Consider the following 54887-nt stretch of genomic DNA (forward strand, 5'->3'; position numbering starts at 1 on the left):
ATGCCTTATTTAGTTAAAAAAACTTAACCTAAAAAATTCAGTCGTATTTTACAGGTAACATATGTTTATTTCAATAGCTAGCACTTTCCTTCCTTAGTAGAAAGCTCAAAGGAACATTTTACCCTTACACTTGATTAAGTGTGAAGAGTTTATGTAGGGGAATATCATTATGGCATACCGAGATGATAAATAGCGCAAAACTTAACCCGTGAATTTTCTTTGGCCTATTCCGTTTTAAGAGGAAATGCGTCACTTCCTCGTTGATGGAAAGATCCTTTGATCAGGGAGCACATTATTTTTGTGCTCACTGCTTTGATCGCCGCGGAAAACAGGAGGAAAAATATGATCACGTGGTCGGCCTTAATTTACGGAGAGTCAGGAAAGAACATTTTTTTTGGCATAGCTAACTCGATCTCGTCCGTGATGTTTGTTCTGAGTAGTACAATTGTACTTTTTTAGTCTTCAGTACGAAAAGTACATTTTCAAATTCCATTTTTTAACATTTGCGTCTATGGGATGAAAATTACGCCGCTAGAAGGCGCCAAAAGCCTTTTGTGGAGGGGGACGGAAATTTTAATACTCCCAAGGCGTTAAAAGTACGTTTTCAAAAAGCCTTCCATTGGGTAGTACGTTTCACTATTGGGCAAAGTAAGTTCCCAAAAATCTAAGGAACATCACTCCATGAGCGCGTGGCCTTGGTTTTGGTAACTGATTATCGTCTGATTCATAGTTCAGAGAACTAGAGGGCACAATTTTAAAATTGGCAGCGTCTATACCGTATACTTTGAGTTTTTATTATTTTCTTCCATGTTCCGAAATAAAGGTTCCCAATTTAGTTAAATAGATGTTGAAATTAAGTCAATTAAAGTTCCCCACAAAAATATATCGTTTACGTATGTTCTTTGTGCCGATAAGTCTGGCACGAGGGTCTGGTAGCATTGAACTTCCAAAAATGGCGCTAGGTTTCGCCGCCGAAAATTGAGTCGCCGCCGTAGCGGTTGCGTTACTCTAACATAGAATTATTGCTTAAAGACTGAGGCATACAACGATGCCCTAAAAAAGAGGGCGAAGTAGGTTTGTCCTTCATTGAGGGCACCAACCAACTGGTTTTTCCATGGGTATGCTGTTTAGTCGTCAACATACAAGGGCGTTCAGTGCACGTAACAAAGGGGTTGGTTTGCTTAAAGCAAGATTGGCCATTTTTCTTCGCTGAACGCCGTCAATAACACCTTCCTACACGTCTTTAGTTTGTGGACAGTCAATTCCCGAAAACAGGATTGCCAGTTCCCGAAAGTTCGAAACAGTTAAAATTGACGTGAAGATTTTACCAATCATCTATTGTTTGAAAGAAATGTAACACATTAAAAGTTCATCACCCTCCGATTGTTTTCCTTATACAGGGTGTTTCTGAAAAGTCCATCACAAATTAAGGGGCGTGTTTATGGGACCAAACTGAGCGGAAAGTACCAAAGAACATGGGGTGTACAACATTTTGTTACGGAGATATGGCCTTCCAAACATTCGCCCCTAAAACAAGGAAATATCCAAAAATGAGGAGTAACACTTAAGACCGACTAACCAGCTTGTTTAAAATTACTAGACAATTTCAATAGCCTTTAATCGAACAATTGATTTCTACCTTTACTAATCAGAAGCGTATAAATGAGTAGAAGTATGCCTACGGTGGTAATGTAAAATTAATCCCAAGTGACATGATGTTTCAAGATCTTCCCAGCACCAAGTAAAATGGTTCTGATTGAAGGGACTTTTATTAGCACAGCGTAAACAACGTTATTTTCAGGAATTAGTCCAAATGTCCACGGGCGGCATTACAAAAACGAGGCAGTCTTTCGAATGATACTTGGACATGTTGGAAGATCCCTGGCTTGTTCCTGTTATCTCAAACCGTAAAAAGCTACGCAAATCTTCATCATCACGGACAACACTCTTGTACGTTAGGTATGACCTTGAGAAAACCTAAAAGGACATCTCGAATGTATTTGAAAAACCCATCTCCAATTAAGGGGCGTGTTGTTTGTTTCCAACAGAGTAAACTCGCCCAGAGAACAATTACAATGCAGAGCCACGTTTCGGCGTTAATGGCCCACAAAGGTGGTCCCAAAAACAAGAACAAACTTTAATTTGTTTCGTTCAGTAAGTGTTTCATGTGTCATAGATAAAACGCCATGATTAATGCACGAAGAAAATGAATTTATTGACAAGTTTTAACATTTAATTGCAACTAGTTACAAAAATTGTTCAAAGTGTTCACCACCCGCGTTAAGGCACACATTAGCACGTCTTACAAATGATTCCCTTACACGTTGAAAAATGCCTGGAGTTTCGCGAATTGTTTGACAGCCGTGAATTATTCGTCGACGTAGCTCTTCAACATCGGGCACTTCAGTCTGATAAACTAAGTCTTTCAGGTGGCCCCAAAGAAAGAAATCACAAGGGTTCAGATCGGGTGATCGAGCAGGCCACTCCACAGGTCCACCTCGACCTAACCACCGCAAAGGGAAGGTCGCGTTAAGATAATTTCGGACCGCGATGCTGAAATGTGGTGGTGCACCATCGTGCATGAACCACATTCTGTTTACCAAACCTAAGGGTACGTCTTCGAGTAGTTCCGGTAAATCGTCCCGTAAGAACTGCAAGTAAGCCACACCGTTTAACCTGGGCTCTAGGAAATGTGGCCCAATTAAATTGTCACCCACAATACCACACCACACGTTTAAACTGAATTGTACTTGGTGACTTCTAACGCAAGTTGCGTGGGGGTTTAGCTGGGACCATTGATGTTTATTATGTAAGTTAATAATACCATCCCGTGAAAAGTTAGCTTCGTCAGTAACCAACAAATCCCGTGGGAAATCGATATCGTTTACTTTAGCCAGAAACCACTGACAAAACGCCGTGCGTCGTGGGTAGTCCGCTGGATTCAAACCTTGAACTTTTTGAACATGGAAAGGATGAAACCGGTGGCTTCTGAGGATTTTCCACACGAGCGTGTGGTTTACGCCTAATCGGCGACCAACTTGGCGGGTACTTGATTCAGGCTCGTCCTCGAAAATGGTGAGAACTTCGTCTTCTACGGCCTCTGGGATGGCTCTCGCTCTAGGTTGCGGTCCAGCCGGTTGGATTCGTCCATCTTGCCTCAAACGTCTGTCCACAGCCTCGAACGTCAGTCGATTTGGTAGTCGCCTCTGCGGAAATCTTTCCTGATACAAGCGTACAGCTGCAGCGGCATTCCCCTCGGCTAGTCCATACATTAGGTGCATATCCGCATATTCGGCATTTGTGAAGAAAGGCATTGTAACAGACTTCGTTGAATTATGAGTTTAATAAAACAAACACATGTACGTGAAACCTCTTTTATTCCTTTCTTAAAAAACATAGTGCTCTGTTTTAGTGCTCTGTTTTTTAAGAATAGGCGAAGTTCTCACTATTTTCGAGGACGATCCAAAAACAAGCAGCCGCCAATTGGTTTGCTGATTAAGAAAAAACCACACGCAACTTGCGTTAGAATTCACAAAGTACAATTCAGCTTAAACGTGTGGTGTAGTATTGTGGGTGACAATTTAATTGGGCCATATTTCCTAGAGCCCAGGTTAAACGGTGTGGCTTACTTGTAGTTCTTACGGGACGATTTACCAGAACTACTCGAAGACGTACCCTTAGGTTTAATAAACAGAATGTGGTTCATGCACGATGGTGCACCACCACATTTCAGCATCGCGGTCCGAAAACTTGTCAATAACATTTTCTTTGTGCATTAATCATGGCGTTTTATCTATGACACATGAAATACTTACTGAACGAAACAAATTAAAGTTTGTTCTTTTGTTTGGGACCACCTTTGTGGGCCATTAACGCCGAAACGTGGCTCTGCATTGTAATTGTTCTCTGGGCGAGTTTACTCTGTTGGAAACAAACAACACGCCCCTTAATTGGAGATGGGTTTTTCAAATACATTCGAGATGTCCTTTTAGGTTTTCTCAAGGTCATACCTAACGTACAAGAGTGTTGTCCGTGATGATGAAGATTTGCGTAGCTTTTTACGGTTTGAGATAACAGGAACAAGCCAGGGATCTTCCAACATGTCCAAATATCATTCGAAAGACTGCCTCGTTTTTGTAATGCCGCCCGTGGACATTTGGACTAATTCCTGAAAATAACGTTGTTTACGCTGTGCTAATAAAAGTCCCTTCAATCAGAACCATTTTACTTGGTGCTGGGAAGATCTTGAAACATCATGTCACTTGGGATTAATTTTACATTACCACCGTAGGCATACTTCTACTCATTTATACGCTTCTGATTAGTAAAGGTAGAAATCAATTGTTCGATTAAAGGCTATTGAAATTGTCTAGTAATTTTAAACAAGCTGGTTAGTCGGTCTTAAGTGTTACTCCTCATTTTTGGATATTTCCTTGTTTTAGGGGCGAATGTTTGGAAGGCCATATCTCCGTAACAAAATGTTGTACACCCCATGTTCTTTGGTACTTTCCGCTCAGTTTGGTCCCATAAACACGCCCCTTAATTTGTGATGGACTTTTCAGAAACACCCTGTATATAGTAAACACTTCATACAAACCCTTTTATCTATCACTATCTGTTGTTCTAATATATTTGATTAGTTCCTGGTTTAATCTTTCAGTTTAAAATAACTAGAAGTTCTCAGGTATGTTATATATTCTGTTTCTAAAACCTCAAGTACACCTGCGAGGCTGTGAAAGATACGAACAGCGAAAACCTAATATACGCTCCATAAGTAAGCGGCTGCGTTAACACCCATTCAATGGGAAAAATTATTTTCTCTGTTGCGCTTATTTTGGCACCAAAGATGCGCTGTGCTGTTTCGATTAAAATAGCGTCTGCTTCAGCAGATTAAAAGAGCTCACAAAATACCAATTCTTTCCAAATTTCATTAAAATTGCAAGAGATTGAAAGATATTTGCAACTGCAACGAATTATTTTTCTTTGGTTAGAGGGGCATCACGTGGCGGTGTATTACTCTTAGATAGATATCTTCTGGCAGCGGATCTACAGGAAAAAGAAATCATCACGCAAAAAAGGAAGTAACAACAGGTCACGCCTTCATTCTGTTGTTCTTTGGAGAACAAACTTTCAAACGAAGATGGCGTTGCTGTCTCTTTAAATGTTGCTCGCGTGGATAATGCCGATACGATAAACACCTACAATAGACTCATACTTATGCATTAATGGGTTATGATACTATTAGATTAAAAATAAACTAATATATTTTTTAAGTTATTAACACCAAGTAGAGCTACTTAAGTTGATAAAGATAATTCTCGTTTGCTTTTTATTGTAAGATAGGGTAACGAGATTAATAAAAAACGTGTACAATTCGAAAATAAAAAATAATCAAATTTTGGGGGAAAGCTATTGAAGTTTCGTTCGCACTTCTTTACACTATATAGGCAAGATGGTTCAGTATGGTCAAGAACATAATCAAGCTAATTACAACGTAGGCACAAGATATTATGCCCCTTTCTTATCATACTTATTCAAGGTTCGCGACACTTCATCCCGCCATCAGAAAATTTAATCCGGCAAGTGTTAAGGGAAACGAAACTGTTCAAACATGTTTGAAGCTTTAATTGTGAAAGATTTCCCGATGCAAGTAAATGTGATTTTTAACAAATGAAAAGTTTTAAAATCAAAAATAGTACAGAGTTTCTAAAATTTAGGGCCGAAACGCCAAGGTCTAGCATAGGTGTGGCAAAATTAGATCCTGTGTCTACATTTATCAGGAAGGCGCTCTGTATACTATTAGCACGTAATATAAACATTAGAAGACTAATCTTCTCTAGAAAGTATGCAAGGCTGGTACCAAGGCTTATATCTTTATTCCGTCTTTGGTGTGTAATGAATTGGTCACTATTTTACAGGTCGAAAATGTTCTACACTTCAGCCATTCAACGATCTTACTCGTTCAATAATTGCAGATTCCTAACTCCTTGATAACTCCAGATATTTTGGGGCTACACCAGTCAACTTAGTGAGAGTTCTTGTTCAGAGCCAGTGCGAACTCGACTTTTCACGAGTTAGTTTCGTTTTGACCGTTTATTGAGTTCACTGAATTTTTTTTTTTTTTTTTTTTTGTTTTTTAGATATTTCTTACCTGAGTTTTGAGTGGTGGCTTATCGAAAACATTTGATAAACTATTCCGATTAGATGAACATTTTAAGGTATAAAAGCGCACGGAATTTCATATGAAAATATACTACGCTTTAGATAAGTTTTAGAAAAGCTAAAGTTTGTTTTTTACCCTTTACTGACGAACTGCAGAAGAAAACTTTACCATGGTAAGTGTGCTAGGATTCAACATTTTTAATAAGGTCTATTGTATTAAATATAAATGTTCCTTTTCGCAATAATAGACAAAGTGAAATGGTTGTACTTTACTTTTTAGAGATATTGGGCTTACAGCTATTAACCTACATGAGCCATCGCGCTATGTCATACTTAGGTTTCTAAATAGGTAAATTACCGGGGTAACAGTAATTTACGATTTTCTCGGGTAAATTTCAAAAATGGTAATTACCGTTGTAGATTCTTATTTCTTTCGCCTGGAAAATGGTCTAAAAGCTCCATTTTTTTTAAATCGTGTTACACTTCAAAATTTTGCTCTACCCGCGCATGCGTACTTATTTGAAAAGGGAAATAAAAATGCTATGAAAAGTGATATTTTTCATTATTTACCTTAAAAACTATTATTATAATTTATTTTTTGAATTATGGTAAATAACCTTGAACGGTAGTTTGAGCTGTAAATTACGGAATATTTTACCATTTTGGAAAATTACCGTAATTTTCGAACCCTATATAGTCATACTTTAAATAACGCTCGGGAAACCTGTGTCAGATCTCAGTAATATTCACGATTTTATAATCGTGTCGAGTCACAATAGAAGATGATCCGGAAATCTTTTAAGCTACACGGTGGATCGGACATTTTTGATGTTTAATGCAATTTGGAGATATTTTTCCAATGCATCATTAATATGATTATGTATAGAAGTTTTCAAAGGTATACATACTCCTAAAATATCATTGTGTAGCCATTTTCCAGGCGGATTTGGTTGGAAGAGTTAGACTAATCGTTATGTATGACGATTTTATACCTCGCGAATAATATATGTTGCTGCGCTTTGAACATAACGCGCGCAACCAATGAAATCAGAGTAATAGAGGCGTTCGAGTTTAGAGCCGTGACGGGTTGTACTCAAGCCCGGCACGAAAAACTCGCATAGTAATCAACAAGCTGGTTTCAATAATCGATAAAACATTACTTTATGTTTTCCCTTTTCGCCCTCCCTTTAACTGGTAAAATATGTGAACTTTAGGTTTAGAGTAAAATCCACTTTATACAATTCATTTAGCAATTTTTCAAAACTATAACTATATGGCTAGATCTCTTATCGATTATAATTTATTTATCAGAGTTCAAGTCAAAATTATTCGGGAAACTTTAATCAAGGACAAGGGGTAAGTTTCTAGTCCTTTCATATGTAGCGTAATTTAATAAAATTTCTTTGTTTTTACAGTCAATAGGGGGAAATTCTACTTTTAATAATGGAAATACTACTTATAATAATGCACCAAAAACTTCTAACTGTGAGTATTGTTACTTTCACTCATCTCGAGATAATATCACGATTAGTAATTAAATTTTATGTGAGAAACAGTTTGCAATATGAACTCTTCGAGTCAAAATATTGGGAAAAAGGCTGGAAACGTAAGTGAAAAATAACTATTAAATTTAATAATGATACAAATAGTATGAACATATTTTAAGATTTTTCAATCTTATTTATTTCAAGTTTTTAATTTTAATTACAATATGTTTTATCAAGCGAAAAATTACATTAGATAGTATTTAGAAATAACTAAATTAACTGAGAGTAACATACGGGCTTAGGTGAGGCGTATTTAAATGTAACAGACGTGATTTTAGAAGCAGGAATGGAGAACGGTTAGTATTTACTTCAGTCCGACTCATAGCCCAGTATGGAGCCCCTCGGGGACGGTAAAAACACGTAATTTCTTTTTTACCTCAGTCTCTATGACCCACCTCTTGTCCCGGGGAAGGGGGTCCGGGACTTTGACGCGCGCCCAGATTACTCTGTTCTCCATTCCTGCTTCTAAAATTACATATATCCCTGGTAATACGAACGAAAATAGTGTTGACCAATTTTGCCAGAACATGAGAATAGTGACGTTTTTAGTTTAAGATTTGTCACAGCTAGCGGACGCAATAAGAAGTAAGATTATTATCATATTTATTTTTTTATATTTAGCAAACAGTCAACTTCGGAAAGTGAAATACCGAGAAAATATCACCCATTGAAGTGCTTTTTTTACTAAAAGAAAATTAAATGATGTTTTCACGTCAAATATTTTGAGTCATTAAGAACGTTGTTTATTTGTACGTGTTTTTTACTAAAAGAAAATAAAATTTTATTTTTATGGCAAATCTAATATATCTTGCGCAACGTTTTTATTTAAAATATTGCAATGTTTAAAACATTATTATAGCGATTTTTGTTAAAGATTCCATTCGGTACTGAGCTCCTAGAAATAAATAAATTTTATTGTTTTATTTTCCATGTTCAGTATTATTTTGGGAAGTTGCTCTTTAACCGAGTTGGCTTGGAGGTCCTCCCTTTAATTGAACAATAAAGAAATTAAGTGCGGTTTCGTTTCAATAGAATTAAATGACTAAAAGACCATTCCATTAATGCCATAAGAGAAGCAAACACTACAGGGGGCGGGGATGCTATCGGAGGTTTTGTTATAAAAAACATGCTGGGCAAGTAAGTAAAACCCAAACTAAAAGCTCAAACCTTGAATTTCTCTAGTGGAAAAGTTATCATTCTGTTAGAATTATTCGTAAAATGAGTTGTCTAAGTTTTAAAATTAATTACTGTTAATCGTACACAGCAATAACACGAAAAAATGTTTAATACTATCAATATTATCAGAATTACATACAACTAATAGGAATTTTGTGCTTCCATATCTCCCATATTTAGCCTAGCCTATCCTAACTTAATCCAACCTGACCACAAAAATGAACAGGGCCCTGACTAACATACTCAAAGGACATCACCCTATCTCTAGTAGAACCAGAGTTATGAGCCTCCAAAGTTGGGTGTAATGCTATTCGTATGGAGTGTATGTTCACGAACATTTTGCTCAAATACTTGACCCCTTTTCACTTGAAGTTTTTAGTATGGTTGGATTGGGGGCATATAGGACTATAACAGGGACCGGATTAAGCAATTTTGCACCCGGGGCCCGAGATAATGGTGGAAAAAAGGAACAACAAATGTTTAACTCAATGCGCCCCCAAAAAGCCTTGCGCCCGGGGGCCAGTGCCCCCTTGCCCCCCCCCCCTTTAATCAGGCCCTGATAATGAACCTCAGTGATATTCCATAACAAAAATTGCTTCATACTTGTGAATTTTCTTTATTTGTTTACGATAAAATGTTCATTAATATAACTTTAAACATTTATTCCACTTGAAATTAATGAAAGTGAACGATTAAATTAGAAAGAAGAAAAAAATTAATTCAAATTATATTAACAAGCGTTCACCCCAATGGAAAACGCAACTAGGCCGATTCCGTTTCAAGGGGAAATGCGTCACTTCATCGTTGATGGAATTATAATTTTTGAAAAATTTCTTAAAGACGATGCACGAAAAATTAGGGTCAGATTTAAGCTGAGGGCCCAAACAGCTTGTTTTCCGTGGGTTTCCTGTTTTGTCGACGTCATACTATAGGGGTTGGTTTGCTGAAAGTAAGTATGGTCGATTTTTCTCGCTGAAAGCAGTCAACAACACCTTCCTACACATCTTTAGATACTTGACAGTATTCCCGAAAGTAAAAATTGTTGAGAAGTGTTTTACGAATCATCTTTTGTTTTAAAAAAAATGTAACACTGTCAAAACATTACCTTCTGTTTGTTTTACTTATATAGAGTAAATACTTGATACAAACCAATTTGTCTATCATTATCTATTGTTCAAATGTATTTTATTAGTTCCTTGTTTAATCTTTAAGTTAAAAAATAACTTAAAGTTGGTTTGTTATATATTCTGTTTCTATATCTCAAGTACACCCGAAAATGATACGAACAGCGAAAGCCTAATATACGCTCCATAAGTAAGGGTCTGCGTTAACACCAATTCAATGGCAAATATTTTTTTTTCTTTGTTGCGTTGTACCATTTCTTTTAAAATGGCGTCGGCTTCATCATATTAAAAGAGCTCGCGCAGTACCAATGCTTTCCAAATTTCATTAAAATTGCGAGTGGTTTAACGCAGCCATTGTCTAAAAGATATTTGCTACCGGCACGCATTATTTTTTGAAGGTTAGAGCAAAGAGGAGAGTGAGAAGGAGATAGCAACGTGCTTTATAAAATCCGATGAATGGACCACCTCGTCTTGTCTTTGTCATCCCCTACGTCAACTATGCGCGAGAAAGCTGCGCTCAGGCAGTTGATTTACCCCCGTTTTCCCCACGCATGGATCACGGCTGCCTGTATTGATTTTCTCTCCATCTCTCTCCTCTTTCGTTAGAGGGGCATCACGTGGCGGTTTATTACTTGTAGAGAGGAATCATCCGTCAGCGGATCTACCGGAAACAGAAACCGTTGTGTTATCTAAACCTGTATCAAGACTCAAAGAAGGATGGAAGTAACAGTAGGTCATGTTGCTACGTTCTGCTTTGAAGAAAAGTGGCTGTTTCTTTTAATGTTGCTCGCGTGGATAATGCCGATACGATAAACACCTACAATAGACTCATACTTATGCATTAATGGGTTATGATACTATTAGATTAAATATAAACTGATATATTTTTTAAGTTATTAACACCAAGTAGAGCTACTTAAGTTGATAAAGATAATTCTCGTTCGCTCTTTATTGTAAGATAGGGTAACGAGATTAAAAAAAATCGTATACAATTCGAAAATAAAAAATAATCTAATTTAGGGGGAAAACTATTGAAGTTTCGTTCGCACATCTTTACACTATATATGGCGAATATAGGACATAATTCCCCCTGGACATAATCCCCCGGACATAATCCCCCCATTTGAGAAGAAAAGGACATAATCCCCTCAGGTAGGAGACAAAATCCCCCGGACAATTTCCCCCCGAATGGATGCCGAAGACAAAATACCCCCAGCCCTAGGACAAATTCCCCCCAAACTGTGTTTACGACAAAATACCCTAGAGAACGATTTCAATTTATATGAAGATTTATAAGGAAAAAAAACATCAATTCATGCGTTTAATAATTATATTCTTTAATATTGAAAGAAGATTTTCTTAATTCCAAGCCAAATTATTTCCGATACAGTTCAAGAACTGTTGCATGTCAACCCAACCCAACCCAACCAAACCCAACCCAACCTAACCTAACCTAACCTAACCTAACCAAACCTAACCTAACCTAACCTAGCCTAACCTAACCTAACCTAACCTAACCTAACCTAGCCTAGAGCTCGGCATTTTCGATCAATTATCCACTTTATTTTATCTTTATCCATACCCGAAAATTATCCACAGAACTTACATGTTAAATCGTATTATAATCCACAACTTTGTTTATAAATAATCGGTTATCCACCAATTTGTGGATAATTGATCGAAAATGCCGAGCTCTAACCTAGCCTAACCAAACCTAACCTAACCTAACCTAACCTAACCTAACCTAACCTAGCCTAACCTAACCTAACCTAGCCTAACCAAACCTAACCTAACCTAACCTAGCCTAACCAAACCTAACCAAACCAAACCAAACCTAACCTAACCTAACCTAGCCTAACCTAACCTAACATAACATAACCTAACAGGGGATTATGACCGGGGAATTTTGTCTAGAGCGTAGGGGGATTTTGACTAGAGAGTAGGGGGATTTTGTCTAAAGAGTGGGGGGATTTTGTCTTGATAGTGGGGGGATTTTGTACTCTTAACTTGGATGGGGGGAAAATGACCGAGGGATTTTGTCTTGAGAGAGGGGGGATTTTGTACGTTTTCAAAAATGGGGGGATTATGGCCGTGGGTCTTTTGTCTTGGGGGTATTTAGTCCGTATACCATATATGGAAAGATGGTTCAGTATGGTCAAGAACATATTCAAGGTAATTAGAACGTAGGGCACAAGATATTATGCACCCTGGTTGGCATACTTGATAAAGGTTCGCGACACTTCATCCCCCCATCAGAAAAGTTAATCTGCGCTGTCTACTATTAGACCTCGTGATATAACTATTTCAGCAGGCTAATCTTCTCTATAAAGTATGCAATGATGGTATCAAGGCTAAAGCTCTGACCGTATGTTCTTATTAGAGCTTCACTCCGTCCTTAGTGTGTAATAAATTGATGACTATTATCGGGTCGAAAATACTCTACACTTCGATGATCCAGCGATATTGCTCGTTTAATAACTGCAGATAGAAACTTAAAGACTTATTCTTTCAATTTTTTTAAAACTCTTTCTAAATGGTACTTTATACATAATGAGCTGTAAATACCTTGTGACAATTAGTACGAAAGCATTTACTCTTGAGGCCATTTCATTGCATTAACCCATACCTGCAAAAATGGACGGTAGAAGAGCATCATAACTTGACACATTTGACTCATTCTCTCTTCTGACAAGTTTTTCATAAATGTAGAAGTTTCCGTTGGTTAACTTGGATAGAAATATTCCATGAATTTGTCGTACTGATTTTATTAAATAGCATCTTTCAATTACTATGTTGAAACTGCAATCTTGCAGGGTCTATGCATAAATGCAACCTGTGGATTATGCTAAAGCTTAATATTTAATCAGAATTTGAGGCTTGGGGGTAAAGCCCGTATTCCATGTCTTTTTGGTGCCTGGTCTGTAGGCTTTGGTCACGTTGAAAGTGCGCAAAGACGGCGTTTTATCAACCCACTTGTACGTCCAGATACTAAGGGCTGCCAGCCTTTTTAATCTTCGAAATTGTCCATTCCTAACTCTTCGGTAAAACCCAGATATTTTGGGGTTATACCAGTTAACCTAATAGTGCGAATTCTTGTTCAGAGCTAGTGCGCACTCGACTTTTCACGAGTTAGTTCCGCTTTGACCATTTATGTAGGTTACTGAATTTTTTTTAAAAAGATATTTCTTACCTGAGTTTTTGAGTGTTGGCCTTTTGAAAATATTTGATAAACTATTCCGATTAGATTAACCATTTTAGGTATAAAAGCACGCGTAATTTCATATGATAACATACAACGATTTTGAGAATTTGAGAAATCAACAAGTTTTAAAAAAAAGCTAAAGTTTGTTTTTTACCCTTTACTGACGAACTCCAGAAGAAAACTTTACCATGGTAAGTGTGCTAGGATTTAACAATTTTAATTAGGGTCTATTGTATTCAATGTAAATGTTCCTTTTGGTAATAATAGACCAAATGAAATGCTTATATGTTACTTTTTAGAGATCGTGGGCCTACAGATATTAACTTACATGAGCCTTCATGTTATATAGGTCACACTTTGAGTAACTATAAGTCAGATTTCAGTAATATTGGCGATTTGATAGTCCTGGTGACCCACAGAGAAAATTCCCTGGAAATATTTTGAGCTACGCGATGGATCGAACAAATTTTGATTTTAATGCAATTCGGAGATACATTTCGAATGCATCATTAATATCATTATGCACAAAACAGTAATACATACAGCTAAAAGGTAGCATTGTGTAACCATTTTCTCAACGTATTTAGGCGGATTTTGTTGGAAGAGCTAGACTAATCATTAAGTATGACGATTTTTTTTACATCGTGAATAATATATCTCGCGGCGCGTTGAACATAGTGCGCGCAACCAATGAAATCACAGTTAGAAAGGCGTCCTAATTAGGGTTCGAAAATTACCGTAATTTTGGAAAATGGTAAATTACGCCGTAATTTACCGCGTAAATTACCGTTCATGGTAATTTACGAAAATTAAAAAATTAAATTATATTGATCGTTTTTAAGCTAAATAATGAAAATATCACTTGAACACAGCTATTCTTTTTATAGCATAGTGTTTTACAATATTTAAACACCGAGTTTTGATGTTTGCAGCTCAAAATACTTTTGAACAGCAACATCCACTTTCTTCTTCTTACCAATTTTGCGAATTTTTGCTATTTCACGTTTCTAAAACAAAATTCTAGAGAAGGGCCGATAACAGTTTAGTCAAATTTCGGTGCCGATATTGGTATCGGTATGGGCCCATCTCTAGAAAATTCTAACAACTACAGCTTTCCAGCTAAAGCGAACGAACTCGACAACAAGAATAGACGAGAAAATCAACTTTCATTTCCTTAATCAAATTTTTTCCACGCTTGCCGTTCAACCTTTTATGACTTACTCATATATCATGGGAAGAAATAAGTGTGTATGCACGGGTAGAGCAAAATATGGAGCTTTTAGACCATTTTCCAAGTGTTAGAAATAAAAATTCGGTGGTAAATTACCACGGTAATTACCAGGTTATTTAACTCAGGCTCCATCTGGCGTTGCTTCTTGGCGCGAGGGAGAATACCCCAATGGCTTCCTCGCCCCTGTGTGTTGGTTTCTCTTTTAATAATTTCCGAAATGGTCTATATACAAACTTAGGTGAGGCGTATTTAAATGTAACAGGTAATAAAATAGTGTTGATCAATTTCGCCTTAGGACCTTTACATGAGAATAGTGAGGGTCTTAGTTTAGAATTATAACTTCAGTGCATGGTGGTGAGGGTACATTTGTGACAGATAGCAGACGGAATAAGAAGAATGATTATTATATTATTTATTTATGACTATTAGCAAACATTCTACAACGGCCCACCAAGATCATGAAATTTCAAGAAAATATCACCCATTGAAATGTTATATTTTTTAATAAAAGTAAATAAAATGATGTTTTTACGTCTAATCTTATATATCTTTCAAAAAGTTTAGGGTGATTTGGTTGAGTTCTCCAAGGTTGAGTCCGCGATTCCATAACCGTTAAAATCATGTTAGGAACATCCTACTCGAGGCTCGTAACATTTTCGCTTTATGATGAACCTTTCTTAAGCATAGTGTTATTTACTTTCAAATTTTATAAATAGCAACATCATTTTATACTTGCGGGTCCAATGACTATTTAATCCAATGCTTTTTGTATGGGTAATTTAGCGAAAAAGTGTAATTGTTTACGCTTAACATTACTGGTGGGTGTCAAGTCCTACGGGCTATCGGTCCTGTAGACCTTAATAGGTTTTTAATATCATCTATGTTCGTAAACTCCATATTTTATACATATTGCAATATTCTGAAAATTATTATAGCGATTTTTTGATAAAAATTATTTTGCATATGCTGTATTATTTTGGTTCTTTTAGAAGTCCTATGCCTCTAATTGAACAATAAGTAAATAAAGTGTGGTTTTGTTTCAATAGAATTCAATGACTAATAGACCATTCCATTAATGCCATAAGAGAAGCAAACACTACAGGGGCGGGACCGCTATCAGAGATTAATCCCCTAGTGCGAGTTGGCAAGGCTCCAATGTGTCAGGAAGGCGGGCGATCCGTATGGCGTGACATCTTGGCTCGTCGGAAAAAATCTCCAATAGCGGACCCGCCACTGTGCGTTGGTTTCCTTGCAAGTATTTACTGGAAGGGTATAAGAGAGGATAAGTCTTAAAACAGTTTCACTTGAATATCATTCTTGTTAATTTCGTTGCCTTGACCTTTACTTATCAATTCGGCGTTGCAAAATATTTCATGTGGTATACGAAGTTTCTTATTCTAGTCTAGACTTTATAAAGTCTCAAGTGCACCTGCCTGTGATACGAGAATTCATATATAGATTAGATAAATCCTATACTGTTATACTAATAAATAATAGAAAATAACGCAAGTTGCGTAAAAACAGTAAGTATGACAGTCAATGGAGATGTTTCTACGTAAGACATGATTTCCGCGCACAAAATTATTAATTATCAAAAGGTTCGTAGAAAGGACCCTGATCCGATATGCATAAACATCCAGGAGTAGCAAAATTATTAATTGAAACTTGCCCATTCGCATTTTCAGGCAAAATCCGTCCGTATCTATATAGCATGGGTAAAACTTTCCATAAAACAATTCTCATTACAGAAATGGCTTTCGTCATACTTATTGAACCATTATATAACTTAACATATGATAATGTACCATTTCGTGGAAATCGCAGGTAATCGTATAACATTTTTACAGTATAATTCTTCGATAAGATAAAAATGAAGGGGGTAAAAGCAACCGCGATATCCAACTGAAAGCGTATTACGTTCTAAGAATTGAGAAAGAACAAGTTTCAAATACACTCTGACAAACTGAAGAAGAAATTCCTTAAACAATGGTAAGCGATCTATGTTAATATATTTTTAACGCTAGCTGTTAAGAATGTAAGAAAAGAAAAGAAATACGCAGACTTAAGCTTACTCGCCCGTTTCAAAACTACTGAAAACAGTCACGGTATTCAAAGAAAGAGTTCAAAATGTTAAATTAAATAAAAAGGAAATATTTAGCAGTTAGTTAAATACCCAAAGTTCCTAGAATTTATCAGCTCCAAGCATTTGTAACTAACAGGTGTGCGGGGCCAAGTACAAACTCAAATTTTTATCTTTACGAAGACTATGACGTAAGCGGGCGAGTTGCCAAGCAGAAATCTGACTACAGTGAGATCCACTCCCCACATTACTATTTCAAACAAAACTATAAGGCCAAAACACTATTTATTTAAATAAAATAACTGTTCTTACTCTCGAAGTAGAGTATGTTTAGGAATTTTAAGGCTTCTAAATACCGAATTCGGTGTTTTTGTATTGATAGAAACATTCCATAAATAAAAAGGCGCACAAAGTTTGTACAATTGGAAACTTATCTAGTGTAAAATAATACTTTGCTGCTCATTAAACCTCAGGACATTTTGATTCAATTTTCGTGCGTAAGGTCTGGATTCAAAATTTTCACGTTTGAAATGCATATTTTACACAAAAAAACCACACTAACAACATTAAAACGTTGAGATTTTTATTACTAATACAAAACATGTTAAAAACATCTCCCACTAATATATTAGGGCAGTTGGATGAGTAGAACCCAAACCGAGGATATTTCTAAAGAATCTACTTCATCTCATGCAACAGTATGTATACTTTTCGTAGCCTTTGATTTTCTCTTTCTAACATCAAATTTACGCGCTATTACAAGGTAATTAGATTATTTGAATACGCTTCTTTGGCACTTTAGCACTTTAGCAGCTTTAGTTCGTGAGCGTAAGATCCAGTACCATAACATACAGCTTCTCGGGCAATATTCAATGCAGTAAATATGTCTGAAACTAAGAACGATAAAGAAAATGGGAAAAGGGGACTGAAATTGTACAAGGGACGTCAGCTCTCCATGGGAGCGATAATTTGGCTGTCATAAAAATGTGCGCAGAAAAAGGCTTGGGGTGATGAAATGCGCTCTGCTGTAAAGAGAACACATTCTGTCTCGCCAGCTTGGGCTGCACAATTTTTGATCCCTTGTTCGAATTATTTCCTTCCGCTATTGTAGATTAATACATTGTTCCAATGCCCAATCTAATTATTATATCAGCTGTTTGGACATGACTCTATCAAATACGGAAGAAAGTTTTAGCTTACGACTTGCTTTAAAGATACAGTGAAATGTCAAATCAGTTGATATTATCGATTCTTCTGCTATATTTAAAATCTGACTGATGGGCAAGTGCATAGGGAAACAATGAGAAATTATCTCCGAATAACTTTAAATTTCAAGTAGATTAAGATTTCATCGATAAACTAAAATAATAACTAGGGCCATTCGCATAACACTCTGTCTTAACAAAATTTCTCTAGCACGTGACATTCGGAGGCATTTCCCGAATATTTCATTTTGCAGATATAGTTAAATAATGGGTATAAATCACTACATTTTCTTTTGAACGGAAAAATCTGTAAAATTCGGGCTTATAGTAAAATACTCTTCAGAAACTCCATAAAATTAGGAATTTGCCCAAAATTATAATATCCCGAAAAACTAAGCCTAATAAGTCTAATCAATTATAAATTTCTTTTAGAGTTCACAAGATCAAAATGCTAAACAAATATTTTCGGGGACCTTCACTCAACAAAAAGGGGTAAATATTTACAAAAACGGATTAATGTTCGAAGAACGTTGAACCATGGAAATTCACTATCCTGCCTTGACTACTTTGAATGTTTTTATGGGAGTGGCTTATAATTTAAAAACTCGCGCTTGCCATCTATCGATCGGCCTTATTCTCTTATAGTTTTGGCTTTAAGAGCGATATTTGATGAGGCAAGTAAATAATGATATTTTAGTAAATAACAAAAAAAAAACAAAAAACGATATTCTACAAATGAAAAAAAAAACAATTAAATATTTTAACAAGTTGGGAAAACCAAAATATTACCTCTCCGAGTCAAGACGACTACTTACAAACTTATTTACCCAGATATGGAAATGTTTCTTAAGTTAAAATTTATGAAATATTTAAGCAGTATACAAAGCATAGCAAATATACTGTAAATCAGACGACATTTTACATCCAATAATGATATACTTGTACACATTAAAATCATCCGATGGGGGAGAAACGGGAAATGAAGAGAGGGATACTACCTTGACGTGTTTGTAAAGGCCCAATTTTCTACTCCTCAACTGTATGCCCTCTATGTTCAAAGCCATATTCACAACAGGGTTGCCATATAAACACTATCCTCTCGTTTCACCTCAACGATTTTCTTAGTTTGTCAACATGACTGTTAACGTTACATAACACCAAAGCTTATTTGTGGCTACACGCACTGAAAGTAAATGCGTACCATAAAAAGCATGAAAACACGAAGCTATTATTCGATTACGATCAGACCTTTCACTGGTCTGGGCTGCGTTCAGCAGAGCTCACCAAAAAAGACAGCGGATTTTGGAAATGATTACCGGTGAGCTCTGTCGTCATAGCTTTTCTCCGGTCATCGGCGTTTTATAAATGACGCTAGCGCAATAAAGCGTGCAAGGTACCAAGGCTTAACAAAAATTGTATGATAACATATTTATAGAGATAGATAACAACTTTTATAATTAAAATTAGAAACTAGCATATCTCTCAAAATTCTCGCGTGATCAACTGGTTTCACGCCAATTAAATAGCTATAGTCCCATAGAGCTATTTGTATTAATTCATCCATGGTTCTTTCGCCAAGCTGAGAACTACACGTTTTACGTCACGTTATCCAAAAAGCCGACTATTTTCTTTGAACACCGCGCTAGCTCAGCGCTAAGCACCGTGACGTCAAAATTCTAAAACAAAATCCCGTTATGTAGGACACTGCTAACAGCGCTGGGCTCTGCTGAACGCGGCCCAGATTTCCAACATGATTACAATATCTAAGCCTAAAGTGTACTTAACTTTCGGCTCACTCTGAACCGTTAATGTCTCTGCATTACAGAAACGAAATCCAAACCCAAGCGTTTACTTTTTGTTTCACTAGGCCTATTGACAAATAAAAGTTCATTTGACCAACATAGTAGCGTTGTGCTTGTATTCACTTTAGAAAGGATTATGCTATAAACAGATGTAGTATAGCTTAGGTAATATATAAACATCCATTTTAAATAATAATATTAAAAAAACTTTTTGGAATATCAAAATGAAATAGAGCTTTAAAGCTACAAAAGTACTAAATGCATCATAATTACGAAAAATATTTCCACATATTCACTTTATATTAAGGATAAAGGGAATATTATGGTTCTGTAGGATTCCTGTACACATCAAAACAAAACGAACTTCTAACGCAGCACACTACTGTAACAACGGACGGACACACACAGACAAAACCATAGACTGCTTTTTAACTCTTTCCGTATTAATTTTGAATTGAGAAACAAGATTATCTTAAATATTAAAATGAATATAATTAATATTTAATATTTTCTTCGTTAGTTATTCGCCTTATTGAACGTTACATCGTTTTAAAAAAGAACAATTAAACATTCTTGAGAGACTTGACTAATATTGGCGTTTGAAATGAAGCATACGCCGGTTGCTTCGCCTCACTCAAATAGGTAGTATATAAGGGTGTCGAACTACAGCTAAAAGCAAGAACAACCGCAATTGCGAAAACCTTTGGTGGTGATCCCACCTTAGGGAGGCTAGACGTTTCTCGTAAACCTAGCTGATCGCCGCGAATGTCTTAAACCCAACGATGACGATGGAGTAGAAGCCAGGTGTACAGACTGGTGTCCAAGTGGAATGGACGAAGACCAGAAGATGGTGGTGATTAGAAGCCAGTATGTACAGACTGGTGTCCAAGTGGGATGGACAAAGACCAGAAGATGGTGGTGATTAGAAGCCAGTATGTACAGACTGGTGTCCATGGGGGATGGACAAAAACAAAGACCAGAAGATGGTGGTGTTAGAAGCCAGTGTGTACAGACTGGTGTCCATGTGGAATGGACAATTGACTAGTCAGATGAAGTAATAGTGGTCAGTTGAATTGTGGACAGCCTCAAGTTTTGAATTTTCCGGGAACTGTGAATGTGGTCCGGAAATAGCGAACACATTTGCTTCGATTCGGAAACTGCGAACGCGGTCCCCTGGGGTGTAAGTCAATAACAACAGCCAGACAGACAGACACACACGTCGAAATTAGAACCTCTCCGTGACATACGTCACTCGGAGAGGTAAAAACTTCTAAACTTGAGCCGCGTTTACACGAGACACGTTGGAACCGTTTTCAACTGTTTTCGAAAGGCCTAACACTTTTTAAAAAATAATATTTGCATTTTCTCGTGAAAGATCTCTGGTTTTTTATCAGCTTAATATTATTTTTTGTACATTCCAAAAAAGTTTAAAACGGTTTCAAAGTGTCTCGTGTAAACGCGGCTTTAATTCCACTAAATCGGAAGCTACATCGCATTGTTCCCCGCTTCGCTTTGCTTTTTACCACTGGCGCAACTTCCGAGAGAATAATTTAATCAGGAAACTTTTTTGACCACAAGAAGTCGCAATATACAATGTTTGTGGGAGCTAAAAACTAAGCAGACGAAGTTTCTCAATGAGGTATGCGAGATTGCAAGTTCAGTACAAGAGCCTAAAGCCATGATCTCACGTTCTTATTACATTAATCCATTTTTGATATTTACCATTTATTCACTTAACAAGTGTTTTAATGAATTATGTTATTATAACAGTCAATTGGCGGAAATGCTACTTTCAACGAAGGAACAGTAACTAAAAACGGTGAGTGTTTCTGAAGTTTATAGCAGATCGAAATATTATAATGCTTATTAAGACAAATATATATGTATTTAAAAATCAGAAACAAATGTAAACACTGCAAACCAAAATATTGGGGAACATGCTGGGCAAGTAAGTAAATCGAAATCTGATAATGAATACAATGAAAAGCTCAAACCTTTAATTGAGGTAGTGAAAAAGTTATCATTCCGTTATAAGCATTTGTAAAATGAGTTGCACAAATTTTCGAATAAAATACTGTTAGTCGTATATAGAAAATATCTAAAATTATCAATATTATCAGGAATATATACAAGTAATAGGAATTATTGTGCCCCTATGATATCTCGCATGTTAATTTTTCTGCGGAATTTCTGGGCCGATTTTGAGTACTATCCGTCTCGCGTCATAATTCTGACGTCTTTCTGTGATTTCATTGGCTGGTAACAACAAGAGGTAGGAGCGCGCGCAACGAGATATATAGATATTCGCGTTGAAAAATTCGTCATAGATAATTATTAGTCTAGCTCTTCAAATAAAAATAATCGCCTATATACGTTGACCCAAAGGCTTCACAATAATTCCTATTAGCTATATTTATTACTTGTAAGATAGTTGCATAAAACCCATCAGTCAATTTTGGATTGAAACATAATATTCGATATATATTTTGTAAAAATCAGGATTAAATAATCTTTGGCGACATCTTAAAAAAACGACACAGTTATGACGTCACTCTGTTGATTTAGTTACATCATAACTCACTGCATGGTTTAGTGTTATTTATATTGTTATCGACAAGCAAACGGAATTATAGGATAAAAACTAACATATTATTTGTTTTTCTCAATTAGCAAAAATTCAACACTGGATCACCGACAAAGTGATTCTGGTTCCGAGAAACATCACTCACTGAAAAAATTATGTATTTTTATTTTTGAAAATTAAAATTTTAAAATTAAAGAACCAGCATTATCTGAATACTATAAGGATACAATTTAAGGTCATATTCCGAGAAGGCTCCGACATTATGTCTTCAAATAACGGGAAAATAGAATATGTTAAAAAGATTCACCTTGATTATATTAATAATTTTTATTTCTTTTATTTTAATATTTTTACTATAAATGTGAATCCAATATATTATAATAATGTATTTGAAAGCATTTGGACGTCGCAGAATGGCACTAGCATATTGATTCCAACTGAATCTATCTCCTTCAGCAAGTAAACCTTGAACATATATTTCTCGAACAATGGCAGATGTCGTTGTGCGGAAAGTCTAACCTTCTCATTTTCCTATGTTTTGAATACAATTCTGTAGGAAAGAAATATTATCATGTGCCACATATTTTTAAAATGCGACAAGTTTCATTAAAATCGGTTAAGATATCACCAAGGTAGTCTAGAAATGTTAGATATAATTAAAAGGCCAGTTCACCCAAAACTCGAGTGAATGGTTTTTTAGCCACATCGTATGATGAACATCTACGATGAGGGTCTTAGTTTGACCTGGCCTGTTGGTGGTGGTGTCGTGAAAGAGAACTGCCTTAGACAGTATAAAATTTTTCGATCGTCATTGAAGGGAGAGTGAATGGGAGAGAATTGTGGTGAGGTGATATTTTTCGTTCGTGTATTTTAAAAGGAAGGAAATTATGATAGTTAGGTTAAGCCATATACCCTCCCTTAAAAGTTCCTCTTACCCGTCGACAATAAGAGTTTCACGCTCCCCTCTTTCAACATTCAAAGAAATCGAGAGAAATCTTGAAAGCAAAAGCAAGTATTTACTGACGTTCTTTTTAGAATGGTCTTAAGGCACCGGGATATTACAATTATTGGGTGTTTTACCGAATTCTTTCTCTTTCAAACTCTTCTGACCATAAGTTCATGTTAGAAATTTATAAGAAGCGATAAGTGTGCATCGGCATAAGTCAATGTTGTTAACTCATCGAGGGGATAATCACTAAAACTACCTGTTCTTCGATTCGCCGGAATATTACAATTACGGCATAAGTAAATTAATACGGGTAATAATTCTATCACCGTTTAGGGTAGGGCATCGAGGGGCTATTCACTCTGATTTTATGCACGGTAATTTATTTAAGCATTGTAAAAGATATCGCTATTCACTCATTAGAGTAAAGTATAGAGGGGTTATCCACTCATTAGGGTAGGGTATAGAGGGGCTATTCACTCGTACGATGTGGCTACTATTACGAGCCCTTGGGTCGCCTTGTTTTTCACATCTGCCTCAATATTACATAAGGGGTTGGCTCTCGCGGCGCGCGCTTGAAATTAAAGTTTCAAAATAGGCTTAGCTATAACATTGTGTCTAAGATTAGGCTTAAGCCTAAGTCTTAGTTCTTGTACTGTACACCTTTCACCTTTTGAGCGAAATTTTGAAGATTTTGTTTTTGAGGGGCAAAAATTTTGTTATGATATATCCAAAGCTCTATATGTATAAATTTTGAAGTTATTGGAAATAATTATTACGTACTAAGTAATAGACTTCTTTAATGGCGTGTTTAAATTTTTACGAATTTAAATTAGACTTGCCCTTTAAATTTATTGTGATAAAAAATAACACGCTAAGGATAGGAAAAATAGTACCACATAAACTTCAGAAAAGTTAAATTTTTCACAAATATTTTCACAAATTCACATATGAATTTTTGAATATACATATTCAATTTTGATTGATATTTCAAAATTCATAGTGTTTCACCTACCTGAAGGTAAAAAAATCTAGAAAAGTACTCCGGTCCCTAGAAAATTCAGTTTTAAACATCACAATATTATCATCATCATGCATACATACTGTTATATATATAAAGTTGTGTTTTACCTTTCTGCTAAAATCAATATGATTTCCGTAACATGGAGGAAACTTTAAGAAAAGAATGTTCAACACTTTACTTATTTAATTTTAATTGAACATCACGTACCTGTGGAGCGTATTCAATGAGGTTAATTCTGTTTCTACAAATATCCATGAACAAACGAGTTCTACCTCTCTTTAACTGCTGCGATATGCATCTTGTAAAAACTGCATTTTGCTAAAATAATTAATATAAATTTAATTAACTTTACAATTCTATAAAAATTAAAAAAGAAGAATCAGAAATACATCTCTTTCTTCTACTTGGAATCTTTATCAGGCAATTTTTCTAAGCCTTTGTGCTTGGATTAAGGAAAATTGATTTAGAACCACAAAACATTAACGTAGCTAGCGATCTATGCGCGCCGAACCCGAATGTAAGCAGGTTTTCCTTGCATTGTCTGAACGAGTAGAGTTGGTGTCGACATTTGTACCAAATATGTGAATAGCCATTGAAACGCGAAATAGGAACGGAAATTTTAACAAAGTTTTCAGCCCTTGTCCTTACCTTTAATCAGATATTAACAAGAGGTCAAGGGGTATTTATAGACTCCAAGTCGAAAAATCAATGTATTTCTGGTAGAATAACTAAAGGATGATTAAAAATGTTTCACCACAGGGCTAAAGCTGCTTCGAAAACAGTCTTTTATTGCTCCAAGGGTCCTGTGATTCTGTCCGTATAAACCTCCAAAATAAATAAAGTGTATTATAATCTTGAAGGAATGATAATATTTTTATTGACTTGCGGCATAACTTTCTGAATGTATCAGAAACAAGTTCAAAATTAAATTGTGATCGTGCGGTGATAACAAAAGTAAGCGCAAGTAAAATGAAAGTAATGGCTTTCATAGTTAAACCTGAAGACACGCGTCAGGACCTCTTCTACTCAAAATTAAACCTTGAATAAATTTAACCAAATTGATATTTCATTGGCGTGGGTATCAGACTCTTAACGTAGTATCATAAGTGAATCATATAACAGCTCCCTAGGGGGGTATCTAAGCCGACCAGAAACGTTTCTCGGTTTCCAGTTCCACAAAACATCCGGGCAACGCCGGATATCTCGGATAAGGTCTTATCTAGGTAAGTGTAGGCTTGCATTTTTGAACTAAAACTGTGTTAAAGATAATAAATAGAACAAGGAACAAGTGATCTATATTTTCGAATTTTAAAGCCCGACTTCCAGCGAAACTGATAACCGAGCATCGAGACTAACAATGGACGACTCTGCCGATTTTCGAATCCTTGCTGGAGCAAAGGTTGGAATGGCTCTAGCTACTGGTGCAGCGAACCATGGAAACCATTTATTTCATCCAGAATTTTTACTTTCCACATAGCACTGCTTTCAGTTTGCTAGAACTTTTCCAACATTTACCCCAGTGAGGCTTCGAATATCGGCACGGTCGGTCCATCGTTAGTCTAGATGCACGGTTTTCAGTTCGCTAGAACGCTTTTCGCTGGAAGCCGGTCTTTAAGAGAGATGAAAGGGTGTTTACAAACGAACAGAAATTACCATACTATATTACAGTTGTTATAGGAATTTTAAAGTTAAGTTGCTGTTTTTTTGGAAACTAACGGGTATCTGCTTCAAGAGATACCATATACTGCTTATTAATTTTATAATTTCATTATATGATATATTTAAACGTAATAAGAGATCCAATATAAATAATTTTTTACGCCAAAAAAGCGCGAAATTCGGAAATGAAACATTTTTCAAAATTGCTAAATATTGAATGAAATTGATTTTTATTGTGCATAAAAAAACTATACAAGTAGTTCACTAGATTATGCACAGTAGAGTGTTGAATACAATTACAGGATCGAGTGTGGAAATTTTACATTGCACGCGTTTTCACATATCCTGAATTTGAGGCATTTATAGATGGAGTAAAATCAATTATTTAGCCGCCAACTGAAGCCCGGCCTACAGACCGAAAAATAATTTTATTTAATAATAATTTTAATATTATTGATAATTCTTTTATCTATTATTAATACTTTCATTGATTGGTTTTTATTATTAATATTTTATGGATTAATTTTTATTGCTAATACTTTTATTTAAATCTTTCTACAAATTAATCCATAAAATAATAATAATAATAATGAAATGAAATGAAATGAAATACATTTTTATTGTGCATAAAAAAAGCTACATGAAGCTCACGAGATTATACACACTTGTCACAAAATCCATAATAGCTCAAATTTTATAATAGGTACGAATTGGTTGGTTTTATCGTTCTAAAAACATAGATTAATTATGTGCCGAAATTGTAAAATCCAATTAATTATTTAAATATTAAAGTATGATTGCTTTTAAGAGTTTTAAATCTGTACAGTATATGTCAAATTTCTCCTGAAAGAGATTACATGTCCTTTGCATAAGTAAGATAGGGTTGAGCTGAAACTTTGAGGGATAAAACGTAGTACACCTACGTAGATTGGAAGGGACAGTGAAAGCCAGTTTCGATAGTAAAATGGGTGAGCAGTAATCTCCACGTACTAATTTAGCCACAAATATCACATCGGACATTTTCCAGATGCTTTCTAATTTATGCAAACGCAAAGTGTCTAATAAGGAATCATAGGTATAGGCATGATTCTTCAGGAAAAATAAATACTGCACAAACTTCCTCTGTACACCCTCCATTTTATCACGTAAGTAGGCGCTACACCCGCTCCAGACACAACAACCATATAGCACACGAGAGCGAACGAGGCTCAAATACAGGATCCGAAAATGTTTTAGTGAACGAAGTTTGCGAGTAAGTTTTAATATCACAGCCAAGGTGCGACGATTGCGACTCACTGTGGTTGCAATGTGTTCTCTGAAATAAAGCTGCCTATCAAAAGTCACACCAAGATCTTTCATGACAGATTTCTGAGGTATAATCAAATTGTTTAATGTATATTTGGACCTGACCTCGCGACAAACACGTCTAGTAAACGTCATGTGAACCGATTTATCTGGATTAATGGGTATATTATTGTCTGCACACCACCGGCAGATGGCGTCAAGGTCGTGTTGCAACAGGATTGTATCGTTAGAGGAATTGACAATTTTGCATATTTTGAGATCATCGGCAAATTGATATAACTGTGTGTGCTTTATATCAAATTGTAAATCAAAGGCATAGATATTGAACAATTCAGGGCCGAGAGAGGAGCCTTGCGGTACCCCACACGTAACCCCGTAGGATGTTGATGTGATGGTCCCGTTGCATTTAACGACGTTGACGCGATCCGCAAGGTAATTGCCAAACCATCTGAGAACCGCACCGTCCATGCCAAGGTTGTGCAACTTTGATAATAATAGGTTGTGCGACACACGGTCGAATGCCTTAGCCAGGTCGAGGTATATAACGTCGACCTGACCCCGATTCTCGACCTGCGGCGCAACAAAATCCATAAAGGCGGTGTGATTTGTGGCTACACTCTTACCAGGTTGGAACCCATGCTGGCAGTCATTCGGGAAGTGCTGGAACCACTTTTGTAAATGAGCGTGCATAATTCTGTCGAACAATTTAGCGAAAACACACAAAAGGGAAATTGGTCGGTAGTTCGTCAAGTCATGTGCGGGCCCACTCTTATAGACAGGGACAATTACTGCTGATTTCCACAAATTGGGAAACACACCAAGGTCAAGGGACAGATTGAAAATGTGACACAGGATAGGCTGAAGTAGAGCAGCGCAACCCTTGATAATAAAGGTAGGGATACCATCTATACCGGTGGAGAATTTCAAGGGCAAGGAAGTGATAGCCGCGTATATTTCGGAAGAAAGTATATAATAATAATAATAATAATAATAATAATAATAATAATAATAATAATAATAATAATAATAATAATAATATATATATATACAGTATATTATTCATCTATCATAACCATATGTGTTCGTAAGCATTTATGTAAATTTTATTATCTAAGTCTGAAGAAATAAATATAATATATACAGGGTGTTCCAGAAATTTTGGTAGGACAAAAGTATAGAGAGTTCTATGGACGATTTTGAGTCGAAAATGTTCAGTGACATTTTTTCCTAAGGGTCACCGTTTTCAAGTTATTATTGGAGTGTTTTACGGATGACCCCTTAAAATTAATGAATAAACTGAGAGAAAATACTAGTGAAATTAATGAGTCAACCCTAAAACTCTAATCATTACTTGTAAACCGTGTCCCGCACAGCAAAATTTAAAATATGTTAGACTCAATATTTCAGAAAGCTGTTCGTTTATTTGTTTGATTGTTCCTTGGGCACAGTGACAACTTGTTACCAAATTTTACCAAACTGCTTGATTGATATGAAAAACACTAGGGGAAAGTTCATGAATTGATTTCGTTGCCTCAAAGTTGGGTCCGCGAACCCCTGCTCATTAAACATTACGTTTTCAAATAACCTGAAAATATAGACTGTTTAAAAAAATCACCTTGATTTTATTAATAATTTTTAGTATTTTTATTTTAACCTTTTTACAATAAATGTTTATCCAATGTATTATAATGATATATTTTAAAAAAAATTGGATGTCGCAGAATGGTACCAGCAGAACGATTCCAACTTCATCTATCTGAACAATTAATCCTCAGAGAATGGCAGATGTCGTTGTGCAGAAAGTCAAACCTTCCTATTTGCCTATGCTTTGAATACAGTTCTGTAGAACGGAAATATTATCATGTGCCACATATTTTTTAAATGAATTTGTGATGGGAATGTTTCTCTTTTAAAATGAGACAAGTTTCATTAAAATCCGTTAAGATTTCACCAAGATAACATAGGAATGTTTGAAATAATTTGAAAAGCCAGTTCACCAAATATCGAGTTTGATATTCAAAAATCGCGCGAATGTTTTTATCCACATCTGTTTCAATATTACATAAGAGGTTGCCTCTCGCGGCGCGCGCTTGAATTTAAAGTTTCAAACTAGGCTTAGCTGTTGTTTAATGTCACCTTTTCCCGCAATACTGTTATTTTACTTCATTTCTACCCTAAAAGAGGCGCACATCATACGGTAACGCGAAATTTTGAAGATTTTGTTTTAAGGGGACAGAATTTTGTTATTATATGTCCAAAGTTCTATAAGGTAAAATTTCCAACTTATTGAAAATAATTATTACGTACTAATAGACTTTTTAATGGCGTGTTTAAATTTTTACGATTTAAATAAGACTTGCCACTTAAGTCTAAGGGGATAAAAAATAACACGCTAAGCTTATATATATATATATATTAGCGACCATCTATCAGTTCTATTAAAATTGATATTTCAAGATCCATGTTTCACCTACCTGAATGATAAAAAATCTAGAAAGGTACTCCCATCCCTAGAAAATTTGGTTTTAAACATCTCAATATTATCATCATGCATAAATTGTTATATAGACAAAGTTGTGTTTTACCTTTTTGTTATAATCAATATGATTTCCGTAACATGGAATAAGCTTTAAGAAAATAATGCGCAACATTTATGAGGTTCTCTAATTATTTTATTTTTTAATTGAACGTCACATACCTGTGGAGCGTATCTAGTGATGTCAATTCTGTATTTACAAATATCCAGGATGAAACGAGTTCTAGTTTTCTTTAACCGCTGCCATATGCATCTTGTAGCAACTGCATTTTGCTAAAATATTTATTATAAATTTTATTATCTTTACAAGTACCAAAAATAAAAAAAATTAATGTTTAATCAGGAATCCATTTCTTCTCTACTTGAAATATTTTACAGGCCATTTTTCTGGGCCTTTCTGCTTGAATAAAAGGGGAGAAGCTGTAGAAACTGTCAACCCTGACGTCATGCACAATGCATTTTAACGTAGAAACCACGTGCCATTGACGTAGCTAACGATTTATGCGCGCCGAAGCGAATATAAACAAGTTCTCCTCGCATCGTCTGGTGTAACAAAGTTTTCAGCCCTTGTCCTTACTTTTAATCAGATATTAACGAGAGGTCAAGGGCTTTTTATAGATTCCAAGTCGAAAAATCAATGTATTCCTGGTAGAATAACTAAAGGATGATGAAAATTGTTTCACCAAAGGGCTGAAGCTGCTTCGAAAACAGTCTTTTATTGCTCCAAGGGTCCTGTGATTCTGTTCGTATAAACCTCCAAAATATATAAAAGTATATTATAACCTTGAAGGAATGATAATATTTTTATTAACTTACGGCATGACTTTCTGAATGTATCAGAAACATGATCGTAATTAAATTGTGATCGTGTAAAACGAAGTAGATGACCTTCATATTTAAATCTGAAGGTACGTATCAGGACCTCTTAAACCATGAAATAGATTTAACCACATTGATTTTTCATTGGCGTGGGCATCAGACGCTTATCCGTGAATTTCAAAACGTATATAAGTGTATCATATATCAGCTCCCTAGGGAGATGTAATATGATCCACTTGCGTTAGTATCTAAGCAGACCAGAAACTCTTCCCGGTTTCCAGTTCCACAAAATATCCAAGCAACGCTGGATCTTTTAGATAATGTCTTATCTAGGTAAGCGTTAGCTTGCATATTTGAATTAAAAATGTGTTAAAGATAATAAATAGAACAAGGAACAAGTGTACTATATTTTCGAATTTTAAAGGCCGACTTCCAGCGATAAGGATTCTAGCAAATTTAAAACCGAGACTAACAATGTACGACCCTACCGATTTTCGAATCCTTGCTGGAGAAAAAGTTGGAATGGTTCTAGCAACTGAAGGCCGTGCTATGTGGTTGTAGCGACCAGAAGAAAAACCATAGAAATCCTTTTAAAAATTTTTCCTCGCCAATTTTTGCTTTCCTCTGAAGGAAATTCTCTATTGTGTATCTTCAGTTCGATAGAATCACATTGCACTGCTTCCAGTTAACTAGAAGTTTTCTAACTTTTTACCCCAGTAACTTCAGTAAGGCTTCGAATATCGGCACGGTCGCTCCTTTGTTAGTCTCAGTGCTCGGTTTACAGCTCGCTAGAACGCGTTTCGCTGAAAGCCGGTCTTTAAGAGAGAGGAAAGGGTGTTTACAAACGTACAGATATTGCCATTAGTGGATCATATTACAGCTGTTATATGATATATTTATGATATTATGAATCCTCCTAGTCTGAAGGCTATGTACACCTAGGTTAAATTCTTCAAAAACCATGACCCAAACCCGTATTAACGACAACCTTACCTCAAAGCACTGTTAACAATACGATACTTCTCATTTTACTGTCAAATTAAACACGTTCTTAAATACAAAGAAAGCCAAAAATACGCGATAACCTGTCAGTAAAGCTGTCAATTGAAACTCGTTCTTCTCATACAAACTAAGGCAAAAATACAATGACACTTGTCAGTAACGCTAAGCTTTGTCGGTTTCATCAATGACAAGCGTGAAAAATAACTTCTTGTGGTGTGTCGGGTAGGAAAATCAATTAAAAACAGGTGCCTAATCGTTAACCGCGCAATTTAACATCTTTAGCGTGTATTCGGGCTTGTAGGGAATTTTATTGCCAAGTTATTTTGGCTGTTTTTTTGGAAACTAACAGATATCTGCTTCAAGAGATACCATATACTGCTTATTAATTTTATAATTTCATTGTATGAAATATTTAAACGTAATAAGAGATCCAATATGATTAATTTTTTTACACCAAAAAGCGCAAAATTCGGAAATGAAACATTTTTCAAAAATGCTAAATATTGTAATAACTATAATATAACCATACCATATCAAATTATTATTCAACAGTTTGATATATTAAATATGTGTACACTCAATAGAAATATCTGTTAAATATTATCTATTTATAAAACTTAAATAATTAGGATATCGCAATCATAAATAGCTCATTTAGGCGCACTTATTTTTCTTTAAAAGCCATCCCTTCCCACAGTTTTGTTATCTCATTTATCTCCGTATTTATACGGGATTATGGGGAAAAAGCTCGCTTCTTCTCATCACGCATAAAAATTTCGCCTTTTACTAAATTTTTCCGTGCGAAGGAGCGTTGAGAGCTACTTAATTCAATTTTTGAATTGCCCTTGCCCTGGTGGCGAGGGTTAGTAATAAACCAAAAATTAAACACACATAATACTTCTCTTAGATTGATTAAAGACGATCGAGCCCGGAAATGCCTGCATTTTCTAGGGTACGTGTTGCCCCTTTCCCTGAATTTGAGGCATTTATAAATGAAGTAAAATCAATCATTAAGTCGCCATCTTAGCCCCGCCCACAGACCGGAAAATAATACTTTTAATATTATTTACAATACTTTTATCTATTATTCCTTGATTCGTTTGTATTATCATAGAGACTAGAACCCCAAAGAGTGGCAGGTCCCCCGCTCTACAAGCGCAAATAATGATGTTGCTCATAAATTGGTACATGAGAGCTTCCGGCCCGTTTAATTTTGCTTAGCGGAAGTCGCCCTGTACCAGGAAAAACCGGTTTAATGGGCAACAAGTTGAGGCATTCCTGCCACTCCTTGGGGTTCTAGTCTCTATGGTATTATTAATATTATATAGATTAATTCTCATTGCTAATACTTTTAATGATTAATTTTTAGTGCTAATACTTTTATTTAAATCTTTCTACAATACATATATATATTATCAGAAGCCCATTAAATTTATATTTTTGGGCTATATCATAAGTTCATAACCATATGTGGTGGTAAGCATTTGGGCATAGAAGAATGGCACTAGAGAAACAATTTCCACTACAATTTTCTGCTTCAGCAAATAAACCTCAGACATTAATATGTTTTCCTCGAAGAATGGCAGTTGTCGTTGAGTCCGAAGTCTACCCTTGATATTTTCTGATGTTTTGAATACAATTCTGTAAGAAAAATATTATCATGTGCATTATATATTTCAAGGCAATTAGGGATATAGTTTTGAGATGTTGTCTGGAAGAGACTTTTGCGTTCTCTGTAAGATTTTTAAGGGTGGCTCAAACTTTCAATCCAATATATTTAACCAAAAGGATATATATTAGAACAAAGAATTTCGATCAAGTTCACGAAAGAGGGTCAGGTCATACGCGTGTCCCTAATTTCCTAACCCATATTAAGTGGGAATTTGGATTTAATTGTATTTTGCTCTTACTGACGGCGAAAACAGCAACATATAGTTATCGCCGTCCCCTGGGGTATAACAACCTAGTATTCGCGCGCCATAGTCCCAGTTCCCCTTTCAAATTACAGGGGGCAGGGCTATTTCGCCTCTCCTCAGTCGGAAAATACGTAATTTTCGTCATTCGCGTCGCGCTGACGTGAGTTTTCCGGAACCAATGAGATGCTGGTTGTAATTTAAAGGCGGGATTAACTCCGGACCTACGTTTGGACTGGAGATAAAGCTGGAAATGTGGCGAATTTACTTTCTCCCTAATAAACTAGATGTCACTTCTTGATATCATATTAAGTTTTTTGTTTAAAAATAAAACTTTTCACCAACCTTGGCTGTGATAAATCCTCTATAGTACTCGAACTCCTGGGAAATGGAAATTTTTATAACATTAAATGAAAACATGATGTTGTAATGATGAAATCGTAATATATTTGAAATTGTCTTATACCTTGGATTTATAATTAATGTTTTTTCCAAAACATTGAACAAACTTTAAAAAAATAATAGTATTCAATTAAGGTGGTTCTCCAATTATTTTAAACTTTGTCAATTGAACATCACTTACCAGCGAAGCGTATCCAGTGACGCTAATTTTGTTTCTACAAACATCCAGGAAAAAATTTGTTCTATTTTTTCTTAATTGTTTCCATAAGCATCTTGTAGTAACTTCATTTTGCTAAAATAATTTTTCTAAATTTTATTATCTAAGTCTGTAAAAATAAATCAAATATATACACGGTGTTCCAGAAAGGGTGGTAGGACCAAAGTATAGTGGGTTCTATGGACGATTTTGAGTCGAAAATGTTCAGTGACATTTTTTTTCCTAAGGGTCACCGTTTTCAAGTTATGATTGGAGTGTTTTACGGATGACCCCTTAAAATTAACGAAGAAACTGAGAGAAAATACTAGTGAAGTTAATGAGTCAACCCTAAAACTCAAATCATTACTTGTAAACCGTGTCCCACACAGCAAAATTTAAAATATTTTAAACTCGATATTTCGGCTCTGCCCCATTGGACCGAATCGCATTCGGCCGAAAAAAGTCCCAATCAACCGAAAAACCCGCACTTTTTGGCGGATTCGGTCCAATGGGACAGTCCCATTGGAGCGAAAACCCGCGCTTATCCGGGTTTCGGATTTGGTCCATTGGGACAAGAATGCATGCGCATATACACCCGATGGAACTAAAATGAATTTAATTACCAGGAGCGCAAATATTAGTGGAACATCAAAGTTTGTAAGAAACCAATAAAAACATAGCATTTTTTAAGAACCTATTATTTAAATAATACACAGCTTACAATAAACCTAACCAAACCAAACCAAACCAAACTAAACCAAACCTAACCTAACCTAACCAAACCAAACCAAACCTAACCTAACATAACATAACCAAACCTATAACCTATCAATAAACCAATTACAACCAAACCTTACCTAAATTGACTTTAAAAATGTTATAAAATATTCCACCTCAATTGAAAGCCGCCGTTGGGCTAGATTTTGAAATTCTAGCCAAACATTTTCTGTCGAATGCGATTCTGTCCAATGAGATTCGGTTGAATGGGAACCCCCGATATTTCAGAAAGTTGTTCTTTAATTTGTTTGATAATTGTCTGTTCCTTAGGCACAGTGACAAATTGTTACCAAATTTTACTAAACTGCTTGATTGATATCAAAAACACCAGGGGAAAGTTAAAGAATTGGTTTCGTTACCTCAAAGTTGGGTCCGCGAACCCATGCTCATTAAACATATTCTAGACTTCCGTAACACTATAGCTTTATAATTAACTCAAGTATGCTTCGTTTTAATGAATTTGAAAGATGTAAAAGATTAGCATACAGGTATTTCCTACGTATGGCCCCAAAAGCTAATGATGGCTTGTAAACGTCCCGGTTTTAACTCATTCAAAACGCCCGGAAACGCTGAGTATAGTTTATCTAGTGTAGAATAAGCTGAAATGAAAATTGTTTTACCAAAGAACTGAAGCTGCTTCGAACACACTCTTTCATTGCTCCAAGCACCCTGGGATTTCGTCTGTATATACCTGTATAAAAGTGTATTTAATCATAATGTTCTAAGACTGATTATAATTTTAAAAACTTACTGCATCCATTTCTGAACATATCAGAAACAAATTCAATTGTGAATTGTGAATTTGCGGTGTAAATTAAAGTAAACGCAATTAGAAAGGAGGTAGCGACTTTCATTGTGAAATCTGAAGACACTTATGAAGACTTTTACACAAAATTTTATTATGAAACATAAAATTGAAAATATTTATATTTGTTTATATAAGATGTTTTTTCGAGTGGGTAGTTGAGGCCTTTCCAAGAATTTCATGACGAGTATCTAAGTTTTTGAACATCCGTTGTCGGGAACCAAACGCAAATAGAAGTGACAAATAGTGAGAAAGTATCAGGCGACAAGTTATTCAAGTTGCCTCTGAAGTTTGAACCAACGAAAAACATATTTATCTGCGCACCACGAAAAGCTTTCATCCTCCCCAGCGCATCACTTTCTGCTATTACAATTTGCCTTTGCTTAAACTAAAGATAAACTAAAACAAAGACACTTCCTCTTTCTTAAAGTTATAAAACAAAATAGAGTGGTTCCTTGTTCTATAATTTATGGAAAACACATTTTTATAAATATTTAAAGATAATATTTAGAGATAATATTAACTAACCGCTTGAAACCGCGTACCCCGATTCCTTAACTTTAGAACTTCTTTGAAGAAAATATTTGTTTTAAAACTATTTTCCGATTTTTAAATAAATTTTTCTGGTCAATCAGTGACCATTCCGTAAACGTGTGTACGCAGCTGCATTCCCTAAGGGTTTCAAAAGTTTCTTGCTAGTGTTAAAATAGTGATGAATCTAGCGCCATTGCCACTGTTGTCTTTTCAACAACTAAGAATCACATTGTTCAGAGGTAAAGTGTACATCACAACCTTTGGAGCATTTCAAGGGGATTGAGCTAAAATAATAATTTAGGCATATTTTAAATGTATTAAAATAATAAGTTTGAGTCCGATAAAGTGCGAATAAAAAAATTCTCTTCATTGGATCAGTGGAAAGCAGGCGCCGCGCGTAAAGATAGGCCTGGAATAGTTTTTCGACACGCAGTGACGCTGATGCCAGTCAACTCTACTCCTCGGTTATTGAAGCATTTAGTGGGATATCTTTAAACTAAACCACAGAAGAGACTTGCTTTAAAATGGCGGCTGGAAAACTAATAAAAATGTCTCGATGGGCTGACGGCCAAATGCTGGGTGCCTTTGCTCATAGTATATTTACACCAAAAACGGGTTTATGTACTAAGAACGTCGGATCAAAGCGTCAGCCTCTGATAGTCCAGTCTGGGAAATAAGGATATTTAACTAGTCCTTGGGACCAGTGACCCGCCTAGCGTCCTAAATAATAAACTGGTCTCCGGAGTGGTTCCAGCCATTGTTTGCCTTTAGATTTGCAATTAAGAAACTGGTCCCGAGGACCAGTAACCCCCACTTTTTTAATTAAAAAACTAGTCCAAGCAATTAATAAACTGGTTTTGGACTAGACGAAGTTTCCCAGACTGTCTGGTACCATCTTCATTGAGAAACTTCGTCTGCTTATATTTTGGCTCCACCCACAAACATTTTATATAGCGACTTCTAGTGTACAAAAATGTCATTCTTATCTCTATTTACCAGGTTAAATATTTTTTTTCGGAAATTGCGCCACTGATAAAAAGCAAAGTGGACAACAATTAATGCGATATAACTCCCGATTTGGAGGACTTAAGTTAAGAAGAATTTTAAAGATAAAAATATATTTAATTGTTGTTTCTTTAAGTATCTCTTTTTTTCTTGCTTTGTACTAAAATTATTATTTTAGTACTATTATAACTTATCAGTTTTTACTTGCCTTATAAGGTATCGGTCTTTAAAACCCAGAATATAAGAGAATTAGGCCGATAGATGGCGAACGGGAGCTTTGAAATTAAAAACCACTCCCATCGAAACATTGAATTTAGACGGGGATGGTAGGGAATTTTCAACATTCTTCTAACATAAATCCGTTTTTGTTTACACATAAAAGCTTTAACACGCATTTGCGAAAGGAAATATTTTCTTTCTATTTTCGATTCGAATGATATTATCAAAAAATATCTGAAAATTATTTATTTTGTTACCAGCCTTCGTTATACGCACTTCATAATTCCGATTCCCAAACATGCAAGATTGCATTTTAAATAGAAATAATTTTTTTTATAAAATATGTATAAAGAAGCGAACTGTTTTTATTACTTTAAATGACTTTATTTCTTTGTATTATACAAATATTTGATAGAAAATTCACAAAATAGTAAATGTTGTAATTTTATACAGTTTTCCTTAACATTTTGCCTGGAGTGATAAATAAAGTTTATTTATTTAACTTAAAATTACACCATACTTTCCTTAAATAATATTCCATGGTTGCAATGGTGAAAATGTAACAAAATCAATTTCTATCAACTTCCCTTTTTGAAATTTTGCCATCGTTATCTAAATCCATTCGTCTAAACTCGCTTTGAACATAACTAACGTTACTTGCAATATTGGGTTGATGTTTTTTCGTGTACTTAAAAACTTCTTCGTAATCCAACGCTCCGTCGTTATTCAAGTCTATTTCCGAGATAATTTTATCAATGTTTTTCATATTTTCAATTTCGTTAAAACTTGTTGAAGTGATATCAGAACTTCGAATACTTCTGGCATTTCTCGATTCGTCTTGCGGGTTGACGCATAAGCAATTTTCGCAGCCCACTCCTGTTCGACAGTCACCATTGCATTGGCATCCTATTAAATCACACTCGCCTTTGGAACAAAAGGGTGTTCTTTCCGTACAGTCATTGCAAAAACCGCTAATTACTTTTTCACACCCGAGATCATGGCAAGGGGCAGGGCAACATTTATTTTGAACTAACTGACTTTTTAAAAGCAACAAAGCGCTTAGGAGTGTAGCTCGGAAAAACATGATATAGAGATAGTTCCTCGAACAAATCTGACAAATATATTTTGGCCAGATTTAATTTTAAATTTTTCTATTTCCTTCTTGGAAGTACCGATTGCGCCCCTCAACGGAAGGAAGTCTGAATTTTTAAGTTTAAAGTTTTTTCTCCTCTATGCGTTGAGTCATTAATGCTAGGAACTGCGAACGACAGTGTTAGTCACTAAATATTCAGTAACCAATCCTTGTTATCGCAAAATCTCTCTAAAATGTATGTGACCTTTAATGTCATTATTACTGGCTAGTGTCCGAAGTACGGGGTCAGGATGCGAGTAGTCAGGGTTTGTTTGTTTAGAGATTCATCAGGGAAGTAAGTGTGGTTTTGATCAGGTGTCAGGTGGTTATGGGAGTACTTGGAGGATAAGACGGCAACTTGCGACCCCGCATTGCATTCATTTTCCGGTAGGCTTAGGACAGGTTTAGATTAGGTTGTGAATGTTTAGGCCCGACCTAGCTGAACTGAACCAAACCTAACCTCACCTCACCGGGCCTAACTGAACCGAACCAACCGAAACTATCCTAATCTCACAGTTCTAACATAAAATTTTGACCATCGTAATTTTTTGGTTTTAAGAAGTATGTATTTTCACAAAAGAAATATTCTATTCAGCCAATTGACGCTCTGTTGGTTTCATTGCCACCCAATATTGAATTCTCCCAATCGACGTCACCCAAATGTCATTCACACAATGGTCGTGCTGCCCGTATAGCATACGGGATGTTCCGTTGAAAGACAACAAGGTGCTCAAAGACCAAATTCTTTTTTAATTCCAACTTTTGAAAAGGGTCACCTGTGTTGTAACCAATATGATAATATTTATTTAGAAGAGTCGTAAAAAATTGGCAAAACATATGAATGAAATATCATTTTAATATATTGAATTATAATTTAATTGATGTGATTAGAATTACACAAAATAAGCAAGACTTAATCCATTATAATCAGGATTTATAAACGACCAATCATTTCGTCATTAACTTTTGATACCTCAGATCCTCTTTGAAGCTTAAGGTCTATGTTTAAGAAACTTTCTTACATTCTGTGGAATCCTGAAAAGGAATGTAAGATTTTAACTAAAAGTTAATTGGTATAGATAGTTTTCAGACATGGAGAATTCATACCATTTACACCAGGAGGCCGGGCTACCTGGAGGACATAAACCCGTCTGCTTTCGTCCTCCAGGTAGCCTGGCCTCCTTGTGTTTGAATCCTCCATGTGTGAAAACTATCTATTAAGTTGATCCAATAGGAAATGGCCAAAGATGGCTCCCCTCCGTTTCCGCCAATATGGCGGCGAACTTAATAAAGTAGAGGGCTAGTTAGGGAATTTACCTGATTGATTAAGGGTGAATTTCCACACCTAGCCCTTTCCCTAATGCTAAATTTCTTTAACTTTGTTTGCAACTCAATTACCTTTGTTATTTTGGCGGGATCTGGATAACGTCCGTAGCTTCTAGCGACACACTCTATCAACTGAAATAATCAATACAGCTGAATACGTTAAATAAGCTAAAAGTGCTTTCTTAAAATGTAGCCCAAAATTCAGGGAATTTGAGAAGTAACGTTTTGAACGGTAAACACATGCTGCTTTCTCCTCTAGAAGCATGGGGCCACGGAAAATTTTATTAAAAATTAGGAGGAAGATATTCAAAAGTGGTATGTTAAAATTCAAATCATTGCAAATGTGTGCCACCATTGTTATAAGAAAGGGAAAGAACACTGATTTCAAACCGCATGATGCTTCTGAAGTAGAACTTGCTCCTCAATGGAGGTAATAATTTGCTTTTGTGAAATACTTCGCATAAAACATAAAATGTACCTACCATTTGAGAACTCTGTTTATCTGGGCTGCTCAAACTGCGGCAGATGGCTTTAATGTCTTTTTTATCGGTGCCAGATAAAAGATTTTTGCAATTTCCTCTTGTAATGCTTTGCTTTCTAAAGCCTGCCAAAAACATGAAAAGTAAAACAATTGTGAAAATTAATTCCGAAATATTAACGTTCGCCTTTACACCTTTCCAGTTAAAATATCAACTTTCTTTTATTAAAAACCCTTTCTTTTTGAAATCACGAACATCAACATATTGTGTACAACGAACTGCGCTTTTAATTTTTTATTTGATTGCGTTGAAAACTATGTATGCGAATTTTCCATCTGAAATCACATTTCATATAACTTACCGAAACGTAAAAGGCATTGTTAGTTTGTTGAAAGCAATTCTCAGCCTGTTGTATTTGATCATCAGAAGCAAAACTACCTGTAAAATTATATAATAAAATTTGAAACGACCCATAGAAAGCTAAGATCACAGGATAATGGAAAGTAACGCCTTGAATTTCAGAGATCCAATATTGTCCTTCGGTTGAATTAACAAAATGAGAATTTTAGTACATACTGCATCCGTATACCCTGAACAACATAATGGTCTTTTTATCGTTTTCGACATTAAAAATGCCGGCTTGAACATTTTCAAAATATGTCAATATGGAAACTGAAACAAGAAAATATTTCAAAAACATTTTGTTTAAATTTTACAATACAACTTAATCGAACTCTATCTGAACGCAAATTCTAAGGAAATAAGTTCGCCTAATAGCTAGCAAGATGTTTAAATACGCTGTTCTGATGTTTCTAGTATGTATATCAAATTGAGATGAGATATTTCTTAAATGTTTCTCTGAATTTCGTTACGAGTGGAGTTGAAAGAGCCCTTAGATATTTGGAAATAGGTCGATGCCCATATTCTTCAGATATTAATTTTGTAAGTTGTCAGAATTATCTAACCAATTCAAACTTAATAGCATTTCCATTTTAAGGAGCTGGTGAAATACCGATTGCAAATAGATACCGGCAATTTTATATTTTGCCTTAATTTGTTTGTTGCTTTACAAGCAATTAATGGATGGGTCTAATTTAAGGGTTGGAAATAGTCTTTGAAATTCAAGAGTTATTCTAGAGGGCCGGTAGGCCCTTCTAGATAAGATCCCACACCCTCCCGTAATGTTAAATGAAAATTCACAGATTTTCGCCGATTTTCCCATAGGAATAACATGGGGTTTTTGGTGCTCCTGTACATCGAATCATTTAAAACCTAAAGCGAAGTTACGTTTCGGAATACTTTCAAATTAACAAGTAACTATTCAAGGTGTGCCTTTTTCAAGTTTCATCAAAATTAATTAAGTCTAAGTATGTTAATTTAATTAAAAATATAAGTACCTCAAAAGATTATTCTACAGCAGACGACGCTAATTGTTCATTACTCTACAGTAGACGACGCTAATTTGCCATTTCACCGCCTTGAAACTTTAACTTGATATTTTTCAATAAATATAACATTATATTTATTAAACATTTCTCTGGCGGGTCTATTTTTCGTTTAATTATGTGTCTTGGTTGAAATTCTATACTTAAGATACCTTTTTAATTTATATTTTAGATGTTAGTTTCGACCAAGGCTTAAGTTGCCTTACTTAGGCCATGGATTTATAATAGAAGCTTACGCTTCATGGATATTTCACTGTAGCCTTCAGTAAGGCATAAGGATAGATGGATCAGTGTTGGAAATAAGGATTTTTTTAAAACTGGACCTGTGGCCTAGGTATTTTAATTAAAATAACTGGCCACGGTGCCACTCGCTGTAAACGTACAAGGGCAGTGAACGCAATGTCATGGATAATTGTAATCGTAGAGTGGACTGTAAAAGATACGGATTTGATAGTTTAAAAATCGTGGCAGGATGTTGGTTTTGAAGTTGACTATTAAGCTCGGGTTCTAAAACGAATTGTGAGCCGTATCTTATAAGAATTAGTAGAAGTGTAGAACCATTTTTAACCTCGTCCTAGAAGTGAAAAATTTCGCATTTCAGGCAAAAAATTATTTTATAATAGATTAATACAAATGCAGACTGAAGGAACAGATATTATATAAAAAAGGACTTGGTTTGCCCAAGCCTCAAAAACAAAACGATAAGAGTTTTTTCCAGTTGACTGAAGCGCGGATATTTTATTTTTCTATATAATTTTAAAGACAATCCGTATTTTACTACTCTTTAGAATTTAATTCAATCTCCTGATTTTACTGCTAATGGATTTATTTCCTATAAATTAATTGAAATAAAAAATTACTTACCTCAGATTTTTCTTCAATTCCATTTTCGTAAAATTTTATCATGAAAAATCTGAGATAAGTAATTTTTTATTTCAATTAATTTATAGGAAATAAATCCATTACCAGTAAAATCAGGAGATTGAATTAAATTCTAAAGAGTAGTAAAATACGGATTGTCTTTAAAATTATATAGAAAAATAAAATATCCGCGCTTCAGTCAACTGGAAAAAACTCTTATCGTTTTGTTTTTGAGGCTTGGGCAAACCAAGTCCTTTTTTATATAATATTAGAATAGTCCCGTTGTGCGTTTTGTCATATAAAATGTTGAAGTGCTGATTTTATGATATCATTACACCATTTTCAAAAGTCGGGGATACAATAGAGTCTGGTGTTAAATTATAAAAATATCCTTAAAACGTTCAGATTGAGTAAAAACATGGTAAATTAATTTTTATTTTGATATATTGAATCACAATTTAATATAAGCAGTTAGAATTATACAAAGTAATCAAGAATCAGGATTTATAAACGACCAATCGTTTAAACTTTGACAGCTCAGATCATCGTAGAAGCTCAAGAAACTTTCTTGCATTCAGTAGCATCCTGAATATAGTTATTAGAATTTAGTTGGACATTCACTTAATAATAAGTGATACGGTATTCAAATGATGCAATTAATTTAATTATGTTTGCAATTTACCATTGTTATTTTATCGGGATCAGGATAACTTCCGAAGTTCCTGGCGGCACAACCCATTAACTGAAATTGTAATTAAATAGAACTGATGATAAATAAGTTATGAAATTATTTTCGTATAAGAATTAATTTCAGATAATTGTAAAGGAGGTACTATGAACGGCATACTGTCCGTATTCTTCGTTCTTCATCTTAAGAAGTATGAAGTTATACACAATATTTTATTACGTCACATGGCGCGCTTAAATGGGGGAGGCTTTCTGCTAATACAATATTTCGATGAATTTTAGAGGGTTTGGCTGATGGTAAAACTTTGCCTTCCATCTCGCTTTTTGGCGCCTGCGCTGTAGGCGTTTTGGATGCTGAGAGTGCGCAGAGAAGCTAGGCAATGGATTAGCCCCCTTGTATGTCCCGATACTGAAGGTTTCCTACCCTATTTTTTGTCTATTGAACAAAGCTGACATATTCAAGTTCAAATTGTGTGCCTCGTTACATTGAGGGTAGTAAACTTACAGAAATTTACTATTTGAGAAATATTTCAAATTCAAACATACGATGTACCTTTTGGGAACGCTGGTCATTTGAATTGCTTAAACTGCGGCAAAAGGCGATAATGTCTCTCCTGTTGTTGTAGGAAAGAAATTTCTTGCAATTGCCAGTTGTAATGCTTCTTAAAATCTGCCGAAATTGCAATTTGTAAAAAATATGAATAGTAAAACATTTGTTAAACTGCATTCCATCATAAACATTTGCATATACGCCTATTTCCCACTTGACCGAAAACCCGACGGAAACACTACTTAAATACCTCTGTGGCAAAACATCTTCCGTAGAACGCGACCGAAACAGCTTTCGGTCGGACAGAATTGGTGTTCTATTTTTGACGCAGAGGACGACGACGTAAAATTATTTTCATAACCAATCAAAATTCGTTTCGGGATGAAGCTTCTGTTGACGTCATAATAGTCGAGTTTTTTGTCGCCGCTTTGAGATTTTTATTTAACTTGCCAGTCGCCATTGCTACATTTGCACGTTATGAACTTTTGAGTCTGAATTCTCTAATCGGATTTGATCGAGAGTCGCTATTGCCGTGATTGTATGAAATAAACCTTTGATTTGAATCTCTGACCTTAATTTGGTAGAAGTAAGCTCTCTAATTAGGATACCATCAAGGGAAAATCAAAGGCCAAGGCTTAAGTTCTTCTGGCTTTCTGTCGGAATTCGGTCGTATGTGTGAACCGAACCAAAATCTTGCCACCGAAGGGCTGCGTAAAACTCAATTTTTTGCCGCAGCGCTAAAGTTTTTGGTCGTCATTTTCGGTCAAGTGGGAACCTAGCTTATCTTGTTGAAATATTAAAGATATCCTTTTTTAAAATACCGCTCTTTTGAAATTTTTATAGATAACCAGTGTACAACTGACAATACGTTTTTATTTATTACTGGGCTTGTCAACTCTTTTATAGTTGATGATATCGAAAACCACGTGTCAATTTTCTTTTCGAAATATCATTCTATAAAACTTACCGAAACGTAAAATGCATTGTTGACCTGTTGCAAGCATTTCCTACCTTGATGTATTTGGGCATCAGATGCACCCCTACCTGTAAAATCTAATAATCGGGTGAGAAATGTGCACTATAAAATTTAATAATCCAGTTTAAATTTAACACAATTAAAATTTAACTATACCATGTAAAAAACATACTGTAAAATTTATGATATAATGTACAATCTTCACTGTAATATTATATGATACAATGTGCTATGTATAATGTTCACTGTGAAATTTAATGGTTCAATGTTAAATGTACAGTGAAAAATTAAATGATTCTGGGAAAATTGTACAATGGAAAATTAGAACCATGGCGTAATTCTAAGTGTAGCATACAGTTTTATAACCTGTCACAAAGATAACAACAAGCTTCAAGGGACTAGCTCTCGGCATAAGCTATAACAGTTGTTCTAGTTTATACGTCTCATTATGTTACTACACAATAGGATGAGGACATATCAAAACACAATTGAGCTCGCCCACGAACAGGGAAAAACTTCTAAAAACCGTAAAAACGCTCCCAATGGTGGTGAATAATGGTAATGAGCTTGGCCCGATGGGGGAAGAAATTTAGAAACTAACGACCCGAGAGATTTTGATATACCGCTTCACGTCTACTATTCACTATAATTAAAAATGTTTAGGAATAAATCGAGCCGTAGAAAAGGAACGATAAGGTGAAATTTTATAATGGTACAGCAGTTCTGAGCGGCAGAGTTAGTTAGCGTGGGGTTCAAATTTGGCTTTCTGTGCAGTAAATACATTCGGACTGGCTTTTGGGCTGTACAATTTTTTTAAGCGGATTATCTGACACACAATACCCTTAGCTATATGATAGGAAATTAGTGCCTTGGAGTTAACCATTACCTTGTGGTTTTTTTCCTGTAGTAATAATATTCATATTTTGCTAGTAACGCGTGAAGTTGATTTAACAAAATATAAACGTTAATACATACTGCATCCGTACGTCTTGAACAACAATACAGTCTTTTTATCGTTTTCGACATTGAAAATGCCGGCTTGAACAAATTGAAAATATACTAAAAGAAGAAAATATTTCGGAAGCATTTTAAAATTTTTCCTATACAACTTTTTGGAAGTCTATCTGAAAAAAATTTGTACAATAAGCTCGGCTAGTAGTTAGCAGGATATTTAAATATCTTGTACGAAAGGTTCTAGTATGTATATCAAGTTAAACTGAAATGAGATATTTCAGCAATATTTCTTTGAATTTCCTCACACAATTTTATATTTCAACAAGTGGAATTGGAAAAATGCATAAGCCCCGTTTACACAGACACTTTGAAACCTTTTTGAACATTTTTGGAAAAGCCTACCTCACTTTAAAAGATACTATTTTATTTTATCGTATATGTTTGCTATGACTATCAGCGAAATATATAACGGTCTCAAAATATTTAGTGTAAATGCGGCTTTAGATCTAGATGTGTTTGGAAATATGTCGATTCCCATATATTCTTCGGATCTTAGTTTTATCAGCTATCGGAATTTTGGAACCAATTGAAACTTGTAAATTTTACATTGCCCTGCAAAATTTTCCAATTGAAAATAGATACTGGTAATATCAGTATGTAGCTTATTATATAGAGAGTTACTTTCAGTCAATTATCTTCTTTAAGTACCCATCTGTACTTATTTATCTGTATATATATTTATCTATATATATATATATACAGGGTGTTTGTGAAAAGTCCATCAATAATGAAAGGGCGTATTTATTGGGCCATTTTGAGTCGAAAATGTTCTATGACATTTTGCCGTCCGAGCCACGGTTTTCGAGTTATGATTTGAATATTTTAGGGATGACCCCTTCATTAAATTAGCGCTGTCTTTCAATTTCTTAATTAAATTTAAGGGGTCATCCGTAAATTACTCCAATCATAACTTGAAAACAGTGGCCCGAACGGAAAAATGTCATAGAACATTTTCGACTCAAAATGGCCCAATAAATACGCCCTTTCATTATTGATGGACCTTTCACAAACACCCTGTATATAATCTTTTTATCATCAGTTATTTACCTTAATTCTAGTTAATTAAACCGTTTTTAGAAACGTTATTTCTTACATCATTTGAAACTTTGCTATTATCGTTGACGTTTGAATTTTAGCCTTTGGTTTTTTCACGATTTTTGTAAATTTAGGGTATATAAGGTGAGCGATTCGAAATGACGGATAAGAAAAAGGGTAACTATGGTAAAAGCCCTAGCCGATCGACGCGAATATAATAACAATAACCAGCAATAACGATGATAATGGCGTAAGATAGGTGTGTATGTGGTAAAGACGGATGATTAGTGCATGGTGGTGTTTATAGAAGAAAATAACTACAGATTGGTTTAAATGTTTTATAGACATTTTCCAAAGATACATTAATATTAAACGAAGTTATTCGTCAAAATTGACGTAACCAGCTTGATTTAAAGCGTCACCGATTTCTTTTAATACCTCAGGGTTTTCAACTCCAGTTGGCTATAGACACCATAAAAGTCTTGTTTATAATGTTGATGCCAATTTAGAGAATATATTAAAATTTACCAAAATCTTTAGTCCCTTAGTTAAAGCCGTTATACTTGCTCGGTTAATTTTACCAGTCGGTGTTCGAGGTAACTCATTGACGAGGATTATTTTTCCGAATGTTACCGCTTCACCAAATTCCTTAGACAACACTTCTAGGATCTCTTTTGAAATTGTTTCAAGGTGTTCATTGATACCTAAAATAAAACACAAACAATTCTTAGGTTTGAATTGAAGTCCTAGAATTTATATATGTATATATATATTCAGATATCTCACCCTTTTTGACCATAAACAAAGTCACGGGAACTTCTTTATGAATCATATGAGGAGTCGAAATCACTACGCACTCAGAAACTTCTGGGTGATTCATAACTGCCTGAACAATTATAAAGACTATTTATATCATGATTACTTTTTATTGACCGAATTGCTTCAGTCTTACGCAATGCATACCTCTTCAACAGCTTGGGCTGCCAAACGAATAGAACCGTGTTTCATTATGTAATCAACCCTACCTTCAACGTACAATAAGCCATTTTCGTCCAAGTAACCCTCATCTTTTGTATCAAAATAGCCCTATAGTTCAAGAGAAATTTATGTAACACTGCACCATTCACAGATCAGTTACAATAGCATGCAAACTATAACTAATCGAAAGCACAACTCAAAATGATGAACGTTTACCGGAAATTCATGAAAGTAATCATTTTTACATTTTTCATGTTCGTTCAAGAGACTGACTAATGCACCTGGTGGAAGTGGTAGTCTATAATGGAATAACATTATATTTATAAACACTAGTTTATGCTTATAAAATGTTCCAAGCTAGAAGTTTTCCATTTCAATTTGAAAGATCATATGGGTTCAGTGTATTCCACCATTTTGTTGGAAATAATGAAATCCAGAGCACTCTCGTAAGAATCCCTTAGGAAAACGCCATTAAAGAACAATGTAATTTAAACGTCTCTTCGAAGATGATGGAAGAGAGTGCAATGAAACCCTATTGGACGAATTCGTCAAGTGGTACTATTCGCCCAATAAAATGATATAGCCCTCGTGTCGTCATCTTTACGATTCCTAGGCTCGCGTCTTCTTTTACCTTATAGATTGATACTTAGTTTTAATTTGAAATATTCATTATTTATATATGACCTTTCGAATATATAGAAAAGGTTCTAGTCTGAAATGTTTCTTAAATTTAATGACGAACTTGAGTAATATTCTTCCTTTCTCGCACGGTTTTGCCGTGGATAAGTCCGTTTTCATTATGACAACTAAATAAAATTATAGGTTATATCAGAAGCGTGGGATAAGGGACTAGAAGTAAAGAGCTCTAGCATTGGTAATAGATCCTGGCACTAGTGAACAAATTTGAGGATTTTATGCCGCTTCCATCGCGCCTACACTACAGAGAAAAACATTGGTCGCGTGCGTTCCAAAAACGTTTCCTAACCCCTTCCCTTCAACCTAAAGCCGCGGAACACGGACGGGGGTGCTTGAATCTAGTTCGGCCGTCTACCGCCTCGAGCGTCTCACGTTTTGGAGGGAAAATTCAGAAACCGCTACCGGAGGGCCAACCGTTGCTGTGTTATCAAGACTATTCACTTTCGCGAAGTGAAGAATTTGGATACCTCAATACTTCTAGTCCCTTATCCTACTTCTGGTTATATTCAAGGAGAATGAATAGAAAAATCTTGGTTTCGATTGATAAGATAATCTCAGAACGGTCATCTAAAGCTTTTATAATATTTGGTAAATTTATTAGCATAGAAGAGAGGTGGACCTAAGACCATTAACTACCCCTGGGACTCGCAACGCAAGCTTTCTACTTTTCGTGGTTTTCTGTTACGCGCGATCCTAGCGACCCTTGCGGTATATTGGGGAAACTTTTAGGGTGTACCAAATTTCCGGTTTACAGGTTCCTCTTTGCTATTTAAAAATGGCGGATCACGACGAAGAAGATGAGAAACTCAATGAATATGTTAATGTGTAAGTTTTTGAAATTTAGCGATATATTATTTTGCTATTTTATCATAACTGTACATTGGGCATTATTGTAGTTAAACCGTTGCGGCCTCGGCCTCCGAATTTACAAGAAGACGATCTTATTTCTTCTTTTTAAGTGATATCCCGAACCGGAAGTTCTGTACACCCTATAAGTTTCTATCCGTTGCCGCTTGGTGGCACCCTTGTCGCGAAAACAGCCGTAACTTCTATAGGCGGAAATTTCAATACTAGGATCTTATTGCGTTGCGAGTCCCGGGGGTTGTTAATGGTCTAAGGGTGGACTCGCCACGCATCTAAACTGAAGGTCTGCCATTTTCACGTGATTTTATCTAGTTCTAGTTTAAATTCCACACAACACAAATTTCTCGCCCGTACTGTAATATTTTATCAATATAAATAAAGAAAGAGCTATGTCCGTTCAATTCATTCTCTCTTTAAGCTAAAATAAATGCTAACTTTCCAGTCCAGGTAATGGAAACGAAGTATTGAACACTCTTCCAACACGACTCCTTGGTACAGGATTGAGCCCAGCAGAAGCAAAACCGGACAACTCTGTTATCAAAATTTTGTTAATTGTTATAAATGCTAACATATTGTCACTATGATTTTCTCGTATTTTAGTATGCATACCAGTTTGACCGTAACAATTCCATATACTTGTGCTAAAAATATTTGCCGTCCATTCTGCCGTTGATTTGTCTAATCTTTCGCCTCCATACATTACGTGCCGGATACTAATACAGCAATATATCAAAGAAATATAACCATAATAAAAGAATTAACACAAAAGAAATTGACAATTTGCATGGCCTGAATATTAATTTCTAAGCGAATTTTGCGTGAAAATGATATAATCAGGTTTTGGGAAACTTCGAGAATATTTTACTTCTAGGTACTTATGCCTATTGGTTTTGTCTCTACGAAAATTACACAAATAACAAATAGTTGGCGGAAGTAATTTTCTACCCGGAAATACACCTAAATTAATGTATTTTAATAGTTGTAATATTTATTAATATTACAACTAATAATAACTAATGATAATAATATCAAGAAAGCTTACGAATTGATATTGAACTTGGAAGCAACTTTCCCGTCAGGGTCCTGCAATAATAAATAAAATAATTACTGAAATTTATAGAAAAACTAAAGTCTACCCTTCCCTAAAGTGTAAAGTAACAATTAATGAAAAACTGAGCAAACTAAAATTAATTATGTGCGGAGCAAAGTGAGCTTTAAATTTTTTAACATACACATCTACATGCTCTTTCGTTAGTAATGTTTTAGTCCGTTACCAACGTTTGCCACATAAAACTAAGTATGTCAAAATTAATATAGCTATAGCTGAACATTATGACAAATGAAAACTTACCATTGATTTGAGGATTTTCAAAATACCAGACCTAATTGTAAGTCTGGTGACTGAATTACTTTCTATTAACTTGTAAAGAGCAGTAACGTCAGAAGTCCATAGCTGATCGCCCTGATTTTGAAAAATAAAATTTATATTTGATGAGCGTTTTAATTTTATATTGCATTAACATTTACTAACTTCGTAGATAATGGTTTTAAATCTCATCAATAACGGTTGATAAACGAGAAAACTGTGGCTAGTTATCCATCCAAAGTTGCTAGTCATGTAAAATACCTCTTTTTCTTGATCAGTCATTACGTATCTTTTAAAAAGTGTAACATATTGATATAGTTCACATATATAATAATAATAACGCGATGTTTTTAAAATTTCTAATAAGTCTACTTACGAATCAGTAATTAACTTCACCGCATATCCGCCAGTTGCATGAATAACTCCCTACAATGTTAAACGTTGCATGAATATATATAATCTAACACAAGACGACCACGTCACTTTTGGCAATCCAGTAGATCCAGATGTGTACATCATGAAGAGTGGTTCATTAGCTTCTACAGGAACATACCCTTGAAATGGCTCTACATTTTTCAATTTTGTTTCCCAGTCATCATCCCTTCCACTCGTCATGGAAACTGGGATCTTGCAATAATATTAAAATTTATTGAAGGTATACAAGGTGAACAACCAATCTTTTAATTGGAGTCATATAAGATTTTTGAAACAAATATTACCTTCTCTTTGTGTTTCAAAACCAGTATTTTAACTGGTTTACTTTTTGCCATGTTGCATGCTTCATCAAGGATGCTCTTGTAGTTTACCCAGCCATTTGAGTGGTATCCTTGTGTGGCCGTCAATACCACTTTAGGCTTTACAAATAATTACTTGTCGTGAAATACAAAAGAAATGTTTGTCAGAACTGCATCTTACATTAAAGTGATCTATTCTGGCAGCTACATCTAGGGCGGGAAGACCACTTGGTAGGGCGCAATGAATGGCTCCTAAGCGAACACTGGCCAACATTGCAAACACTCCTTCGGCCACCGTGGGCATGTAGATCAAAACTCTATCGCCTTTATCGACTTCATATTCTCTCAAGACTCCAGCGAGACGAGTTACCTAAACGTGCAAATTACTTTGACAATTAACATTGATGGACATGGAGGTTGGCATAATATGCGTTGCTGCTATGCAAAGAAAATCTGTTAAGGGATGTACAGAAGCTTGTAGAGTGATAAAACTATTAGTCGTTTATAAATAATTAATTGATATCTGTTTCATCAAATACCGCAATGTGGCTCAATAATCATTGCAAAAGGTTGAGTCTCCTATTCCTCAACTTACACGTTGTCGTGTAGAAAAAATGGCTCAAGTCCAGGCTGTACGTACAATTAATTAAATTTTTACGAATGGCATAAAGAACATTTCATTTAGAGAAATTTGACTTGATATAAAAAAATACTCTAGTAGCTCCTGTAAAAACCTTACTCCTTTTTAAGCATAACATCAACGCGTTACCTCTACCTCATCGTAGATCTGATTGTAAGTGTAGGTCTTCCGTGTGTCTGTAACCGGGCTTTCGTATGTTAGAATCTCAGTATCTCCATAGCCATTTTCGATATGTCTATCCACGCAATTGTAACACATGTTTAGTTCACCTCCGGAAAACCATTTAGTGATGGGAGCGTCTGACAAATCGCAAACCTTGTCCCATGGTTTGCTCCATGCTAATTGAGTTGCAACTTTACCCCAGAATTTGTCTGGATTTTCCCTCGCTTCCTTTCGTAGCAGCTCACATTCCTGTTTTTTGAACTCAAACTCCTCTCCTATGGTGCCTGTCATAGTCAAAATTGCCATTAGCAGAAATACATCCATTAATATTTTTTATATGAAACTAGCATCAAAGGCACCCAGCGTTGTCCGGCAGTCCAACGTAACATTATTATTACTTTTTGTACTGCCATTTTAAAAAATGGCGCCATTTAAAATGGCGCCAAATCGCACCCCAAAAGCCATAAAGCCCATTTATTCTAGAGGCCGGTTGGCCCTTCTAGACACCTCCCGTAATGTAAAAAAAATTATAGACGTTTCGGAATACTTTCAAGGTGTGCCTTTTCAAAGTTTCGTCAAAAACTATTAAATTTGGGTATTTTATTTTAATTAATTTGTAAAATAAGGCAAAAGTATTTTCACTAGTACTAGTCACTTTAAACGTTTAGCATGTTCAAAGCTATTTGCTCCAATTTTTGTGCTAGTTGAAAAAAAAACGGGGGGGGGGGTGGGCTACCCTTGTGCGTGCCAACAAATTAGTTGACAAATTGCTGTTATGAAAGGGAAAAGACAAATTCAAATCTCGTGAAATAAAAATTATCAACTTTAGAAATTTTGAATAATAACTAGTCAAAAAATGTGTGACGGTTATGATGCTACTGTTTAGACGTTGTTAATTTTAAATAAATTATATCACATTCTTCTTTGATAAGGTTCATAACACGGGGCGCTTATTCAACGCAATTAAAATTAAGACTGAAGTACATAAATTAATAAGAAGTGCCATTGAAAATAAATCCTTGAAAATGTAAAAGATAAGTTGTCAAAATTAATTGACTGAAGTAACATGTTTAGTTTTGAAGGCACATTATTAAAAAGCTTCTATTATTTGAAATAATTTACTACAGATATTAATAAGAAGTGACATGCATTTTTCCTTGAAAAAGTAACAGATTTGTGGTCAAAATTAATAGGCTGAAGTAACAGATATTACAATTTGTCGTTTTGAAGGCACATTATTAATAAAGCTTCAATTATTTGAAAATTTTAGTTGTCTTTATTTCCCAACTTCCACTCGCGAAAAACATTTTTTGCATGAAATATGAGAATTAATTTAAAAAAAGTACGCGTAAAGAGTAAGGTTCTTCGAGTGTACATTTTAAATTCAGAGTTAAAAGTGTTCTGCCCTCGAAGGTAGAAAATAAGGAAAGTAGTTTTCAAACATTAAAGGCTAATAAAAGAACCACAAAACCGTATTGTTATACTATTTACATTGTTACCCTACAACCCAGTGTATCCTACCCTGCTTTGGGGCTGATGCTTTAAGACAATATAACACTGCTAAAAGCGTCTGTAATGCCTTAGGGCATCTTGTTCAAAGCGAGTCGATTTAAAGTTAGAAAGATGAATTTACGCATTTAACCAACTGAGCAACACTAAGTAGTTTGTCTATATACCGTGAATTTAATAGACTAAAACTTTCGGTCTTAAAGCTTTTCATAATTAAAAATACTTACTTTCTTGATGAGGCATCTTAAATTCTGTCTCCTTACTAGAAGTTTTCAGAAAATAAAGTGTGTTTCACATGCCTATGGATGGTTTTTAAGGTAGTGTTCTAAATATTTAGTAGTTAGGTTGCGTTTACCCTTGACGTCGATACGATTTCAATTACCCGCTCTTTTCAATCCGTTATCTCTCGTAGAAAACCGTTTTTTACGAAAGAATTTTTTTCATTGGTGGAAGATAGTACAACAATTTTTTATAAGAATTTGTCATTTTTTTATGCCTGTCCCCTACCTTTAAACATTTTTAGCCCCATCATATGGTATGAAGTATATCTACGATGAGGATATTAGTTTGACCTGCCCTGTAGTAGTAGTACTCGTAATGCCACAGTACCACCTTTGGTAATATAGTCGAATTACCTTTAATCAATAAACTATTCGAATTGCCTTTCATCGGTAATCTAGTCGAATTACCTTTCATCGGTAATCTAATTTGATTACCTTTCATCGGTAATCTAATTTGATTACCTTTAATCGGTAATAAAGTTGAATGGGCCTTAATCGCTAATCTACTTTAATTGCCTTTGATCGCTAATCTAGTTTAATTGCCTTTAAAGTCGCTATATTCGCGGTAAAACGACTACCTAACCCATACCACTAAAAAGTCGTATGTTCCAGGGTATGTAACTAAAAATATGAAAAACAATACTTAAACTTAGTTGTTTTAACGAAACTTCTAAAGGCACCATATTAATGTTCAACCTTTCATTTAAAACCGTTTTCAGACCTTTAGAGCATATGGTCTTCAAAAAATGGTCGAGAAACTTTGCTATCACAGCAAGCATTTCCCATGTTATTCTAAAGGGGAAATTACCGCTCGAAGACCATATCACACTGTAAAAACCGCCAGTAATGCCTTAACCCATTTCCCCTATGCAAACTCTCGAAATATTTTACTAGAAA

General features: G+C 35.2%; 3 protein-coding genes, 5 long non-coding RNA genes and 1 other non-coding gene across 13 annotated transcripts; 3 read left to right on the plus strand and 6 right to left on the minus strand.

Annotated features, from left to right (window-relative positions):
* Positions 1–7440: 7440 nt before the first annotated feature.
* On the plus strand, positions 7441–8501 carry LOC149708932 (uncharacterized). The gene is made up of 4 exons (XR_016380037.1): positions 7441–7518; positions 7578–7647; positions 7719–7768; positions 8331–8501. It is a non-coding gene; the product is annotated as an uncharacterized LOC149708932 (long non-coding RNA).
* Positions 8502–18158: 9657 nt separating this feature from the next.
* Positions 18159–22311, plus strand: LOC149708933 (uncharacterized). Of its 2 annotated transcripts, XR_016380040.1 has the most exons (4): positions 18159–18219; positions 21300–21348; positions 21428–21477; positions 22200–22311. It is a non-coding gene; the product is annotated as an uncharacterized LOC149708933 (long non-coding RNA). The 2 variants fall into 2 exon arrangements; XR_016380039.1 differs by lacking the exon at positions 18159–18219 and having other exon boundaries at positions 21196–21348.
* A 7440-nt stretch (positions 22312–29751) lies between these two features.
* LOC149708934 (uncharacterized) lies at positions 29752–30447 on the minus strand. Its single transcript, XR_016380043.1, has 3 exons — positions 30400–30447; positions 30267–30337; positions 29752–29856 (listed from the first exon to the last, which is right to left on the minus strand). It is a non-coding gene; the product is annotated as an uncharacterized LOC149708934 (long non-coding RNA).
* Positions 30448–32146: 1699 nt separating this feature from the next.
* Positions 32147–32264, plus strand: LOC149708935 (U5 spliceosomal RNA). The gene has a single exon (XR_016381397.1). It is a non-coding gene; the product is annotated as a U5 spliceosomal RNA (small nuclear RNA).
* A 489-nt stretch (positions 32265–32753) lies between these two features.
* On the minus strand, positions 32754–33827 carry LOC149708936 (uncharacterized). Its single transcript, XR_016380045.1, has 3 exons — positions 33784–33827; positions 33663–33698; positions 32754–33045 (listed from the first exon to the last, which is right to left on the minus strand). It is a non-coding gene; the product is annotated as an uncharacterized LOC149708936 (long non-coding RNA).
* Positions 33828–33902: 75 nt separating this feature from the next.
* Positions 33903–37441, minus strand: LOC149708937 (uncharacterized). Its single transcript, XR_016380046.1, has 3 exons — positions 35444–37441; positions 35313–35383; positions 33903–34011 (listed from the first exon to the last, which is right to left on the minus strand). It is a non-coding gene; the product is annotated as an uncharacterized LOC149708937 (long non-coding RNA).
* A 176-nt stretch (positions 37442–37617) lies between these two features.
* On the minus strand, positions 37618–41021 carry LOC149708938 (uncharacterized). Of its 3 annotated transcripts, none has more exons than XM_089864384.1 (5): positions 40769–41021; positions 40554–40630; positions 40196–40317; positions 39705–39845; positions 37618–39422 (listed from the first exon to the last, which is right to left on the minus strand). In XM_089864384.1, the coding sequence occupies exon 5, from the start codon at positions 38337–38339 to the stop codon at positions 37824–37826; it is 516 nt and encodes a 171-aa protein (XP_089720510.1). In that variant the 5' UTR covers positions 38340–39422; positions 39705–39845; positions 40196–40317; positions 40554–40630; positions 40769–41021; the 3' UTR covers positions 37618–37823. The 3 variants fall into 3 exon arrangements, with proteins under 3 accessions (XP_089720510.1, XP_089720509.1, XP_089720511.1); XM_089864383.1 differs by having other exon boundaries at positions 39786–39845; positions 40769–41018; XM_089864385.1 differs by having other exon boundaries at positions 39224–39422; positions 39786–39845; positions 40769–40998.
* Positions 41022–42904: 1883 nt separating this feature from the next.
* On the minus strand, positions 42905–45900 carry LOC149708939 (uncharacterized). The gene is made up of 5 exons (XM_089864386.1): positions 45687–45900; positions 44703–44779; positions 43739–43855; positions 43181–43240; positions 42905–43083 (listed from the first exon to the last, which is right to left on the minus strand). Exons 1-5 carry the CDS (start codon positions 45796–45798, stop codon positions 43054–43056), a joined length of 396 nt encoding a protein of 131 aa, XP_089720512.1. The 5' UTR covers positions 45799–45900; the 3' UTR covers positions 42905–43053.
* A 1165-nt stretch (positions 45901–47065) lies between these two features.
* On the minus strand, positions 47066–52587 carry LOC149708940 (acyl-CoA synthetase short-chain family member 3, mitochondrial-like). Of its 2 annotated transcripts, XM_089863150.1 has the most exons (16): positions 52174–52587; positions 51580–51768; positions 51384–51518; positions 51148–51291; positions 51041–51090; positions 50830–50953; positions 50650–50760; positions 50341–50381; positions 49908–50011; positions 49734–49829; positions 48481–48544; positions 47955–48036; positions 47724–47846; positions 47547–47646; positions 47289–47464; positions 47066–47222 (listed from the first exon to the last, which is right to left on the minus strand). In XM_089863150.1, the coding sequence occupies exons 1-16, from the start codon at positions 52522–52524 to the stop codon at positions 47139–47141; spliced, it is 1974 nt and encodes a 657-aa protein (XP_089719276.1). In that variant the 5' UTR covers positions 52525–52587; the 3' UTR covers positions 47066–47138. The 2 variants fall into 2 exon arrangements, 1 of the variants encoding a protein (XP_089719276.1); XR_016380051.1 differs by lacking the exon at positions 47066–47222 and having other exon boundaries at positions 47433–47464; positions 47786–47846.
* Positions 52588–54887: the final 2300 nt, after the last annotated feature.

The sequence above is a fragment of the Phalangium opilio genome, unplaced genomic scaffold, assembly GCF_054372755.1.
Source record: "Phalangium opilio isolate 3A_F unplaced genomic scaffold, DU_Popi_V2 ptg000013l_1, whole genome shotgun sequence".
In the NCBI taxonomy this organism is placed as follows: domain Eukaryota; kingdom Metazoa; phylum Arthropoda; class Arachnida; order Opiliones; family Phalangiidae; genus Phalangium; species Phalangium opilio.

Bases quoted from the DNA above. Each gene is read 5' to 3' on its own strand.
- LOC149708939 (XM_089864386.1), bottom strand. From the start codon at position 45,798: ATGCTTCCGAAATATTTTCTTCTTTTAGTATATTTTCAATTTGTTCAA. The intron at 44,780-45,686 runs GTATGTATTAAC...TAGATTTTACAG, and splicing joins GTTCAAGACGTACGGATGCA to GTAGGGGTGCATCTGATGCC. The intron at 43,856-44,702 runs GTAAGTTTTATA...CAATTTCGGCAG, and splicing joins ACAATGCATTTTACGTTTCG to ATTTTAAGAAGCATTACAAC.
- LOC149708938 (XM_089864384.1), bottom strand. From the start codon at position 38,339: ATGTTTTTCCGAGCTACACTCCTAAGCGCTTTGTTGCTTTTAAAAAGT.
- LOC149708940 (XM_089863150.1), bottom strand. From the start codon at position 52,524: ATGGATGTATTTCTGCTAATGGCAATTTTGACTATGACAGGCACCATA. The intron at 50,761-50,829 runs GTTAGTAAATGT...TTTCAAAATCAG, and splicing joins TTAAAACCATTATCTACGAA to GGCGATCAGCTATGGACTTC. The intron at 48,545-49,733 runs GTTAGCATTTAT...AATTTTATTTAG, and splicing joins TCCATTACCTGGACTGGAAA to TTGTCATAATGAAAACGGAC.